Source organism: Furipterus horrens, unplaced genomic scaffold (genome assembly GCF_987537825.1).
Source record: "Furipterus horrens unplaced genomic scaffold, mFurHor1.1.pri manual_scaffold_8, whole genome shotgun sequence".
In the NCBI taxonomy this organism is placed as follows: Eukaryota; Metazoa; Chordata; class Mammalia; order Chiroptera; family Furipteridae; genus Furipterus; species Furipterus horrens.
This window is the reverse complement of record NW_028327178.1, coordinates 8383909-8455292: the sequence shown is the minus strand read 5'-3', so window position 1 is coordinate 8455292 and position 71384 is coordinate 8383909. Positions and strand designations below refer to the sequence as shown.

At 45.6% G+C, this 71384-nt stretch overlaps 1 protein-coding gene and 1 long non-coding RNA gene across 2 annotated transcripts; one reads left to right on the top strand and one right to left on the bottom strand.

Moving 5' to 3' along the window:
• The first annotated feature begins 13340 nt into the window (after positions 1 to 13340).
• Positions 13341 to 61933, top strand: ZCCHC2 (zinc finger CCHC-type containing 2). The gene is made up of 14 exons (XM_090285419.1): positions 13341 to 14402; positions 25873 to 25984; positions 28302 to 28378; positions 30762 to 30833; positions 34987 to 35099; positions 41383 to 41477; positions 43805 to 43888; positions 45527 to 45584; positions 47913 to 48048; positions 49146 to 49210; positions 49582 to 49676; positions 54989 to 55117; positions 59083 to 60372; positions 61501 to 61933. The coding sequence occupies exons 1-14, from the start codon at positions 13446 to 13448 to the stop codon at positions 61566 to 61568; spliced, it is 3351 nt and encodes a 1116-aa protein (XP_090141545.1). The 5' UTR covers positions 13341 to 13445; the 3' UTR covers positions 61569 to 61933.
• On the bottom strand, positions 15874 to 16744 carry LOC150002488 (uncharacterized). The gene is made up of 2 exons (XR_016512613.1): positions 16602 to 16744; positions 15874 to 16514 (listed from the first exon to the last, which is right to left on the bottom strand). It is a non-coding gene; the product is annotated as an uncharacterized LOC150002488 (long non-coding RNA).
• Positions 61934 to 71384: the final 9451 nt, after the last annotated feature.

Below are 71384 nucleotides of genomic sequence, written 5' to 3'. Positions count from 1 at the left end.
CTGAGCGCGGCTGCCCGTCTCCACTGGTCACGCACCTGGTGGTGCTCATCCCTGTCTCTGGTTCCTGACTTTGTTGTCACTTTCTGTCACCACAGTCTCCCCTGCGACAGTGATGAGTGCTTGTGTCCTGCCCGAGCTGCCTTGGACCGCTCAGCTGACCCCACAGAGCCATGTTCTGAAGCTAGATCAGCTGACCGTCTTCCCAGCCTTTCCTCTCTCACCCCCTCGCTCACATTGGTTGGGACTCAGTTTGCCTGAGCCCCCAATGGGTCTTGCAGAAGCTCTGGTGGCCACAAGAGCTCACTACGTGAAAAGGAGAGAGGTGGCCCTGAATGGGAGGGGACTCGAAGGAAGCATGGCACTAATGAGGCCCCGCACCCGTGGGGGAAGTCGGACCTGATGAGTTGTCCCTTCAAGCCCTGAGATTCTATGTTTAATGCAGGCTGACGTGTATGATTCTCCGATATTCACAGATGAGTGAACTGAGACTCAAAGGGGTTAAGTGACTTCGGTGATGTCACACAGCTGGGCACGTTTTTTATTTTGAGTACAATGGTAACTTAGGGGAATTTAAGACATTTGTTTCCTTTACCTTGGGTCCTATGGGTTCATAAGTGCTTACCTGCTCGGACTCAGTTGAAATCAGGACTTCTTTGTTTAATAGCTCTGCTGGCCAAGTTTCAGTTTCGTTTCAGTTTCAGTCACTTAGGTTTCAGTTCTGTTTCTCAGGATGTTCTCGTTCCCTTTTTAGTGACATTATCTGATCCTGTTTGCTATAATTGTTCCTTTGTGCCCTTATTACTTGATTAAAATATGTCAGTTATCCAAAGGCAGGTATGTCTGAATAGGAAGTTTAAACAGATTTAAAGCCCAGTGCCATGCCCATTTAGTCTAGCATTAAGCAGAATACATGTACTTGATTGGTGTCCCCATAGCTGCCTCACTCTCTATGTATCCATGGCTTCACGGACCCTGTCTCTGCATTCCTTGATATGAAAAGGCCACCAAAAATCTTTGACTCACTAAGCAGCCTAAGGTGGGTGACCCATGTCCAGTATTTCTGCCTTTTCTGGAAACAGAGCTGATGGAGAACTTCCTGAACTCACTGGTATTCCGGCCAAAGGTGGAGGAAAGGAGCCTGCGAGTCTCTTCATTCACTGCTTATTCTCGACACCATCAAAATCCAAACAGCCCCAAAATTCCATGAACTGGAAAGTTTGAGGAGAGGACCCAAAATAGTGACCCAGTGGTTAGATCATTCTTCAGACTTGACAACACATAAGAGAGAAGAAAGATTGAGCTTCTGTTTAGACAACCACACATGCTTCAGACACTAAATCACTAAGGTATTTAAACTGTAAAAAAAATTCTGCTTAAAACAAATTTCTGATGTCCTCAAATTTGAGATTACATTGTTTTCTATTCCAAAATTAATATAGGCTCCATTTTCACAATTAGGAAAACAGAAAACATGTAGAAAGATAAAGAAAAAGTTCAATCACAATATTGCCATTAAAAGATAACTCCTCTTGCCCTGGCTGGGTAGCTCAGTTGTTTAGAGCATTGTCCCCATATGCCAGGGTTGTGGGTTCAATCCCCAGTCAGGGCATGTGCAAGAATCAACCAATGAATGCATCAATAAATGGAACAACAAATCAGTGTCTCTCTCTCTCCCTAAAAAAATAATCAATAAATAAAATTTAAAAAATAAAGTAGCCTATTGAATGTAAATGTTGCAGGTAAAATCAGCCACATAAAATTGTCTGAAGCAAATATCCCAGTAAGAGCAATCTGACACACACCTCAGTTATACAAAAATGTCCTTTCCGTTACCTATGCCTCTGAAGGACTTGAGCAGTTCACTAATGTGATTATACTTGGATTGAAAAATCAAGCTTTAATCAGTTTATTTGACACAGAGACATAAAGAGGTGTATAAAATGTGGTCTGCTGCCAATAGGATAGGTAAGAATCATACACAGACATCAAAAGCAGAGTTGCTAAAGGACGGTTATGCGCTACGGTCGCTCAGGGGAGATGAGACTCTGGGAACTGCCATGGTTGGGGAAGGCAGGTCGTTACCTAGTAAGACTTAGGTAAATACATTTGAGGTGAGAAGGGCTTTCAGACTGGGAAAACAGGATTTACAAAGACACTGCATCATAAATATTAGCAAATGAGGAGCCAGCAGGCTAAAATTTGCAGGTGCTGCAGACTGTGTTTGTACCTTAAATTCTCATGCCCTGCTTCCTGATTTGTATTCAGAGAACTTAGTCCGCATTGGCTCGTATGGTTTTAGCGCTGGAAGAGACATAGTTCAGCCCCAAACCTGTCATACTCTACATTTTGCAAAGGAGAAAGTTGACGTTAGTGAGGGATTAGAAGCTTTATATCCTAATCCCCAGGACTCTCTCTACCGGCTCCTCCATTCAGGTGCACCACATGGGAATCTGACACACACCAGGATTCTTTAATGCTTTATATGCACACACACACACACACACACACACACACACACACACGCACACACACAGAGCATTCTTACAGAGCCAGAGAAAATACGGGAAGGGAAATGCCAGGTGGGAATGATGATGTAACTATAAGGAGGTGACTGAGTTTTGAACAGCTTCAGAGTTTAGTTTCATACCTGTATTAAGATATTTTGTGTGCAATGATTAACGGTAACTAACTATTGGAACTATATTTGTGTCCTGCATACATAAGTATGTTTAAAGAAAGTCTACAAATATAATCATCAGATTAATTAAGCTTTTTCCTGAACTCATACTAACAGAAGTCACCTGTTAAATTTTATAGGGAATGCAAAGTAAAAGATGTAGCCTCAAACAACTCACAATTCAGCTGAGGGAACAAAATACAGAAATATAGCTCTAAGTGGGAAATTACTGGATACAGACAACTGTTACATAACTTCTGTTACCTAATCAGTGACTTACAAAGAGTGGGCACTCAGTACATATTTGCTAAATGAATGAACGAAAGAGAAAAAGACCATTTCTGGGTGGGAGAGCCATGAAGAATGGCGATTTAAGCTCGATCCTTGAGGATGGTTAAAATTCAGAAGAATGAGGAGGAGATAAGAAATGTTCCATAGAAGGAATAAAACAGAAGCCCAATGAACCTGTTCTTGGCAAGTTAGATCAACATGTGATCTTATCACTAAAAATTAACTTTCCAAAATAGATAAATGTGGTATAACCAGGCATGTGAACATACACATAGCATAGACTTAACAGTGCATCCCTCCAAGAGGTAACTGTAGGGCAAGAGAAAAAATATATGTTCTGAAAGATAGCTTTGAAAAGTAAATAAACTATTTGTCCTCCAACAAATAAACACAAACCCTAACAACGTTCCCCCCAATGGTATTGCTATAAACTAGAATAGCCAGGAATGGAAAATATACCATTTTCTGAAATGTCTAAGAGATATTAATGATTAGTGATCGCATAGTCAAAAACAAATGCTGGTGGATGCTAATGCTCTCCTGGTGTAAAAGGCATGTAAGTTCAGTTCTGCAAGGGGGCAAAGGTGTTGCAGTTACACACTGGTCATTCTGCACACAATACCTTTGCCCCAGATAGTCCTCTGCACCTTTTATACAGTGAAAGAATTAAGAGTTATTATTCTAGGCACTAGTCCCTAAAACATAAAGGCTTTCTTTCCTCTTTCAAGAATATTAAACCATAAGATAGATTTGCACTATTGACAGATGCAGGACAGATATAAAGAGCTTTTGTGTTTTTTTCTCCATTAAAAGCATATTTTTAATGAAAAGAAGCTTGGTAATTATTGACTCTAAGCCCTAAAAGTTGTTTGTAGATGTACGTAGCAGATATATAACATAGTGTGAAGGACAGGGAGTGGGGGCGTGTTTACATACTCTATAAATGGCAACGAACCCATATATTCAAGGTAAACAAACCTACACATGAACCTAAGCGGTGGTAAACGAACCTACGTGTAATAAGGTTTCTACATTTTGCATGGAGTGGAAATGACACCAACTAAAGTACACTGTGAAAAGTTAAGGATGTATATTGTATCCCCATAAAAACCAGGGGGTGTAGGAGAGGGGAAGACAGGGGCAGGGTTACTGGAGTGAGTAAGGGAGAAGCACCCCGAAAACTACAGTATATAATATGTACGCTCTGCACACCTATACATACATGTGTGCCCACTCACACACATGCAAGCTCAGGAAAATATTGGAAGTGAATTGTGTAGCGTTTACCTGCAGGTGGAAAAGTATGGTTTACTTGGCATTTTTCTTTTTAACCAAAATCTTCATAGTGAGTATGTGTGGTTTTTAGAGTCAGAAACAAATGGTGAATTTTATTTTAAACTACTTGGGCCCTTGAGTTGAAAGTATATCACATTATCTAGACGGTATTATGGTCGAAAATGTAGTTATGGGGTAGTCAACAGGGGTCCAAATCACGTCTTAATCCCTTTCTTGCGAGAGACCTTGAGAAAACAGTTAACCCCTCAGTCCCAGTCTCCTCATCTATAAAATGCCATATATCTAAAGCATGTTATGAAGATTAGAAATGGCGTATAAAGTGGTTAGTACAACAGGACACGATTTAGTACTCAATACATGGTCTTGCCTTATACTACTGCTGTTGCTCTGTTTTGAGAGACTCATGCTTTGCTGTGGAGAAAGGATTCTTTTCTCCTGGATGTTACTTCTGCGCTCGGTCTGACTTCAAGTCATCGGAGTATGGCACACACCGGACAATAAGGATTAGGTGGAGTTGGAGATAATGAGCACCACTCTGCATGGTTAGCGCAGCTCCACTTTTGAGCCACTCAGGGGTTGCACAACCCAACTCTTAGGGTCACTGCTCAACTTCCCAGGCTGAAGAGGTGAGGGGCCCTGCAGCCATTGCCAGAGCTATCCCAGGTGGGGGTCAGGAGCTAGGATGATCTCACACTGGGGTTTCCCTCTTTGCCATCAGACATGTAATGCTTGTGAGACCTCGTGGAAGCAGAGAGGGTGCTGGGGGAAGGATTCTGAGAACTGAACATGTGTATATGAGTCTTAATCAAGCATCATGTCAACATCTCTTCCTTATGGCTGATGGCCTGAGTCGCCAACTGAGACTTGGGATGAAAACCCTTTGAAGTTCTAAGGGGTGATGGAACATTTTACATGCAAACATTCCACACCAGAAAAATAAACTTGAACTTGAAGTTTAGTGGCAAAATAAATATCTTCAAAAATTTCAAGTATAGTCAGACTATAAAACCAGTGTTCCGATGTGTAGATATGTTCTGAGATAAACATGGCAAAAGCATTGTTTAATTTCAGTTATATTTGCTCAACTTGTATTCACATAGTTTCATCATAATTGGTTGAAGAGTGAAAAATAAAACAAATACTTTTCTACAGTATAAACACATTGCGTGGGTTTTAATTGAATAGTTTAAAATGAATTAAAGAAATCACTCATTTATTTAACATAATCTCAACAGGTTTTTGGTCTTAAAAGTCAATTTTAAAGAATTAAATCTTGTAGAGCATTAGTTGTTTATGGGATATGAGTCTGTAGTATGTATTGCTCTCTTTCTAGCCCTCTAAAGTTGATAAGAAACACTTCAATTTTTATAGCTTATTTAAGAAAATTCTTCCAGATTTTTTCCCCCCAAGAAAGATTAGTATTCTTAAAGTGTTATTGTTAGATCTAAAGGATTTACACGGTGTATAAATTAAAATGACATCAAAGAACAAGACAGCAGCCTGCTCAAGTTGCCATATACAGGCCAGGATCCAAGAAAGTGATATTTGTTTACCCAGAATGGATAAGATTCAGGGCGACTGACCCCTTTAATTAAATGTACAGGGGACTGGTAAACCAGAACGTTAGTATATTTATTTATAACGTAGGATATCCCTTTCTTGGGAATAGATTATATATCTCCATTCTCCAGGGTATCTGGTCTCCCAGCATTAAGTCATGGGAAGCTGAATTGCTACTCAAAAGATCGTTGAATTCTGAATCAGAATCACAGCGTAAAAACTGCACGGTCTCGTGTTTTTCATGAGGACAAGGGAAAAGACCAAAGAACCATGTCTTCTCCAGGACAGCGTATGTCTTTCTAGGGATGAAAAAAGTCATGTCCACCAGATATCATGGCCGTTTACATTGGAAACTTTGCATCAGCCTTAAATGCACAGACTGTCCAATTTTCCTATTTTAGATTACAAGCAGTCTCCTTAAATCACTTTTGAAAGAAGGATATTTAAAAAATTAATTAAGATAATTTAATTATAAAGTACTCCACATGGAACACCATCCTCCTGGTACTTCCTTGTGATTTTCTGTAATTCAGCTCCTGTGTGATTATTTTGTTCCATTCCTTAGGAATGTTTCTGTCTGAGGATGACCTTGCTTGCATTTGGCCGTGTCCCAGGTTTCCTTCAGAACACAGTGACAAACTGACTCTTGAGACACCTTCTGACTCTGCAAGCCATTACAAGTTGATTCTAACCAGCTTCACTCTCTAATTTTTTTAAAGGCCAATATATTGAGGTAACAGATTCAGAAAACCAGTTCTCCATTAAGCATCTGTGTTTCTTTGACATATCTTACTATTCTATTTCACCTATAGTTTTAAGGGGACCATGATTAACCTTTTGACCCATTTACAAAACCAGTTAAACAACTTTAAATGTGTTAAACTGCATTCGTAAATTTAATAATTTTGTTTTATTTTTTTATTCATCCTACGTATGTGTATTTATGATCTCCATTTTCCCACTGTATTTTGAAAAAGAAAATACTGCATCTACATAAAGGCGAAGTGGTACAATGTTCACCCATAAAACCTTCACCTGGGTTTGCCTATTGTTAATATTTTGACACATTTGCTTTACTTATATACAATTTTTAAATTAAAAGGTGAGTTATAAATATCATGACATTTCAACCTCCAGTGCTTCAGCATGTACCAACTAAAAACAAGAGAACTTTCCTATATCCCCACAATGCCATTATGTCACCCAAGGAAGTTAGCACTGATACAGTGACCATGTCTTACAAGAAGTCCATATTCCAATATACCTAATTATCCTCAAAATGTCTTTTAGACATTTTTTCCTTGTTTGTTTAACCCAGGATCCAATCAAAGACTATGAATGGCATTTGGTTGCCACGTCCCTTTCGTTTTCTTTAGTCTAGAACAGTCCCCTGCCTGTGTCTGCTTTCATGACATTGATGTTTTTGAAGATTGTCTCATGTGATGTTCCGCAATCCAGATTTGTCTTATTTCTTCATGATTAAGTTCAGTGTAAACTTCTGGGAAAAAATAATGCAAGTACTTTCAATGACATCTATGGCATGAGGGAGAGTATTAGACTGTCCTGTTGGTCATGCTAATTGTGATCCTTCAGATTTATCCATGTGAAAGTACCTTTCCCCCCTTTAAATTAGAGTGTGTTTTGAAAACATGTGAATGTGTTCCTTCCCAACAACTCTGCACCCAGTGGTGAAAATGCCTCAATCAATTATTACATTTGATAGTTGCAAAACTATACTTTTCTTCTAAATTTTTAGTTAGCATTCCTCTGTAAAGAACAGATTTCCCTGTGTCCTCCTCCCTCCCTTTTTCTTTGAGAATCCCTATGGACTTGCATTCTTTTTTTATTTACTGGTACCATCTTATTCTTTTTGACACTCAAATTCTGCCCGATTTGGCCAGCGGGAGGGGAGCCCCTTCGTGTAGAGTTTATTAGCTTGTGGCATATCCCAATCTTTCAGGAATTCTGAACCCATTGGCAAGAAGTATGGGCTCTCATTGGATTACTGATTAAGATCTATCCACAGAACTGCTGAAAGCATCCTCCAAGTCACAGAGGGTCTTTGAGAGAAGGCTGGATACTTGAAAAAAAAAAATCAGGCTTCTTTTATGAAGGTAAAAGGGTAAGAGATAATGGGTTTAAGCTGGGATCATAATCAACAGCTCACCAAGAATTTGATGTAACCATGTACTTAAAGGAGAATATGGACCCAGCAAATTCCATCCTAGAGAACATTGCTAGAGTGGTGATTATTTTTCTATCTTGCAAGCCAACCTTCCAGGACTTCAAGCCCACCTCTCCTTGGGTCCCTAGAGGGCGATGCTGTCTTTTAGGGAGACAGCCCCTCCCTTTTGGAACAGCTGGGCAAAAGGTCTAATAGACATCCCATAGAACCAGGCAAGTACCCAGTGGCATCCATTCGTCAATCCCTAACCCAAGCCAGAAACCTGAGGATTTTCCAAACTGACCTGCTTTAAATCAAGTTTTTTTTCTAGACAGGCTTCAAAGATTCGTTGAATTTCAAGGTTTCTCCAAAAGTTTAATGTCCAAGTGGTAGAACTTGGGCAGACTGCTCAATCCAAGTCCCTCAAAACGCTTCTGACAAGGGGAACTCCAGGGAGACAGAATTTAATCCAACGCTAATCTTCCAGAAATGTGCCATACACCACAGTTGGACGTGGATTCCCAGCTTATCAATGGGAATATTGTCACAGCATCAAAACTAATAATTTCTACCTCAAATCTATCTTGTGGGGTGTTTTTGTAACCTTACAAAAACTTTAAAAAAATATTTAGTTAACTTTTTCTAAAGTTGTATATCAATGAGTAATTTACCTGTGTTTTCAGTAACACCTTTAGGCTAGATTTTTAACTGTAATCTTTAAAAACAATTTAAGGAAGTATTTGGGATCTCGCTTCCTGACAATCATCAGTTTGGGCTCCAATAAACTCATATGAATTCTCTGAAAAAAGAAAAAAATTTTAAACAATTTAATATTTAATGTCTCCCTTAAATGTATGATCTAAGTAAACAAAAATATGTGATCCCACTGAACAAAAATTTATTTTTGAGGCCTTTAAACCCGTGACCATTTCAGTGATCCAAAAACTAGGGATGGCAAGTATAATGACATCAGACACATGTTGGTTGCTTCCCCATCACCATGTTTCCCTTCCAGCTTTCCAACAACTCTGAATTTTGGGTGGGGAACCCATGTGAGTCTCAAGAAGCTGACTCCACTTCTCTGGTTCCCGTGAATTACCAGGAATGGGGGCATGTAACCTAAACCAATCCAGTTAGAATGAATCTCAGGACTAGTCCGGGCTGGGACACAGATGTTTTCACTTCCCTGCTAGATAGGAACAAGGATTCCAGTGATACCGGGAACTGTTGGAAGTTACTTTGGGTTCCTGGAGTATTATTCAATCATTCGTTTAGTCAACAAACATCTACTGTGTTCCAGATATCAAAATATAAAATTGAGTAAACCATGGTTACTATTGTGAAGATATTTATATTCTAATGGAGAAAAAAAGACAGGGGGCATGTAAAGGGAAAGGGAGCAAACAGGTGAACATTCACAAGAGAAGAATTCTTGGAATGAATCAGACTGGCTGATTCAGGATGTAGAAGTTGCTGTGTCTGGGTATACTCTTTATAGAGTTGATACTATTATTAGTCTGCTCTGAACCATTCAATTAACTGTGGTTTTAGTGAAATTTCTTGCAGTAACCCAATTGCAAAAGGGAAGGTCTTCTCAATCCTCAATCATGGGCTACTATCTTAATTCAAGGTATAACCTTAACTTGAAAACAGTATTCTGGCCCTGGCTGGTGTGGTTTAGTGGATTGGGTGCCGGCCTGCGAGCGAAGGCGTCACTGGTTCGGTTTCCAGTCAGGGCACATGCCTGGATTGTTGGCCGGGTTCCAGTTGGGGGCGTGCGAGATGCAACCACATGTTGATGTTTCTCTCCCTCTCTTTCTCTCTCCCTTCCCTTCTCCCTAAATAATAATAATAATAATAATAATAATAATAATAATAATAATAATAATAAATAGAATATAAAAAGCAAAACAAAACAGTATTCTGCCTACATATAAATATTTGGACAGTAATGTCAATAATCACATCTTCATTGTTAAAGTGGCAGATAAAACAAAGTATATTGAATATGCATTAAATATCACCCAGGGACAAGAGATAATAGGACCTCCACCATTATCACAGTTACACTATCTGGCCCATCTGAATCATTAGACAGGTAATATATAAGTGGGCCCAGTGGGAAGAATATCTTCCTAGGGAATCTTATGAGATTCTGCTGGGTAATTTTTCTCAACTAAACACACACTGGGCCCCTCCCTGAAAAGGACTGCAAGGCATTCTCCTTCCCTTGTTTGACGGTGGGAAAATCATTGAGGCCTAGTCTAGTGAGTTGCAATATGGAGAGAGGGCTTTGAAACAATGCACCGGAGGATAAAGAGCAAATTGTCCAGACCATGGTTGATAACCAGATTCATAAAATCATGTATACAAGAAGCCTGTCCAGAAAGTATCCAGCCACAAAAAATAGAGACGTTTATTGAAGAAGATACAAGAAACAATGTTCATAGGACAACGACACCTCAGTCCCCTTCAAAGTAGGCACCTTGGGACCTCACACAGTTCTTCCACTGTTCAAAACACTGCAAAATCCCTTGTTGGAATCGCCATGAGCTGCCCCATCATATTTTCCCAAATCTCATCGACAGTCTGAAATCATTTCCTTTCAAGGGTGATTTTAGTTTTGGGGAAAACCAGATGTCACAGGTCGCCAAATCTGGGCTTGTAGGGAAGCTGAGTCACCTGGGTGAGTTGATATTTCACCAAAAACTGCACGAGACATGACGTACATTGTCATGATGAAGCCACCAATCACCAATTGCCCATAGCTTCAGTCCTCTAAATCATCCACATAGTTCCTATGGAGGAATGTTCGAGCTCAACATAAAATTTGATGTCAGATTCGTTGCTCTATTTGCTCCATCATTTTGAATGGGATGGCCACATAGTACACATGCTCACTCAATGGTGTCTACTGCCCCATTGAGTAATACAGTGAAGTCGTCATTGTTCTCACATGCGCATTCCAGTCCGCTCTCCTTGGCTGACAGGTTACATTGATGGCACCCAAATCCTTCTCATTATATTAACAATGGCTGGACTTTTCCCTGGCAGACTTCGTGTGTCATATACATGCAGAAGCTTTGATCAGTGCATTTCCTAACATTGGCCAAAGATGTAAGTAGAGGAGTCATCATTATTGATCACAAATCTGAATTTCGGCATAAAACTTATGGATCAAGTGTTGTGGCGAGTTCATTCACACAAATGGCTTCTTGTTGCCACAGGAAATATAAAGACCTTTTGCCTGCGTCACCTACAAAAATCAGCTCAGAGGTGAAATACTAGGTTACTGTACAGAATATCTCAATCTAGATAAGTGATTCACTATGGACCGATGAATATCTAGCAAGAATAATATTATTTGTTGCCTAAAGTATTTCACCCTATGCTTTAGACATGTGGGAACAGGAGATAAGATAGGGCAGAAGATTATAGGGCAGTTGAGGTTGATAGCAAAAAAGAATTGTTAAACGTCTTTACAAAATTTTCTCCTTATTTTAAGGATTTCTACATTACACTCAAAAGAATGTAAGGAAATGGCAAATTACGTGAAAGAATGACTTGCATATACAGGGTGGGGCAAAAGGAGGTTTACAGTTATAATGGGACAGTTCTTGCTTGTATTATTTATTAGTTATTGTATTTTCCATAGGAACAACTGTAAACCTCCTTTTGCCTCACCCTGTATTTTGCCAATCTCAAATGTGTCGAAACTGTCTCCTCATTTTATCAATGAGACTGAGTTAGGCTTCAATCCAGCCTTTTACTAAATTATAAATTAGTCTCCCAACAGACGTCTGATGTTTTAGAAAAAGAGTAACAATGTGATTTTTTTTTTTTTTTACATACTGCTACTATACAGTTGTAGTAGGACTTCTCAATTTAAAACGTTAAGGAGATTCTTTTTAATCACCTTTTAAAATTAACCCTCAAAAGATCCAGCTGGGTCTTAATAAAAATTTGGGCTATATTGCTAAAAAAAAAAAAAAAAAAAAAAAAAAGTAAAAAAGAAAAGAAAAAAGAAGAGGCGGTGCCATCTTCAAACTTTAAAAACGTAACAAAACTTTTTTTTTTTTTAAGTTCAAAGCCTGTCAAGGTGGTAGCTTAGGTTCCTCGAATCACAGAGAATTCACACTCGCACAGAATTCAAAATGCCAGTGCTAGGCACAAAAGCGTTATTTGGCAAATAAAATGATTCCCCAAAGATGGAAGGTCGGGGGAGAGGAGGGGTGTCTTCTGCTAAACTGTCGTGGGAATAATTTCCAAAGGTCGTTACAGACCAGGGGCAAACCGTTAGGTCAAGGGCGGCCGCGACAGAGCGTCCCTCCTCGGCGCAGAAGCCGTGGACTCCCTCGGGTCGGGTCGCCGCTGCGCCCCGGGGGCCGCGTGTCCCCACCTCCGCAGGGTGCAGCGCGCCCTTGGCGTGGGGGCTTGCCCGGCACCCAGGTGTCCGGGGGCCCACCAACCACGGCCACAATTCTGCCTCCCGCCCCGGGTCTGCGATCCTCAACGCAAGGTCTACACAGCAGATCTTTGTAAAGTTGTGGTGGGAATTAACCCTTTGCTCACTTCCAGAAGGCCGGCCAGGCGGTAGAGGCCAGAAAGAACTCCCGCAGGGGTTAGCGCTCTCACTTAAAAGGAGCCCCCACTCCGGGGATGCGCCCTAAGCGGCCGCGAGGCGTCGGCGGAGGTGGGGCGGTGGCCCAAGCCGGGAGGCAGAGCACGGCATCAGTAGTCAAAAATGGGGTTAGGACCCTTCGCAAAGGCTAAAGTCCTCACTTCCCCCCATCACGTGCTCCTCTCACGTTCTGGGCAGCGCGGTTCACTTCGCCACCGCCCCACAGTCCCACCCGCGTCCTGCCACCGGCCGCCACCACCCAGACATTAAGACCCCGCGGAAACTGCCGAGAGGGAGGCGGTCGGGCAGCAGTTGGGCGTGGCTTCTTAGAGGGAGGCGGCACCTGGGGGCGGGGCGAGCACGCAACCGTCGGCTCGGGCCGCTGATTGGCTGAGCGGCCTGCGCGGAGCTCGCCAGCGTCTCCACCCGGCACGGCGACCGTTCTAGTCTCCCAGCTGCCCGGTCCGCACCGGCTCGCGAGGGAACCGCTCCGGCGCCACCGCACCCAGCGCAGTCAGGACGACAGGACCGAGGAAGGTGGACGGAGGACCCGCTCGCTCGCTCCCACCCACCCGCACCCGGGCTCCAAGGGCCGGAGCGGAGCCCAGGGGGAGGAGCCGCTGCGGGCACGCCCCGCCCCCAGCCCGGGAAGACGACGCCCGCGACCCCGCCGGCCGGCCACCGCCCCCTCCGCCGGCGGAGACCCGCCCCTGGCCCTCCCCCGGCGGCATGGAGGAGCCCTGCTCCTGACGGCCGCGCCGCGCCTCGGCCCCCGCCCCTCCGCCCGGACCCTCCCGCCCGCCTCCGCTCGCATGTCCGCGCCGCCTTAGCCGAGGATGCTGAGGATGAAGCTCCCGCCGAAGCCGACGCACCCCGTGGAGCCGCCGCCCGAGGCGGAGGAGCCCGAGGCGGATGCGCGGCCGGGGGCTAAGGCGCCGCCGCGGGTCCGCCGCCGCGACTGCCGCCCCCCGCCGCCGCCGCCTCCCGCGGGCCTGTCCCGGGCCGCCCCCCCGCCTCCGCCGCCGCCGCCGCCGCCGCCCCGGGGGCTCGGGCCGCCTGTTGCTGGCGGGGCGGCGGCGGCGGCGTTGGGCATGCCGGGCGGCGGGCCCGCGGCGGCGCTGCGCGAGCAGGAGCGAGTGTACGAGTGGTTCGGGCTGGTGCTGGGCTCGGCGCAGCGCCTGGAGTTCATGTGCGGGCTGCTGGACCTGTGCAACCCGCTGGAGCTGCGCTTCCTCGGCTCGTGCCTGGAGGACCTGGCGCGCAAGGACTACCACTACCTGCGCGACTCGGAGGCCAAGGCCAACGGCCTCTCGGACCCGGGGCCCCTGGCCGACTTCCGAGAGCCCGCCGTCCGCTCGCGGCTCATCGTCTACCTGGCGCTCCTGGGCTCGGAGAACCGCGAGGCCGCCGGCCGCCTGCACCGCCTCCTGCCCCAGGTGGACTCGGTGCTCAAGAGCCTGCGCGCGGCCCGGGGCGAGGGCTCGCGGGGCGGCGCGGAGGACGAGCCCGGCGAGCGCGGAGAGGACGGGGTGGGCGAGGAGAGCGCCGAGAAGGACGGCTCCGGCCCGGAAGGCAGCGGCGCCGAGTCCCGGGCCGCCGAGGGGCTGGGCTTCAGGGCCCAGGAGGAACTGCTGCTGCTGTTCACCATGGCTTCGCTGCACCCGGCGTTCTCCTTCCACCAGCGGGTCACCCTGCGGGAGCACCTGGAGAGGCTCCGCAGCGCGCTCCGCGGGGGCCCCGAGGATGCCGAGGCGGAGGCGGAGCCGTGCAACTTTGCCGGCCCCAGGGCCCAGGTAGGGCGCGCGAGCCTCCCAGCCCTCCGGGGCAGTCGAGTCCCCGGCCGCGCTTTGGGACACCCCTGGGCCGAGCCTGACGGCGCAGGTGGCTCGGACCTCCACCCCCCCACGCCCTGTAGCCCCAATCTTCGTTTTGCTGGGCCGCCTCAGTCCCACTTCCCCCCACCCCACCCCCCCGCCCACAGAGGCACCGCCATAACGGAATGCTCTAGAAATCTCCTCCGTGAGGAGTTGCCACGGAAAACGTGGTGCTCTCAGCCCGCCACCCCCTCCCCCCGCCCCGGATGCGGGGTCTCGGACATCTTTGGCTTTGAGCATCTCGGCGCCTAGGGCAGGGAAAGGCGGCGCTCGGGCAGCCGGGGGCAGTGCCTGGCCCTGCTCGCCGCCAGACGCCCTGCTCGCACGCTGTCGGGCTCGGCCAAGGGCCCCGAGGTCGGTGCGCTCCCGGCGCGCCGGCCTGGCTTCGGCGCAAGGGGCTTTTCCGTGCTCAGTGGGTGCCTAAATGATAAGGGGTCGTCGGGGTCTTCTGGCTTCTGCTTAGAGAGCTTGGTTTCCGGAAGAAAGCTCAAGTGGAGACCTGCGAATGGACTCCCGTTAGTTAGGCAGTGGCGCCGCTCGCCGGGGTCGGGAGCCTCTCCCAAGGCGGGCTGGTCACCTTTACCTCTGGCGGGACCTGCTTTCTAACGGACTCGGCAGGGCCTCCAGCCTGGGTCCGGGAGGATGTGGTGGGCCTTTCCTAGAGGCGTAGGAGGTGTTTTCTAAAAAGTAATCAAACACGGAAGTGTAGTAGATGAGAGTCCAGGTGAGTCACTTGTCGCAGACATTAAGATGAAATATTTATACAGCCATGAAAGCAATTTAATAACGGTACAGGCCCCGTATAAAGTCCTTAACAATTTAATGGAGGAAGGTTTCAGAGTAAAACTATGTACAATAGGAGTTTATTTTCGTGGTTCGCGATTATTTAAAAGATATTAATTTGGATGCCTTACTTTTCAACTTAGGTGGTTTCCAGGCTGGTATTTTGTAAAAAATTCCTTCCCCCGCCCACATCCCCACTCGAAAGTTACTTTAACTCACATATGTGCTATCATTCAATACCCTGAAACTAACCTGAGCATTGTATTTTACCTAGTGACTGTGGACTCTACCCATAGAATCAAGGAATTGAGGGTGGGAGGGCTGGAAGATATTGAGCAGTAATATAGGCTGAACCCCTCCTCCTTAAAACGAGGCTTTTGTAAAATTAACTCATTTTGGGATATGATATCAAACGCAGATGTAGTAATGCCTCATCTACTTGGGGAGCTTGAAATTTTACCTTACAATGTTTATTAACTAGTAGCAAGCAACTCTGTATACTGATGGTGAAAACCCATTCAGTTCTTTAGCTACTCACTAAAATAAGTCAGAAAAGCTCTGTATGCCACTGCCATTAAGTTTAGAAAAGAAAGCCTGCACTCGGGAGCAATGCTTATATATATATTGTTTTTTGTTTGTTTACTTCTTGGTATAGCTTATATTGTAAAGATAACCTTAGATTATAAGTATAATGAAAATGCTACAATGGAACTGTTTATATTATTCCATTCATAGCATTACAAGGGTAACCGATTTCTGTTTTAATAGCTAGGGGTCTTTTTCCCTTTCCCCTTTCTTCCTTTAAAGTTGGCTTATTGCAAGTCTTGGAGGGCGACTGGAAAAGGGGGCGATGCGTGCACCCCAGAGTAATAAGCTTTCTGTCCCGCCCGCAGTGTGGCCTTCCCTGGGCGGAGTGGGGAAAGCGAGGCTGGGCGCGCTGCCACTGATCTCAGCACCTCGCTACTTGCCGGGCAGCTCCAGGGCTGTGGCCGAGAGCTGCAGCGGGGGGCAGACCCTCGGGGGTACAGGTACTACAGGTGACGCTGCAGGCTATTTCTATTCGCTGGTGCTGTGTTCTCCTCTTTTCTCCAGTGGTTGTTGGCAGTCACCATGGCAAGTCCTTAGCGTCTCATTAAATCGTGACCCCGCACTTTCTGCTTGTTAGCGTGGACTCCGGGCCCCCCAGCTGTGACAGGCTCTGGCCTTGAAGACATTTCCGCTTTTGATCCCAGGCTGTCACTTCAAAAGCTGCTGATGGGGTGGAGCGCTTTCAGTCCCTGTGGGACCGGCGGAGCCTTGACCTCCCACCGATGCTCCAGGGGACGGAGCGCTCACCTTGGAGTCTGCAGGGAGGTGCCCGCGTCTCGTGCGTCCTTCGTGCGTCAGCGCCCCGGCTGGCTGCGGGCGCTGCTGGCTGGGGGCACTGCGGGCGGTCACGCGCGCCCGCGACGGGGGGCCTGTCTCGAGGGGCTCCTCCCCTCCCCCGTCCCGCAAGATGGCGGCAGCGCGCCGCCCACGTGACAGGCACGCCGGCCCCGCCCCCCGGGGGCGGGCCGAGGGCGGGGCTCTTCCGGGGTGTCCGGTCCGCAGGACTAGGCCCCTGGAAGTCTGAGGGGCGGTGGGTGTTGCCGCGGAAGTAACACTTAGGCGCGTGCAACTTTTCGCCTAGGAATGATTCTGTTTCTATTGCTGCCTCGGCGTCGTCCACGCGAAATGGATAAAGCAGCACCAGTTAACATTTTTCTGTTAGTCAAAGTCAGAGTGTATCGGCCCGGGCTAGTGGTCCTGGCTGTTTCAGGGTTGTATTCAGTGCCGCATATAGGGCAGCTTGCCTTGAAAAAGAATGTAAAACCGTGTTTATAGGGAGAATCTAACGAGACTTTTATATTAATTCTGTGCCTTCGAGTTGACCAGGCTTAGCAACTGTTGGGTGACAGACACACCGTGATTCTGATGTTAATAGCGGAGGTGGCGAGTTCACAGACAACCGCGGGAATACACCGTACCGATCAGGCCACTTACAAAACGGAGGAGGCGTCCGCAAGTACGCTTCTAACAGTGACTTTGGTAGAGTTCTCCTACGTGATTTGGATGATTTTAGAGGAGATGTTACGTTGGCTTGTAGTTACGTGTTGGCATTGCTTTTAGAAGACTTGCGTTCTTCATAACTAGTTCACTGTCCGATCCCTTGCATGACATTGAACTGACAGGCGCTGGGCAGGAGTGAAAAGACTCATTAACAGTGGACAAGGGAGTTTGGGTGGTGGGTGTAGTTGCATGCTGAGAAAGTTACAGGTGACAGATTGCTTACCTTAGTGTGAGTGAAAAGGCCTGGTTTTCAAAATGGGCCCTTTCTCGTTGGGAACCCAAACGGTGAATGATGTGTTAGCAACAGCAACAAAAACAGCACGGATGTTTTTGAAGGTAATAGTTTTGTTGTTTTTTCATTGAAAAGAGAAAAGACAGCCGAGCTTTCTCTCTTTGAACGTCTAAAGACACTCTTGAATTGCTCGTGAAAGTTGATGTTAGAATTGTGGAGACTTAACCCCCAATTAGCAGCACAAAGGTGAAAAAGCATAGCGGTTAGTGCTTACTGTGCTTGGTACGCGTCTGCCTCTCTGCAGACTGTTTTCACTGTCCTCAGAACATGGTTGCTTGGCAAATAGTACTACTGTTTGAATTAAAGACAGAAACTGGAGCAAGACCCGTGATCATCCTGTGTCTTAGTGTTTTTTCAATTCCCAAAGTATATTTGAACTCATAAAAATTAAGAGGCCGTGGGTCTTTTACTTACAGAAATTGATAGTAAAAAAGAAAATGCAAAATTCTTACTTTCTCATAGCATAGGTTAATTAGCTCTTTATACTTGACAGAGCTAGTACCTCAACTCATTTTATTAATACCGGTCATGTTCTGGTAACCCTGGGGTCTGAAAGAGAACACTTTCAAAGACTTTTAACACAGACGCCCAGCTGTAAGCCAGCCTGAGTGCATCTGAGGCAGCTGGACCCTAGTGAGACCGCTGATTTAGGACGGGAGGGGAATGGGTAGGATTTCGGTTGTTACTGTATTAGGCACAGAAAAGATGCTTCCTAAAAATGATTTTTAAGAAGAACCTTTCTAAAGCTCACAGGCAATAAGCACCTTTCATTGGTTGGCCACGGCTGGGGGATTTTTACCATGGAGGGTCTCACTGGGCAATGGCCCTGCTGGAGAAGGCTTTGCGCGCCCCTGCAGGCGGGGTCAGGACAGTGCTTACATCAGGATTGCTGGGATTAAATGCGTAGGTACTTGAGAATAAAGCCTGGCTCAGGATCTTCAGTAAGTGTTAGCTCTTACAGGTGAAAGTCAAACCTTGTTGGGAAGGGGACACGAGAGTGGGTACAGCATCTCACAAATTGGGGGAGGGATCAGAGCGAGCCACGTCTTTTATGAGAAACTTTAGGTTGGTTTGGCTGTAGCAAGGGAAAAAAAGCATGTCTTTTATATATGCATTTTGGAAAAAGCTTCTGGATATCAAAGTTGAGTAGTGATTATTTGAGTAATAAATGAGAGCTATTGAGTATCCTCCCCAGTTACTTAAGGTTTTCTATGCAGTGGTTTTCTCAGGTAAGGAGAACTTGGGAAAGTCACAGTTACACCTCAGAAGAAGAGGGTTGTGGAGAGGGACAGGAAGCTAATTCTTTTTCTGAGATTAACCACTGTAATATATGTACTTCTAAAAAAATACTTTTGGTGATATTTTGTGGGGGAGGGGAGAGGAACTGGGTTGTAGAGGCTGTTGAAAGCCTTGAGTGATAGCCATGTTTAGCATATCATGGGGGGGAGGCTTAAATTCCAGCTTGGCCACTAGCTCTGATATTAACCAGGCCCTCACTTAAATCCCTGTGCCCAAGGAAGTCTTATCTGTAAAATAGGGTTAATCATGATTGAATTAATGAGATAAAGTGCAAGGTAATTTACATACTACAAGGGGGGGGGACCCAAAAATAAGCCAGGAATTTATTTATGAAAAGTGGTGTATTTATTCTTAACACAGTTAAACTTCAGTCACCTTCAGAGTGCTCTCCATTTGATGCACTACACTTATCTAGACTTTTTTTTCCACTGCACAAAACAGTTTTTGAAGTCGTCAATTTTGATGCCTTTTTAGTGCTTTCTGCTGTTTTTCGTTTCATCTCTTCCACTTTGGCAAAATTTTGCCCTTTGAGGGTTTTTTTTTCACCCAGGGAAACAAAAAAGTCACTTGAGGTGTGATCTTGTGAATAGGGAGGGTGGTGAATGAGGGATCATGTCGTTTTTGGTCAAAACCAACTGAACACTCAGTGTGGTGTGGACAGGTGAGCTCATAAATCACCCATCATGAAATGGGCAGACACAGTGAAAGAGTCTTCAAAAAAAAAATTCACCGAAGCCAAATTCAGCCTCTCACAACAACACCAGCTGGTACACTGATACAGATGGGTCCCTAGAGCACTCACCTAGTGGGGGAGGTCTGTACTACAAGGGACCTACCCTCCAGAAGATAATTCTGGGTTTTTATTTGCCCCCCTACCCCGTTCCCGTCACCATCTTGAGTAGGAGTTCTCTGTTGAGAATGATGCTCAATGCATTTTTCTTTTCCACTAAGATGCAGACATCCAGATTGTTTTATTAGTTGTTTTCAGGAATGGGTTTCCCACACACACACACTTAATAAAAGTACACATGGTGTAGTATTTTCTATGTTGTTCTCTATTACCATACCTCTGAATTGATTGATGGTCAGGAAGGATGGGTAATTGAAAAGGCAGTATTTGAGACACATTTATTTGGGGCAGTTATTTTTTTAATACTTACATTGTAAAGATCTGGTGTGCTACAGATCAAAGAAGCCCAAAGTCGGGGGGTGAGGGGGAGCCCAGCATTTCTCTGTGATGTCACAATTCATTAAAATACATATTCTCCCCATACTGGATTTGGGAATGGGAATGGAGAAAATAGATTTTAATTTGGATTATCAGTAACTACTCTGCAACTGTAGCCTACTTAGATCTTTATCTAGTTTTCACATTTAGTTAGAAAATTACTCTGTAAAGCTTTTTGCAGTTCTGTTGCATAATTTTTGTTAGTTTATAGCACACACTAGAATACATGGATAATTAAGGAACATTTTTAATATCTTTTTTATAGATGCCATTAAATTGACTGATTGCTAAGCTTATTTAATATTTTTGTCCTTTCTGGAGAATTACTAAGCCAGTATTTTTTTGAAAGAGAAGCAAAAGGCCAGCCCTCCCCTTGGAGCAGATGAGCTTCACTTTTACGGACGCTCGTTTTCGTGAGGGAGGACGCTGGGTAGCAGCACTCCTTTCCCCACAGAGAACACTTTGTCACAAAAGCCTCCTTCATGCAGTCTGTGTCCACAGTCACTCTAGAAGGGGAGTGCCCGATCGGGTGTTTGTGTTACAGGTGGCAGAGCTGCCGGGCACCCAGCAGTTCATTTCCTTCTGTTCTTCCTATGCTCCAGGGAACAGCTGGCCTTTAATCCCCTTTAAACGTCGTAGTGCGTTCCAAGGGTTTTGCAAAGGGCAGTTTGGCTAGTTTAGTCTTTCCAAGTTTCAGACTCCTCCGTTTAAAACGGATATCCTCGCTACTTACGGTGTATATAACCGCTGTGAACAGGGACTTGTACATGGAAACGCCCGGTAGACAAGGTATACATGAATCTCTGTTGGTTCTTCAGAGAGTGACTGCAGCACAGTGTGGTCGCAGTAGATGCGCGGAAGTACAGAAGTTTGGAGAGGATAATGGGCACTGGGTTACGGAGGGCCTAAAAGGTCAGGCGAGGGGGCAGTTTGCCAGCAGGCTGCAGTGGGAGCCGGTGCAAGTTTGTGTGCGTGTGTGCATGCGCGCGTGCCTGTGGTATGTCTGCCTGAAATGGCCGCTGTAACTTTAAACTTAATAAGTATGAAAAGAATGCATCATTGATTTAAAAGAAAAAAATCTTCTGGAATCATCCCGTTTTCTCAATACCGCCATTATCCTTCTAGTCGCTCTCTGATTTGCTTGCTGACCTAAATCCTGGCCTCCCCTCATATCCGGGGCCACCCTTTCCTCCTCCTTGCAGACACCACCCCCTCCCAGGACGGTTTGCCCAGACCCCTGCGGTCACCTCCCATTGCCTACCTGCTGGACGGTGCTGCTGGGGGCATCTTCCTGAGGCAGCGATGGCTGGGGCCTGGCCGCGGATAGGTCTGTGGGCCTAGGCTCTTTCTCCCCCAGTTTCTTCGTACGTCTCACCTTTCATCCAAGGCCGGCTGGCTCCCACGTGCTGTTCTCTGGAGTGGCCTCTGTGCTGGTCCTCTCGTAAGATGCTTCGCCACCTCTGAATTCCAGTAGTGCGTGCGTGCATTCTGTGCTACAATTTTGGTACTTCTCCCGTAGCTCTTCGAATGATTTTTAACGTATAAAATTGACCTTCCCTCCTAGATATGAAGTTCCCCAGAGGCTCAAGCATCATATCTTATTTTTCTGTTGGCATTGCATATATCATAAGTGCTCTGTCAAAATTTTCTATGCTCAGGCTTTTCACAGTTAGCCCTGAAAATTACCAATATGATAAACTGCTTTAAGACAGAATGCACTGGGAGTGATTTCTTTTTTTTGTTGTTGTTCTTGTATTGAATTATACCTATCTGCCGTTCTGTAAAAGTACTTGCAGCTGTATAGCATAACCACATTTATTTTGGAAATAAAAGGAATTATTTTTTCAGGTAAAGAGCATGGAACAGTATAGATTTGAATTTAATCTTCAGTAGGTGCATGCTGAATACTGGTGCTTGTTGATTACTCTTCCAAAATCAGACCAAGTTTAAGTTACTTAAACTTGTTGGGGGGGGTGCGGTGCACATAAATTGGTACTAACCTCTGAGTGATATTTTGATAGGATGGAAAAGGTCATAAATTACAAACTTTTTTCTTATTGTTTGAGTTATCTATAGTTGTCTGGTGTTGATTTCCAACCTGTGATTTGCTTGGTGGGGGTGGGCGTCAGATGCAGATTTGAGGTTGTACTTTGCTTTGGATCAGAATGTTAAAAATCTACTTGCATCGCTGAGTGAGCAGCCTGTAATCTAAGAGTTGGTGGAATTTTTGTGTTTCTTGTGAGGAATGTCTTAAGTGGGATAGTCAAGAAACATAACTTTCCTGTAGCAGAGTTGATCTTGTTTCGGATATCGGATGATTGAAATTCACTAGTTTAGTGGTCGTAGAAGGGGCAGCACAGTCACACGCATGAAAATGCTGCAGCGTTCGGAGAGCACGTTTCGAGACTGAGGCCATCGTCCGCGTAAAGAGGTTGCGTGATGAGAGGGTGGTGCCGCGTGGCGGTGTTAGTTTGGGGAAGGTGCCTGTTCTCACTGGTGGCGTTCAACACAGGTCCTGATGTAGTGTTCCCCGACACTGTAATGTGTACCAGGTCTGTCATCGGGGTGGATCTTCATGTGTAAAAATTAAATCTAAATAATCGCTGGAATGAACCAACTGTCCAGCTCACCTGTGTTACCTGACACATCGCTCTGAGCTAACCAATTAGGAGCTCTTAGAGAAGGCTTGCCATAGGCCTGGAAGAGCCTTGCTCAAGTCAGTTACAAGTGGGAGAAGCAAACACTGATGTTCTTTGTGTCCTGGTGTATGTTTTTGCAGGCTTGGAATCTGTATACTTTGTTGTCTTAACCCAAGCAGAAAAGGTCTCCACTTTTCATTTGGCCCCAGCACTTCCATCGAACTGGTCTTTGTAAAATGTCGGTTCTCGCCTGTCACCTGTATTCCATTTTCACGGACATCTGAACTTAATGGAGAAAGTGGGTATGAGTCCTCTCTGTGATACTCCGTTAAACCAGTAATTCTCAGAGTCGGTGGTGCCCTTCCCTCTCCTCAGAGTAGGGAAGAGCTATGTACTGGGTGGGAAGAGGAGACAGCGGGACTGACCACTCACTGCTGGGACCAGTAAATGCCACGATTCTCACCTCTGTAGTTCATGAGGCCTTACATTAAATTCTTGTTAAAATTAATAAAATTTAAAATTTTATAAATAGTTTCCAAATTTAGTGTAAATGATTTTATAGCATTGATACATGCTGAGACTTGGGGTAGAAAAGGAAGTTTAATTAGTGGGTGTTTCATGTGTTGGTGAACTTAGGTCACTGAATAGAATCAAACTCCATTTTTCTCCCTAGTTTATTAGACAGGAGGCTTTTTCTTGGTTGCTAAATAGTGTTCTTAAAGTAACTTCAGACTTTAAAAATGTGGTTTTGATCATGAAGCAAACTACTTTCTCACAGTAACTTCAATATAATATTTGTGGAGGCAGCATGATAAAAGTTTTATTTATATTTTATTGTGGTAAAATATATATAACATAACATTTGCCACTTTAGTGCTTTTTGATTGTATCATTTAGTGGCATTAAGTGCATTCCCATTATTGTGCAGCCCATCACCACCATTCATCTTCAGATCGTTTCTTGTATTCCAACTGAAACTCTGTATTCATTCTGTATCCATTAAGCAACACTCCTCATTCCCCTCCTCTCTAGCCCCACTCTGCTTTCCTTCTCTGCGGATTTGACTGTTCTAGGTAGCTCATATAAGTGGAACCATACATTATTTGTCCTCTTGTGACTGGCTTATTTCACTGACTGTAATGTCCTCAGGATTCATCCCCGTTGTAGCAGGTGTCAGAATTTTATTCCTCTTTAAGGCTAATATTCAATTGTATACACCTCCCCCCATTTCGCTTATCTATCTGCTCCTTTTGGCTATTATTGTGAATAATGCCGCTGTGGACATTGGAGTACAGATGATCAGTTCTTCTGGGTATGCACCTAGAGGTGGGATTGCTGGACCTTATGGTGGTTCTCTGTGTGACTGCTGTGCTGTCTTCCGTCGCAGCCACGCTGGTTTCCATTCCCACTAGCAGTGCACAAGGGTTCCACTTTTCCCACGTTCTCGCCAATGCTAGTTTTCCGTTTTTTTGGATAATAGCCATCCCGCTGTGTGTGAAGTGGTATCTCATTGTGGTTTTGAGGTTTTTTTTCATTTCCTTATCGAAAACTATTGGCTTTTGCATATTTTGCATTTCTTTATATTTGAAGGTGTGTGTAATATTTATGAAACTCATATAAGCATGGTAGAAAAATATTCTACAGGAAATGGTTGACCTAGTCAACTAAACTTCTTCCAATTAACACAAGTATTTGAGAGGATTACAGTGCTTTATGTATATTGATTTTTAAAGTACTTATAGCAGTGTTAGGCCAGTGTGGTTTTATTACTTTGTAGCAAAGATGGTATGGTCTTGGGGAGGATGTACATCAATTGTGCTGCTGTTAGAGGAGCTCCTGTGTTCAGCTCTGGAAAATCAGTAATCATGGGAAGTGGTGAACGCCATCACACCAAATGTCTCAGGAGCTGGATGCTGACCTACAGGTCTGCGCTCTCCTTCCCAGTAAGGGCTTCTCTGTAGACCATCTCTATTTCCTTGGGTTTCCAGAGGAAGACAGACAACTGTATCAGGCTGAAGCCTTGCTCCCCGGAGTGTCTAATGTGCTACTTTTTTCCCAGAAATAGCAGTCAACTGGCAGCTCGGGCTCATTGTCAGGCCAGGATGCATAATAAGGCAGCAGAGCCACATATTTTAAATGAGGATTCTTGGAAAGTTTAAGCTGTTCTGTTTGCTTCATTTCTCCACACAATTTTAAAACATGAATGCATATTTATTGCAAATTTGTAAAATTATAATTGGTTCTTGAGACTGAGGTGATTTTGGTTGGAGTTAGTGTTTTAACATTCTTGACATGAAGGGGGATGTGGTGTGAGCTTTGACAAAGAACCATTTTATTTCTCGTCTTAACCAGTATGCTAACAGTGCCTTAATACACACAGGACAGTGCCTGAATTCTGGGGAGCTGTGTGTGGATTTGCACGCTGTCTATGGCTTCAGGCAACAGTTCTCCCCGGGTAAAGCTCACCCAATTCACTGGTGACTGGCTGAGCAAACTCAGTTAGATTTCAAGCGTCCCATTACTGTTAGGTGGTTTAGCATTAGTAATAAACTCACTGTCCATACCCATTCTCATTCAGAAAGATTTGGCATGTACTGATGATACCTTTTGTAAAACTTTTTCCTAGCAAAGCATCTTGGCAGATTGTCCCTAAAACCAAGTATTGAATGAAAATTGCATAATAATTAATATAAAAAATACCAGTGCCCTTATATATGCTGGATTAGCATAAAGGGTTACCATCTCTTACTGTATTTCTTTGATTCGGGTTCACTTTGGTATAGAATTGACATCATTGGCAATTCTGAATAGTATTAGGTGATGTCTCCCAAGAATACTGGGACAGTGATAGAATATTGCTGTTAAATGAAGATAAATATTGATACTTCTCCTCACTGCTAAACCTTGCACTTTTCTGCCCTTACTTTGTAATCACCTATTTGATCTCTAAAAGTTGCTATTGAAATGATTACTGTTAAAAGTATAAGACTTGAATCTGCTTTGTTTTTATGGAATGTTCTATTCCTAGACAATTAACCTGTGCCCCCTTTTCTGATCTAGAATGACTCTGCTCATGGTGATTACATGCAAAGTAACGAGGCCAGTTTAATAGAGCAAGCCCCAATACCTCATGACGGACTTTCTGTGGCTCCTCATAGAACCCCGCGAGAAGGTATGCTGCGTCTTTGAACTTAAAGCATCTGTAAGTGGGAAGATTGCTGAGCGCTATTTACAGTGGTCCACTCTAACTCTTCTCTCTCCTTTTCGGAGCAGAGAAATCCTGTTGGTCCTAGGTGTAGCTCAGATGCCAGTCATCCCCCTTCGTGAGTTTGTGTCTGGGCTCCTGCTTCCCAGCACATGGCCTGTCCTGGCATGTGCTTTTTTTGCCCTACCTTGTGGTCAGTTGTCTTAAATCTGGTTGCATATCTCTGGAGGGCAAAGACCTTAACATATTTCCAAAGTATTTAGTATAGGGCTTTATCTATAGGACGTTGCTCAGTGTCCACTGGAAAAAAAAATTATAAATTTATGGAAGTTTGCTGTAAGAGAGAAATTACCTACGAGTCCATGCTTCCTGCAGTAATGCACTTTTCAAGATGGCTGGGATGGGCGAATGGAAGACTGCTACGTAAAAAGAAATGAGTTTAGACATGCTCTCAGCACTGGGGAGTCTAGTGCGTGTCCTAGGGAAGCATTGAAAGGGACAATGTAGACCTCCACTGGTCAGCCTTGGAAGAGTGAGGCAGGAGGCATCACATTCAGTTACCACAGTGCTCACTTAACAATCTTCTGTTTCTTTTCGTCCCAATAATAATCCTTCTGCTATATAAATTTTTCCTGAAAAATAAGCATGCATGTTTAATGTTTAAAAAAGTTTACATTTCTATTTGACATTATTCAACTACTTGAATCACAAGTTCATTGAACATGTGAGTCACCTAAGGCAGAGTTTGGTTTTACAATGAATGTCCTTTTTTAAAAACTGACCTTAAAAAAAAAGTTTCAGAAATACTATCAGAATGCTAACAGTTAAGGTAGTGCTATAGATATTTTTTCTGTATTCTTAATTTTTAAACACATGTATGTGATCCATGCTTATTAGTTTTATTTTGGAAGGTTGGAGGACACTCTCGCACTATCAGCCATTGCCCACCACATTCTCTTTGGTCCTCTCACTTGGACTCTGATAGAGCACGGCAGGTATAACTGAAGTCAGGGTCCATAATGCACGCGTTGGCCCTCCCTGCAGCCCACCGATGTGCAGAAGTGGAGCTGCTTTATATTTCTGAACATAGATCAGTTCAGATGACTTTTACTTAATAGCATCATCCTTTACATAATTGAATAGAAAAGCTTTTGCAAGCAGCAGACTCTCCCTTCCCATTTTGGCCTTTATGATACTGCGGGAGCTCTGAGGAGTTACAGGCTTCTCACCTGGCTTCTTTTCTTTTTTTCTTTTTTTTTAAGATTTTATTTATTTTGAGAGAGAGGAGAAAGGAGGGAAACAGAGAGGGAGAGAAACATTGATGTGTGTGTGGTTGCCTCTCATGTGCCCCCAACTAAGGACCTGGCCTGCAACCCAGGCATGTGCCCTGACCGGGAACCGAACCCATGGCCCTTTGGTTCGCAGGCCATCACTCAATCCAGTGAGCCACACCAGCCAGGGCTCACCTGGCTTTTGAGATTTCCTTTAGTCTCCATTCTCCGCATTTCTTACCCACTAAGGGGTAATTGGCCCAGAAGCAAGCCACCAAACACTATATTCTTGGAAATGTCACAAAAACAAACAAACAAAAAATAACAAAAAAAACGTAATGAGATCTGCTTAGTTTATTATGAATGTCTGTTTACCATCAAATTTCTGTATCTTATGTTTCTTGCTTTCTCATTGCCCACCTTCCGTGATCTATAACAATCTTAATTCTTCCTGTATACTTTTGTTACTTTGTATATTCTGCTTCATCTATTTTAACTTCTTCCTCCACGGCAAAGTGAACCCTCTCCTCCTCTTCTCCATCTCCTGTCCCCTGAATCCAACAGTGGTGCTGGTCTGTTGAGTCACTTTGCTAATTTCTTCCCTAAGACTTTTATCATCTTCATTACTACCAGCCTCATTATTGTTTTAGTTCTGTTTCTTTTAAATGAATCTTAAGTGCTGTATTTATAGTAATACGAATAACAGTTTTGAGAATTATCATCTCGAAAAATAATCTTCACTGCAGGCACCCTTTTTATTATTTATCTTTTTTATCTTTGGTGCTTAGCAGAGTGCTTGCAATGGATATAGAGAAAAAGCACTTCACGGATGGATGGCACATGGCTGTGCTTCTGGGTGTTTGTTGTCTGTCTGTTTTTTCTTTATTTCATGATTTAAGGGCGGTAGTAAAGATGAGGGTAAATAGCGCGATCGGTTAGCGTTTGTCACACGGGGTAACTGCAATGTCTGTCTAGTCTGCGCAGAACAAGTCAGCGTGTTTTCTTTCTTTCAGCCGTACACATTGAGAAGATAATGTTGAGAGGAGTCCAGAGAAAAAGGGCTGACAGATATTGGGAGTACACCTTCGAAGTAAGCTACTCTCACCCACAAAAGGCACCTCATATGTCTTGTTAAGTAATCTTTTGGAAAGAATGGAAATTGGTCTTTGGAAAAAACTTCGGGCAGGTTTGCTGACTTAGAAGAGCTGTTCACATGTATGCGTCCGTCTAAATTTAAGGGGGTGCGCTGCTCTGGTCGTGTGCTGCATGTGTGGCCAGGTTTTGTAAAATTGCACCATCACGTGAACATTACTCTGACAATTTTATTATAAAGGAGGAAGAGCCTTAGATGTAAGGTGTAAGATACATCTTTAAAAAGTGAAAGTGAGCATTTTCACCCATATTTTTAATAAGGATCCCAGGCCTTGTCTTTTCCTGCGTTTTCCCCCCGATATTTTTCTCTTTTTCTTTCTCCGTGGTTTTATTCCCTGGCCTTTGTGGCCTTGTCTGTGCATCTCTCATTGCTCTCCTGCCATTCTGCCCTTCAAGCAGCTGTCATTAACCTTAGAGCCCAGGTCTCTTAGGCTCCGGGTCTCCTTCTTGCCTGCGCATCGTCCTGTGGATCCCTAGTCCACGGCTTCCCTGTTCTGCCCGCCTGGGCCTTCCTGTCCAGCCCTTTGTCCTGAGGTTGGACATGCCTTGAACCACATGGAAAGTTGCCACGTTGCTCTGCTCCCTCCCTTCAGTTCCTCCCCAAAGTGTTGCTTGTCCGACATTAGCGGTACCTTTCTTCTGAAGTCCCTGCTGTTCTCCAACAGAATGTCTTTTCATTCATTCACACTCCCATCATACCTTTCGCAGGTGCTTCCGTTTGGCTTACATGCTTTTTCTTTCCAGTAGGTTGTTGTCTTATGGAATCTTCATCCTCTGTCCTCCCCCATATCTCACTCAGTATGTTTGTTGAAGGAATTTCAGAACTCTGGCTTCCGCTCTGTGGAAGAAATCTGCTCAGTTTCCAAATTTTAAGTTCTTGCCTCCACTTTTCACTGGACAGTTTAGTAACATGGTGGCCTCAGCCACTGTGTGCCCTCTGCATTCAGTTTTACCAGCTCTCCTCTTGCTGCTGGAGCTCTTAAGTTGTTCCTTCCTTCAGGTCTGTGTCCCCTTGCTCTGGAGTGATCTGCCCTCAGACCACGCACAGCTGCTGGCCCTCCCGCCTTCAGACCGGCTCAAACGCTCCCCCGCTGAGGCCTCCCTTGGTACCCACCTGATGGCTTCCCCCTGCGCCAGCTCCATGGCCTGCTCATTTCTCATGTGTCTGTCTGCTTCACGCGTCCCCTGCACTCTGGGGCCTCACCCAGCAGCAGCTTCGCTGTCCTGTCCACTCCTGTTGCCCTTTCACTGAGAATAGTGTCTGACAAAGTAGCTGCTCAGCAAATATTGGAGGAGCTAAAAATCATCTAAAAGATGTGTCGCTTAATGGATATTTGCTCTGAGGGTTGCTAGATAAAACTTTGGATGTCTGGTAGGTCGATGTGTAACAACTTTTCATTTAATGTTGTTTCGTTAGAATTAATAAGATGCCCTAGGAACTTAGCTCTTGTTTCTGTCAGTTACCCTGTGGTCAAATCAGTCTTATCCTGTGTTGTTTTATTTAAGTCACAGAACCTGTTGATGACATTAAGTAAGGACTTACTATATTTTTAAGTGTCTGATTAATTATTAATATACAATTAGTTGATAAGCCTTAGATATTAGCATAGTTCAAGTATTTACTTAGCTCAAACAAGCATAAAGTAGAAATTATTACTGGGTCACCATTAGGTCCACTGAATTAAAGTATCCAGGAGATAAAGCGACGTAATAGATTTCAGGCCTGACTGTTTTTGTTTACTTAGGGTTAGGTCTAAATAAGAACCTTTCTGAGTTTTAGTTTCTTCATCTTTGAATGGACCATACCTGCCCTATCCACCTTAATAGGGTTTTAAAGAATTGGGATAAAGATGAAATCTCTTCAGAAATCCCCATCAAAATACAATATGGTATGACCAGAAACAGGCAGTAAGCCCTAGTCATTTCTCTTAAGAATGTATACCTCATGCATTCCAGGGGGTGGGGTTCCTGTCTTTCTCGGGGGGCAGAGCTGTACTGTCGGAGCATCAGTTCTGCAGCTTCCCAGCAGGAATGTGCGACATTTCTCTTTCTGAGAAATCGCCACAGCACAGTCATGGTTTTAAAAAGGCCATGTGATTTGAAAGGAGTTACTAAAATTTTTTTGAACAGAATATGGCAGTGTACAGTTAATTTAAAATTTTTGAAGAACTGATGACTATGCCAGATGAACTTTATATTTCTAGTTGTTAATCTTCATGAAATTTAAGTAAGGCTCTTTGTTTTACACATGCTTTTTTTTTTTCAGTCATTTTCCCACCTAATAAATAATCATATAATATGTGTTTTTTTTTTTTAATCAGGTAAAATGGTCTGATCATTCAGTTACAACAGTAACAAAAACCTACCAAGAACTACAGGAGTTTCTACTGAAGGTAAAATTATAGATATTGTTGTTAAAGTGACTTTTACATAATATGCAGAATTCAGAAACCTTTGTATGACAATAAATACTAAGAATATTAAAACATTTATATACAGCACTGGCCAGGTAGCTCAGTTGGTTAGAGCGTTGTCGCAATACGCCCAGGTTGTGGGTTTGATCCCTATCAGGGCACCTACAACCAATGGACACATCAAAAGGGAAAAAAACAAATCTGTGTCCCTCCCCTTCTCTCTCCTGTGTCTAAAAATCAATAAATAAAAATTTAAAACAACATTCGTATATGTTGGAGAACTCTCCACGAACATTGGCTGTGGAAAATATCACGTTACATTACCAATATAAGGAAATGATGAAGGATTTTCAACTTTTTTTTAACGGACCCTTCCTTCTGCTTCCTTGCCGAGATGTGTAATGTTGGTGTCTGCTTGCAGGAGCCTGTCCTGTGAAGGGGGGTGTCTGCAAAATGAGATGAGGCGTGTTGGCGTTTGGTGGTGGCTCTCAGACCTGACAGCTCCCCAGCTCCCTCTGCGGACGTCCTTAAATATATGTCCGCGGGTTCCTTCTTTGTTCCCCGTGAGGGTAGAACCTCCACAGTGTTGAGAATAAGGGGTAATGGAAACATCTACAGACTTGGCAGATGTGAAAGGCGTCTTAGATAATTTTGTTCAGACTCTCATCTACTTCTTTTCTACTAATTTTATTTTATAGAAGAGCGTGTGGGTAGAGATAAATATTAAGATAAGGGAATAGACTTAAATGGTTAACCACTAAATTACTTTTTCTCAGTGAGCAGATGTTTGAAATTCATTGTTAATACAGAGATAAAACAAAGCCCAGAAGCAGGCAGGAGTCCCAACTCAATTCCTGGTTTTAGGTAAAGGGGTGACAGAGTTATCGAACCAATAATAACACGAAATTTCCAGAACAGTGCCCGTTTTCAGCTTGTCTGCTTGTCGCTGTACGTCTGCTCTTTCAGATCACAGGGGTCTCTGTTTGCTCATAAAGCCAAGAGGCTGTCCGTGTCCAGCTTGCACAGCCGTGCGCAGCACAGGAGGCGCGGGCTCTGGGACCCCCGCCCCCTGTGCCATCCCCTGTGCCGTCCCCCTGGGTGGGAGCTCCCAGGGGCAATGTGACTGTTTCCATCTCCTGTGGCTGTTTTGACCTTACTCCCCAGTAAGGCCTGAGAGCCCCTTCAGCCACGTGAAGCTGGCGACCTCACTGCGCGTACAGATGGGGGTGATGAGTTTCCACTCCCCGAAGGTCATGTGCCCGTGACAGGTCAGCATCAGTGCGGGGCGGAGGGAGAGAGCCGTGGAGGCCCCACCACGTGTGAGCGCTGTGGTCCAGGGCCGAGGCCCTCGGCAGCCTCCTGTGGAGGAGAGTCGCTCCCCAGGGGGAGAATGCTGCCCACACAGGGCTCTCAGGTTCTCTTCGACTTCTTTGTGACTGTTTTCTCTCGATAGAGTCAGTTTATCACAGCGTAAGGGCAGGTGCACCCATGAGCAGGCTCGCCTGGGTCAGAGAGCAGCGTGCTTCCTGCTCCTGTGTTCCATGGCCCCTTCTGTGACCGAGTTCCCGTGCTGGCACGCGGGTCTCAGGAGACGCGAGCCAAGGCTGAGGTGCCTGGCAGTGGTGCGGTGGGCGTGGGGGTGCCCGGCACTGCTGGGATTGCATGGGGCAGCCCGGCCGGCACGGGACTGACCCCCAGCTGGGGCCCTGGCACCGGGCCGAGTCTCCCGCCCTGCCTTTCCCTGCGCTTCAGCTGCTGCTTGTCTTAACAATTTCATGTTCATCACACAGATTTTCTAAAAGCTTAGGTGCTTGAAAAAATACAGCCCCAAATAAACAATTCACTTTTCAGAGTCATGGTGATTAGTTATCCCCCTGCTTATTCAACATGTGCATGTAGTATTTTTCTAAAGTAGGACAAACGCCTTATCAGGTTTTATGGAATAATTATCAACACTGTGTGCTTCTAGAAAGTTACTGCCTGTTTCAAGTACACTTTCAAGTTTGCTGTGTATCCGCCTATTTTTACCTTCCTTTTAGAGTTGCTTACAAAAGTTAAGAGCAGAAACTATTCCTTTGACAACGTGTACATGCTAACTCTTGTAGGTGCTCCTCAACCGCACTTCTAGTTTGCTCTAACGCAGAAGAGTGGGTTTGAGGTCAGCGCTTTCAAATTCCCTTTTGCCCGTCACTGGCAGCCTCTGTCCGTCCTCCACATCCTCCCCCCCACCTCTGCCTGCGCTGCTTAGCAGCTGTCTGACACCCCATCTGGAGTCCTCCCTGCCACACGGAAGCTCCAGCTTCCGTGGAGGCAGCTTTGTGTCTTCGTTCCCTAGAAACAGCACCTGGGACGCGGGGACTTGGGATATTTGTTGACTGAATAAATGAACAAGGAGTTAGAGAAGCTAACTTGTGATGAGGTCTTGTAGGTGGTTCTCTGTTAAAGAAAAGCTCACTCTAGTCAGATACAACCCTCCCCGCACTCTGCGCTCCCACGGAGGCCGAGCCAGGGCCCCGGAGCTGGGAGGCTGGGCGTGCTGGAGCGAAGACCGAGAGGTGGAAAAATCCAGAACGGTGACTAGAATAGAAGAGACATGCTTTAAAGCTATATTTTTAGCAAATATGCTTTCTTCCAGAACTGGAAGTAGTCTCTGGAAATTAAAGATAAAACCCGCTTGAACATATATCAGTTTGCAAATAGGGATGCCTGTATGTCTACACTCTGCCCGGTGACGGGCACAGCCGTTGAGCAGGAGGAAGGGGACGCATCCCTGCCTTGCTGGGTTTAGAAGAGCCTTCAGCAGTTCGGTCCTGCAAATGCGCTTCTCCACAGAGCGCGCGTCCTCTGGCTGGGTGCAGATATGCAGGAGAAAGCGAGTTTAAAGTGGGGGTACTGTATGTCTCATGGTCCAAATCTATCGAAATGTAAATGCTGAAATGAACCGTCATTTCATTGGGAAATGTGTAGATTTCAAACTGGTTTCTCCCTGTCCGTGGTCAGAGGGCCACAGCGGCATGTGGGCCAGCAGAGCCTTCGACCGCAGCAGGTTAATAAAGGACCCAGGAGTCCCCTCTCGCGGAACATCCTGATTCCATGGCCTCACTGTGCCTAAAATTAGTACTGCTTTCATCTGCTGTTGTTGAATTTTCCATTTCTGAGTTGCTGGCTCAAAATTATGATTTCTGAGAAGAATGCTTGCTGTGGGTGCTCCAATTAAAGATCAGGGTGTGAGCTGACCGTTTGTATAGGTTGTTGGATCCCTGGGGCTGCTTCCGTACTGGTCCTGCTCTTCGTTTTAGTGAAAGTGCCAGTAAGTTAGGAGTTAGTTGCAAAGACTAGTTATCAAAAGTCAGATGTACAACCTTGAATTCTTGAAAGACTTGGAAAGTTAGTTTCATATATAATTATTATAGTAGTAATTTTGAAGTAAACTAGTTACTAAATATAATGACTTAAAATTTTGTTCTTAATTTTAAAATTTTCTTGGCCAAGTGATGGTTTTTTGGTGGTTTCTTGTACATTGATCTGAGGGCGCCTCCATCACATTGAGGAAAAGGTCTCTAAACCTTCAGTTAGAGTTTCTTTTCCTAATTGTAAGTTAGAGTAAGAGTTTTTACCCCATTTTTCACACCCAACCCTTTATTTCATGTCTGGCACTGGTGTCTGATGTGGCCTGAGAGGTGGTAGAAAAGGAGGCACACGAGTGGTAACCATAAGGGCAGAGGTGACACTTTTCAGCATACTGTTTGAGGATGAAAACAGTGCTGGCTGTGCTGTGCAAAATGTTGCTCCAAGCTAAAGAGCCCTGGCGCGGCTGTCACTTCAGGGTGGCGTGTGGGAGTTGGAGTGTGAGGTCGATGCAGGCCCATCCTAGGAGCATGGCGGGCGTTCCCAGGTGACCCTGCTCCCCACGAAGCCCCGCGGGGTGCTCCCAGGCGGGCAGCATGCTTCCGCGTGGAACCCCCGTCCGCGTCCGCCTGGGGCCCCGTGGGCGAAGACTGAGAAACCCAGGCTCCTTGGGGGGATTACGGAGCAGGGGGCGTCCGTGTGCCTCCTCGGCCTGCGGTCGGCAGCGTGTGCACTCACCAGCATGGGAGAAACTTCACACTGGCCTGTCCTTTTTCTTCCCCAGCTTCCCAAGGAGTTGTCTTCAGAGACTTTTGACAAGACCATCCTAAGAGCCCTGAATCAGGGTTCGCTGAAGCGGGAGGAGCGGCGGCATCTGGATCTAGAGCCCGTCCTCAGGTACCGGTCCCCAGGCGTGGCCCCAGCACGGTCCCCGACTGTCCAGAGGCCTTGCGAGGCAGAGCACAGATTCCTTCTCTGGTGGCCTTCCTATCCTTGGGTTGGTCAGGTCTAGGCTCACTAAGACACCAGGCCAGTTCTTTTATCATTGTGTGCGTCACCTCTCTGAAGTCAGAAGTGGTTGCTTCTAAAGTATGCACATATTTAGTGAGAGCTCTTCTTTCCCCCAGGAAGTATTTATTGAAAGAGGCCCTTGTCCAAGAGCTCAACTTTGGAGATGTTTTCGTGTTGTTTTGTTGACGTTGCCAAGTAAGAGTAGGCCAATGGGCGGGAAAGGGAAAGGAAGCAACACTTCCTGGACACCCGCTCCCCTGGACACCAGTGGGCCAGCGCAGTGGCGGAGGCTGAGGGTCACTGGCGGTTAAGGTCAGGGCTTTGCACTTGTGAGGCTGGAGGTTTATTGGGCAAGACAGTGTAGGTGAGATGAGCCTCACACATGCTGCTAGCGGGGGGACGGGGTGGGGGAGACAAACCCCATCAAGCGTTAGCTCCCAAAGCATCCCGAGTGCCTGGAGAGAAAGGATGAAGTCTGGGTGTGGGCGGGGAGGACCCGGGAGGGGAGGCGAGGTGGTGGTCCCTGGTGGAACAACGTCCCCTCCCAGGCAGGGTGGGTGTGGGGATAGGTCAGTGTCCTTGGTTCATGATGGGAAGTGGAGGGAATCTCTTGCCTAATGGCTTGCTTTTTTTTTCTAAAGTAAGAGATGTGCTTAAGACGGGGTAGCCTGAGGGTGCGGATCGAATGTTTGAGAGTCTTAAGAGATTCATAATACCAGTGTGGGGTGTGGAGGACCGCCTGTTAGAGGAAACCTGGTCACTGGACACGGTTTGGGATCCAGTTGAGACAGGAGAGCAGTAAATCACAGCGCTGTCTCTTGATGTGATTGTTTAAAATCATTCCAGCAGTTCAGGTCCAGATATTAAGAAAGCATATGGATCTAAATTTACTTCTTGTTCCAAACAGTGGATTGCTTCTTTCCTAAACTGTTGGTTTCCGGTATGAGTCTTTATTCCGCATACTTCGGCAGAGGTAACACGTCTGGGTTTCTCATTCCACTGGCCTGTCATTCTTGTTCCAGGATCACATTTTAATTATTAGAGCTTTATAGTTTATGACTAGCTGGTAGATCTGGCTTTTCCTACTCCTGGTATTGTTTAAAATATCTTCCACACTCCCAGATATTTGCTCTTCTGCTTAAACAGTTACTGTAAAATCTGTTGCATATGCGCTGTAGGACGGATGTTGAGCTGTAGTTCAAGCCTTGCAATACCAGTGCCCAGGTGCTCTGTGTGACTCATTTTTCTTAGGCTGAGATTTGTCTCTACTTTGATTATAGTGTATTTTCTTTTTTACATCATAAAAATTGATTTTTGAGCATTCAGATTTCTGTTTTTCATGGCTTCTAGGTATGATGTGGTATTTGGGAAGTTTTCTCATACACAGATAATAAATTTTGTGTTTTCTTTCTTGATTTAAATCTGAAGCATCCAGAGTTTTGATGTAAAGAGTAACAGAGTGATTGTCATCTCCTATCCTCTTTTCCCCTATCCCTCCTGGACAGTGGAGTCCTAAAGCCATTCTGGAGGACAGGCCACAGCAGGCAGCAGGGTCAGGTTCAGATGGGGACCGTAAGGAGCTCACTGCGTTGGTGGTGGGAGGCCTGGCATACACAGTGGGGTCAGGAGGGCACCTGCACAGCAGTTGGAAGGGAGCAGCAGTGGCAGTGAGAGATGAATTACTACAGGGGGTTGGCCTGGTGAGTAAATACCTTAGTAGTGAGAACCAGCAATACTATGGGAAAGGAGGAAACCAGAATGAACCCTGGAGTCTCTGATTGGAACTGAAGATACTGCTGTGAACTCATGATTTTCATTATATGAGGTCTGTCCAGAAGGCACCCAGCCATGTAATATGAAAAATAGAGACTTATCGAAGAAGATACAAGATGCAAGAAACATGGCACATTGGACAATGACGCCTCAGTCCACTTTAAAGCAGGCACCTTGGGACCTCACACAGTTCTCCCAGTTACCAACAGCTGCCCCATTGTATTTTCCTGAATTTCATTGATGGTCTGAAATCTCTTCACTTTCAAAGGAGATTTTAGTTTTGGGAAAAACCAGAAGTCTCAGGGCATCGAATCTGGGCTGTAGGGGGGCTGAGCCACCTGGGTGATTTGATGTTTCACAAAAAAACTGCATGAGACATGATGTGTGAATGGTCACATTGTCGTGATGAAGCTGCCAATTACCAGTTACCTGTAACTGTGGCCTTCTGAATCATCAAAATAGTTTCTTTGAAAGAATGTTCAAGCTTAATGCAAAATCTGAGGCAGATTCATTGCTCTGCTCTCTCAGACATTTTCAATGCAAGGGCCACGCAGTGCACAGGCTCACTCAACTGCATCTACCACCCCCACTGACCAGTACAGTGAAGTCATCATTGTTCACGCATGCGCATCCCAGTCCACTCTGCTTGGCTGCCAGGTTATATCGACGTCATGCAAACCCTTCTCGTCAGGTTAACAATGGCGGGACTTCCTGGACAGAACTGGTATGCAGATAGGTACAGAAATAAATATGGCTGTGTGTACACACACGTTCCCCAGCTCTGTTCATTGAAAGGGCCTGGAAGCAGCCACACTCAGTAGCAGTAGGTGGACCTGGTGGGATGGGAACACCCTTCTCCACTAGATGGAACTGGGGCTCCACGAAGGAAAAGCTGTGGCAGGGCTGGAGCAGGAAAAGGACTAGGCGAGCCAGTTGTGCCAGACAGTGAGGAAGTGCTCAAGGAAGGGTGTGGCTGGGTCAGGAGGACGCAGAAGCCAGCTTGAAGGGGATTCCAGTAGTCAAATCGATCATCAAAATAAATAATAGTAATGCTGAAGGAAGTAGGAAACCATGAGCCCATTTTGAAATAAATAATAAGGGGGGAAGGGTCCCTTCAGTGTGAAGCCGCCTGACTGAGCCACTGTGGTCCAGTTACGTGAACTTGGTGAGGGAGGGCCCATGGGAGTCGCTCGCCACACCTCCGGCTGCCGTGAGAGGTCACAGCCTCCTCGGTCCTGTGCTGTGCCTGCCCCGGTAGCTAGTCTCCAGGGAACGCCAGGCAGACCTGCAGGGTGACCGCTTGGCAGTGTGCCTGGGCTGCCCTCTTAAAGCCAGGAGGGTCGGGGGGCTGAGGAGCCAGCCAGCCACTGGGTGCCGTGCAGGGTCTGCATAGGGCCTCTGGGGTCAAGTGGCAAGTCGGGGGGCGTCTGAGGATGAGGAGGTCGTAATTCACTTGTGTTGATGTCCTGATATTGATTGTAGGACGGTGTCTGTTGGAGATGCTAATGTCTTCCCGTGTGTTGGGACATCAGAGATCAGCTATTTATGGTTCAGGGGGGAAATGTCCTGTTTACTACATTTACAGCTTTTCTGTAAGTTTGAGGTTTTCAGAAGGTGAAAACATTTCGTCAAGGAGCCCCTTTCAGAAGTTCCTTTGTCCAGGACCACTCTTAAGAGGTCTGTGCTGATTCCTTGGTGTAGCTTTGAGTGGTCTCCACAGCGCTGATCATGTGTGTGTGTAGCTAGCCTGTGCACGCTAAAGTTTGAGCTATTTGTGAAGAATGCAAAGGAAGGTGCAGTGTGAGAAGTCTCCAGCTTCCCCGTCTCCAAACCTAGTCACTAGGAGTAGCTTTCATTAAAAATCTCACGTAACTGTTCAGAAGTTTTCTGTGCATGCATGCACACTTGAAATTATGTATTTATATTTCCTTTACTGTGCAAACTGAATTATCCCATACACTTTTCTGACATTTACTCTTTTCATTAAATATACATCTTGGACATGGTAGCAGGTCCGTACATGTAAAAAAGGGTGCTGCCTTGGTTTTTATTTGCTACATACCATTCCATTTTTAATTGCTACCTAATTTGTATATTTTATGCCATTTTGGTTCCTAAATACTTTAAAACTACTGCAAACAATATTACAGTGAATGTCTGCATTAATGTTTCATAACACATTTGGTAGAGTTATTTGTAAGAGAAATTTCTAGAATCGTTTGGTCAGAAATTATACATTTTTTAATATGCAGTATTTCCAAATGACTTCTAAGGAGGTACCAACACTCTGTACCCCAGCAAGCCTTGTATTTGTCCCGCCTCAGCAGGCTTACAGTGCGCTCCGTTCCTCGTCTTTGCCAGTCTGAAAATGGAAGACTGTCTTATTTTAATCTGTATTTGAGTGGCCATTTACATGCTGCTGTGAATGGCTTTTTCAGTCCTTCCCACTTTTTTACTGGTCTTAGTGATGTGTGAGAGTTATTTGTTATATTGAAGAATAGAGTCCTGTTTGTCGTTTCTTAACCCTGCAGATAGTTTAAAATTTTATGTGTGTATTATAGTCAGATTTTCTTTTCAGCCTTCTCTCATATGATTTCGGGGTTTTGTGTCCTGCTTAGAAGAGCTTTTTTTCCGCCTGAAATTACATTAAATTTTTTTTAATATGATCCTTTAAAAAAATCTTTGTTATCATTCTTTGAATTCATTTGTATGTCTAGCCTGTGGTCTCAACACCATTAATAGAATGTTAGGACACATCCTTCTCAGTTTGTGAATTTAGATTAGGGTCATCATTAGGGTCATCATTTGTCACTTAAGAAATGAGAGCAGTTATAAAGGGGGTGGGCAGTGCAAATGAGAAATACGGAATGAGTTTATGAGTGAAGTTCAGAGGGGCTGGCACAGGAAGGACACATGTGTTCCGTTCCCAGGACACTGTAAATTAGGAAAATGAGGTCAGGGCCCTGAAATGTACATTTGGGGTTGGATGGTCTGTCCAGTCTTATTTAATTTATTAAGTAGTTTGTGGCCACTTTGGCTTTTTATTATGAGTATAATTGCCGTGTTTCGGTCATGAGTTAATGAGCCTTGACTTCCGTCTGTACCTGGCCTCAAGCCCAGCCCGTGCCTCCGTGGGTTCCCGTGGTGGATGTGCCCTTGGCGGGCAGAGCTGCAGGGGGGATCGGGGCTGTCTCCCGGGACGCGGGCCTGGCATGGAAGGCGTGCCCGCTTGTCCTCGTGACCTGCTGGTTTGTAGGTGTAACTGGAGAAGAGGTTCTGCCACCGCCTTTGGGATTTTAATCCCCAGTTTTGGGTAATATTTTCAGACCTGCAAACTCAGATTAGCTCCTTACTTCCTACCTCAGTTTTTCTTCCATCTGTTCATGTCCCCTTTATGTCTTCCTCTTGAATATTTACCTCCGAGCTTGAGTACCAGGAAGCAATTTTGCGTCATATAAAAGGCACCATTGGCCCAGAGGTCGTGTCTTGGTATAGGATTTAATGGTTTTACGAAAGATCTGAATGATAGGTCAACAATCTGGGGGAGAAATTAAGAATTAGCGTTTTAGATGAGCATGTAAAGTGTTCAGAGGTAATGGAAGGGGGTTTGTGCACTGAGGGGCAGGGTAACAGTTTCACTTCCCTGTGCTGTTTGAGTGTCTTCACCTTGAAGCCCCGTAGCGTCCCTCTGAGGAAATGGTCGCTGGAAGGCTTGTTTAGGGCAGTTCAGCTTTTAAGTGGTTGAGCTGGTGTTCCAACCCACAAGTAAGCTTTCCATTAGTTTGTAACTGTGCCCCTTTTTGTAGGAAGACCTCCAGTTGAAATCTTTAAATTATATTAATAAAATATGAGGGAAGTTGGTTTTCAAAGATAAGATCTTAGAATGATGGTATGATGCACATAGAAGTGAGTCCTCTAGTCCTGCTTCAGGGCGCAGTAATGCTTGTAACGCCCCTGACCACTGCGCCCCCTATTTTCCGGGATTCTCAGCATTAGCGTCATCCCAGACTTCCCAGCCTCCTGGGTTCAGAGTATAGAAAGGCTTCTCCATGATGCTGCCCGAGGATGAGAAGTTACACCTGTGAAGAGGAGTAAAGACAGGGCTCTTCTTTTTCTGAGCAGAGAAGCTGGACCACTTGGGCAAAAGGCTGGCACAGTATATACGTCTTTTGCCAGAATTGAAACCTTAACCATTAGATTATGTAAAATTAAAAATAAGCTTGTTCTTGCAGATGTTTTGTTGACTTTTATTCAGTGCCTCCTATGGAAAATACATTAGAAAATATTCTTTTCCTTAGGAAAACAGTTTACCTTTATATCCCTGAATTGAACTGCCACTTAAGGTTGCTTGTATACTTACATGACTTTAACAGATCTCTTTCCTCTTTATTTGCAGGCAGCTATTTGCAACTTCGTCACAAGCGTTCCTGCAGAGTCAGAAAGTGCACAGCTTCTTCCAGGCCATGTCGTCCGACCCCCGCTGCAGCCTCAGTAAGCAGCCCGCTCCTCTGTCACGACTGGTGCCCTTGCCGCCTGGGTTCTGTGCTTTCCCGGGCCGTCTGCGCGGGCGGTCGTTTCAGCTCGTCAAGGAGTAGTGGCGTGCAGTTAGGGAACGTTTGTAGCTCTAAGTGAATTTTACACTGGAGTGCTGATGTTAAAGCTGATGTCACAGAACAGGCCGATTCCAGGGCAAGGGCCGCGCTCTCAGACCCGCGGGCGAGCAGGTCGCCTGTAACAGCGCATGCTGTGCGGCCTGCCCTCTCCTCCGCCTCCCTCTGGGCCCTCCGTCCCCCGGTGAGCTCCCAGCCTCCCCCCAGGCTGCACACCGCACCCCATTCTTCTCCTTGTCCCTCTCCCGTGCAGTCAGCTAAGGGCCAAGCCACGCCAGACCAAGGATGCCTTCCTTTTCACCCCTCTACCAGTCCCACTGTTGCCAGGGAGGCCTGTTTTAGTTTCTGTCATGCAGACACTATGCAAAGCCCGGCCTTTCTCTCATGTTCCGATCCTCGCTGTGCTCAAATCTATCCCAGGGTTACCACAGGGGTCAGTTTGTTACCCACTATTCAAGCAGAGCTGGCTATGAAATTCCGGCCCTGCCTGGGGCCTCCTTCCTCATGCCCTATGCTGGCGCTGGAAGGGGGGCGGGCTCTCGCGAACCCCGCCTTGCCCTGTCCAGTGCCTGGGCTCCTTCTGCACCAAATGTGATATCCTGCTCGTGTCTCGGCCTGTTAAAGTCACACCTGCTTTAAGACCCAGCTGAACTATCACCTTGTGAAGATTTTCTAGCTTTTTCTTATGTTCCTGCAGTTTGATTTTGCCTTTTATCTGTCAGCATGCATCACAGTCTGCCTTGTGTCTACTTTTATACACATTTATCTCACTTGCCCTTTTAAACAGATATTTTGCCGGTAGCTTTGATTTGTGCTGTAGGAGAATTTCCACGGGTTTTAAGCACAGCTGCTGTGGCAAGTGGCTAAGTTTGTTGTTGTTTTTTTATTTTTCCTTCTGCTTTCAAGAAAGTCCTGTTTTCCTGAATTTAAAGGGGAAAGAAAATACATATTTTCTCAATTTCAGATGGGAGAGAAAGAGGTGCAAAAATATGATTAGGTATTATACCATATGGGTTAACTTTTAAAGTTTTCGAGTCATTTGTGTGTATGTGTGTGTGTGTGTATGCCTTAAATATTTTAAACAGCTAAGTAGCAATTAGAATTCATTCTTGTAGACTAAAACAAGATAAGCAAGTACATGGTTAAATTTATGTCTGAATAGTGGCTATAGCTCTTTTAAAAAGAGAATCCTGGTCATTCTAGAGCTGTATAGATTTAACAGTTGGTGCTTTCTGCTTAACCCAAGTTTAAGTACTTTTTATTGACTACCTATAAATCACAGCTGCTTAGTTCTATAAAGGCATTGGAGCACAGAGTCAAACTTCTAATTCAGATTTTAATAGGCCGCCCCGAGAACTCACCCAAGTGAGCAGTAAATACATGAACCACAGAAAACCCATTTGGAGAGCTTGGCAGTATTTAAATTCCATGAGCAATGAATGCTAAAGAAGCTGGTAGGTTTCATTTCACATTGTTGTGAAAATAATATATTAAATAAAGTCCATGTTTTGAGATCATGGAAAATCTGGTCAGGATATCCAAGCCGTTTCACCAGAGAACATGTTGTCCAAGTTCATTTACACTTGCTCTTTTGAAAAATAACAGCTCTACCTTTTTTCCCGATGGGATAGAGAGCAGTATTCCATATCCTGACAACTGAGAAAACAAATGCTAAACTCCTAAGTGGCCTAAATGTGGAACGCTGGAACCCCGCCGGTGTGTGTTTAAGTGGGGAAGTGACCGGTGCTGTCCCGGTGTGTCCCGTGGGTTGTACTGGCCCGCAGGTTGCTTGTCGCAGGTCTGCGGTAGAAGAAGGGAAATGGAGAGTAGACCCTGAGTCTTTTGTAGCAATTTGACATTGCCACAACATTATCGTAGTTTATAAAAGTAATGGCCCACGACAAATGAGAAATTTTAAAAGCCTCGCGACACTACAGTGTTTGAGAAGCACTTGAATATGTGTTGGGGAGGGGCTTCTGTGGTTTTAATGTGGAGACTTGGCTCCACAAATTGGGGTCCCTGCTCCCAGCCCAGTGTTTTGCACTGTGTCATCTGGCTTTCTTAAAGGTTCTATCTAGTAGAAATGCTCTGTGCTACTAACTCCACTCCCATCTTCCCTAGGAGAAAGGTAGTCATTATATGTGTTTTTCTGTGTCTCTCTATTATAATTTTCCCAGAAAAGTTAATGGTATTGAATACTTTCCACAGGTAACTTACAATCTTCTCTGAAGACTTCCAAGATTTTAGAACACTTAAAAGAAGACAGCTCAGAAGCTTCAAGTCAAGAAGAAGGCAAGTGTTGATTCACTGGAATAAGTCATTCTGCCTGCTACTGGAGCAGGGAGAGGCAAACAGACCATTAGAACAGATTAAGGAGGCAAGAAACAGACATATGGGAACTTGGAATGTGACAGGTGGCATTATAAATAAGTGGGGAAAGCATAGACTATCCAATACGTGGGGCTGGCTCGCTTTCCAATCGAAAACTATAATTGATCCCTAGTTATATTATGCACAGGAATTTCAAGTGAATGACAGATTATTTGTAACATAAACTTAACGTGATATGTAAAATAAAAAACTTAAACTTCTAAATGTTAATCTGGGACAAGAAAGTTTGACAAGGCCAAGCATGGCCATGGAGGAGCTCTCTCTAATCTAACTTAGAACTTAAAGGATTAGAAGACGATCACAAGGTATTTACAGGTAGAGACCACATTCAGACCACAGAAAGATTCTTCTAGAAGTCAAGGAAAAATTGGTCTGATTGGCAGTATTTGCAAAAGAGAGGCAATTCATAGAAGAAACGTAGGCCATTAAACAGAGTTCAAGCTCATGAGTACTCTGGAAGAATGCACATTGAAAGCGGGCGCGGTGAGTACAGACTACACTGCACAGATGATGTGTTAGAAAACTGTACCCCTGTAACCTGTATAGTTTTATTAACCAGTGTCGCCCCAATAAAGTCAGTAGAAAAATAAAACACACACATACATACATACATACATACATACAAAGAGGCATCATTTGACACTCTTTGGATTGGCAAAGCATTTTCCATCTGATGTCAAGGATATGAAGTAACAGGAATTCTCATCTGCTGCTGGTGGGAATTTAAATTGGCACAAGTAGTTTGGACAGAAATTTGACACTGTGGTGAAGCTGGAGGTAATTAATTTTATGCTACTGCCCGGCAGTTCTGCTTCTGTGAACATTTTCCTGTGTCAGGGATCAGGAACTGCGGCTCTGAGGGCAGCATTGCTGTAATAGCCAGTGTACGGGTAGGGACCCAAATGCTTTCAGTGCCAGTAAAGCTACAAGTGAAGTGTGGCATAGTCATATTCACTCTAGGTGTCATGGCGACTAATTAAGAGTCCGTTCAGACAGACACCACCACTGTATAGTGTCTGTGAAGACGTAAATGGGCAAAGTAAAAATGGGCCCTGGAATACTTCCGTGAGTTATCCTCGGCAGAGAGAGGGGCTTGAGTGGAGTGGCAGAGGGCCCTCAGTTGCTTCTGTGCTGTTTTGTTTCTTAATGAAAAGAGACAGAGATATCGGGGGGTACATGGGTGGTGGTTACACCAATCGATGCATATTTTTAATATTTGAGATACTTCATTGCTTCAGTGGGTTTTTTTTTAAAGCCTGAAATTGAATGTTGTAGTTTTGCAGTGGCATGCTCATAGTTAAATTTTATAGTTTTGGACAAAATTGATTTACTATTAGGTGAACACATTTGGAGAGGATATTTAAGGACATTCAGTCATTTATTGTATCTTTTGAAAAATTGATCCTTTAAGGAATTTTCTGTGAAAAATGCTCTACAAGGTCTGTTGACACTGTTATGGTCACATAAAGTAATTGCATGATCCTTTTGGGTTTTTGCAGAAGCATCAGGCATAATAACTTCTTTTTTTCCTTACTCTAGATGTGTTACAGCACACCATAATCCATAAGAAACATGCCGGGAAAAGTCCCACTCTAAAGTAGGTATTTAATTTCTAAAAGGAGAAATGTCAGTGCATTTTCACTCAGTGTCCCATTTACTTTAATAACTGATACATAGTTGGCTATAATTCTGCCATTTTACTCTTTGCTTGTTATTTGTTGTATGTTTTCTGTGCTTTTCTCTTCTTTCCTGCTTTTGGGTAGTTTTTATTCTTTGGTCTTGTGTTAGTCTTTATAGTTTTACATTGTTTTTCGATCATTCTAGTGGTTACCCTGGACATTATACTGTACATCTCTGACTTACTAAGGTGTGATATTAATTGTGTTTGTCCCACCTACCACGTGAGGGTTTTCGGTCACTGTAGCTCCGCTTGTCTCCACCTGACTTACAAACTGTAGCTGCCACGTATTTTAATTCTGTCTGTATTTTAAATCTCATGAAACCTTTTTTCATTAATTTAGCACTGACCATTTCATTGTTCTTCATTCCTTCCTGTGTGTCTGGGTATCCATCTCTGACCGTTTTCCATCTATCTGAAGAACCCTTGGCTACTTCCTGGAGTCATATCTGCCAGTGGTGAACTCCCTTTGTTTTTATCTGTAAAAAATCCTTGTTTTGCTCTCATCTTTCGGAGGACATATTTGCTGGGTAAAAGAATCTAGGTTGGCAGTTATTTTCTGTTCGTGCTTTGAAGCTATACAGGCGCACCTTGTTTTATTGCACTTCACAGGTACTGTGTATTTTACAAATTGAAGGTAAGCCCCTCCTCCAGTGAAAAGATTACAAATCCGCTGAAGGCTCACATGGCGGTTAGCATTTTTTAGCAATCAAGTATTTTTTAATTAAAGTATGTACATTGTGTTTTTAGACATAATGCTACTGCACACTTAATAGATTACATATGGTGTGACTGTAATTTTTGTATGCATCGGGAAACCAAACCATTCGTGGGGCCTGCTTTATTGTGATGCTCGCTATGGCCGTGACCTGGACCCTGACCCTCCGCATCTCCAAGGTGCACTTTCAGTTCGCTGTCCTCCAGCCTAAGCCTGTGGCCCCCTCGCATCATCTCTCGGCCCAGCCCTGATTTCCGCTACAAGCCACACAAAGTCATTTGTGTCACTTCTGCCTCCCCTCACATTGCTGCTGAAGAATTTCTACCTTCTGCCTCAGGACTGTGCTGGTTCTATTGAGTCTGCTTGGCCCTTGCCAAGCACAGTGGAAAAGTGCAAGTTAGTTTGCCTGGAGGTCGGTCCTCACCTGAAGGGGGAGCTCCAGCTTCCTGTCCTTGGGCCGGTAATGCTGGGAGGTTGCAGCCAGTGGGGGGGCCTTGTTGCTCATAGTGGCACCCTCAGTCATGGCCCCTCGGTGGTTTTTCCTCCTGTCCCACTCCTTGCTCCCGCTTCCTGGGATCACCTCCCAAATCTATTGTGACATTCCAGAGTCTGCGTTTAGGGGGAACTCCAACCTAAGACATCTGGTGTCCACTGTTTCAGTCTTCTGGTTGCCCTTTGGAAGTTAATGTGCTTTTCCAAACTCCTGACTTCTGTTTAAGATTTTCTCCTTGTCTGAGTTCCAGCAGTTTTCCTGCAATATGTTTGTAGCTTTCTTTGAATGAATTCTTCTTCAGTCTGAAACTTGACGCCTTTTGGTGTTAAAAAAGCCCAAGCCATTATCTCTTCAGATACTGCTTCTGCCCTGTTCCCTCCTCTAAGACTTGGAGTGCTTGTGTTAGACATAACATCTCCTAAACATTTATTTTCATTTCCCATATATTTTTTGTCTCAGTGCTCCAGTCTGTTTTCTTCTGACCATATTTCCTCTTCACTGATTTTTTTCATTTGTTTCTATCTGTTGAGTTCTTAATTTCATTTCATTCTATGGTTCTAGAATTTAAATTTGGTCCTTTTTAATATTTTCCAGTATTCAAAAATTCTCAACCTTGTAGTCATTGATCGTGTTAAGCACTATTATTTTAAAATCCACGCACAGTAACTTTATCCTCTGGATTCTGTTGTTTTTTTTTTCAGTCACATCATCCTGTCCCTTCACATGCCATAAGATATACACAGTACTTAGGGATCCTCCCGAGATGGGGGCATAGCCCAGCTTTAAGTGGTGCAGAATGACGACTGCATAGAGTCTGAAGACAGAACGTGCATCTGTTATTAATCTACTTAATTATTAAGTAGATAAGATAGCTGTGTACTGGTCTATTTTCATAGTATTCTCTTTTCCTTCTTTGCTGTATTCCATGAAATAATGTACCAAAGAAAGGGTTACCATAGCGTCCTCATTATCCTCCGTAGTAGGTTAGGTTATTGGTGACGGATGTTCACACTTGTATAAACTTCCCTTCTGATAGCACTATTGGTACAAGTTGTTCTCCATTGGATGGACTCGCCGTGCAATACTCTGAACAGAATGGCATCATGGACTGGAGGAGCCAAAGCTGCCCCACCGCTGAGCACCCGGAGCACTGCGTGGCCTTAGCTGACCAGGTATGCGGGGGCTTTGATTTGCCTTCATGACATGCTGCTAAAGTCAGTCAGAGCCGAGTTCTGCAGGCATTAGTGTGTCAGGTCGTATATCTGGTAAGAAGAACTGAAGGAATGTTAAGTGTTATTTTCAGTTTAATTGGTTTATGTGATCTAAGTTCTTCTGACACCTGAGAAAGTTTATTTAGATAATCTTATTGCTTAAAAACCAAGTACACTTCACTATGATAATTAAGGTGTTAATTCTGACTCGGGGTACATTGAATCGTTTTGCCGATTTTTCTTGCATTTGGAAGAATTAGTCACATTTCTGTCCCTGTATTGCTGCTGGTGTTGTGAGTTTTGAAACTGCCCTCCCCTCAGGAGTAGCCGGGCCAGTTCACTGGCCCCTGAGGGTCACTAGGACGTCGGTGCTTCCCCGAAGCCCGTGCTCGCGCGGGTGTGCGGGGGCCGGGGCAGTACAGGCGCCAGGGGTGCTCCTCGGCGCAGCCACGGACAGAGCCCATTTCTCTGGCAAATGGGTCTGTTAACCTGTCCTGTTTCTGGACAACCCTCGGGTCCAAACGGTAACCTTTACTGGAGGGCGTTTTTATGACCTAAAGCATTAAAGCATATTTTGAGAAACTGTATATTATCTCAGCCATACTTATTTAATGGCCTATTTTTAAAAATACATTGTTTATGCTTTTTCCGCCTCCACTTCAGTGCCTGTGCACCTTTTCTTCTTAGAGTTGGCAGAATTGTTTGTTGCAATTTTATCAACGTGAACTTTCAGAAAATACCAGTACACCTATAGCAAATACCAGTTACTTGTGTTTTATTTTGTGGTCAAAAATAAAAAAAATAAAAAAAATACAGGTCCATGTTAAAAGCAAAATACTGAATATTTTTCTCATGATTAATAATATTAAGTATTTGTCAGAATATAAAAATTTTAGTGGTTCTGGTAGGTAACTTTGAAATTAGGTTGAAAATCAAAATTCCTTAGCGTATACAATGAGAACGTACCTCATTTTAACGTTGAAACCAGAGTAAGAGGGTACCTACAGGAGTGAGGCTTAGCTTTAGTCTGTTTGATATCTTTTTATTCTTTCTTCTAGCATTCAACTGAAAAACGAAGTTTATCTTCAATAAATAAGAAGAAAGGAAAGCCACACATAGAAAAGTAGGTTCATTTTAACATCCCCTGTAACAGAAATTGGGAAGAAAGGGCCACATAGAGTATTTGATTATGGGCATGTTTAGTTTATGTATAATAAGTAGTATTTTTCCTTTAGTTTTCTTTATATTTTTTAGTTCAAGATCATCAGCATATGCAAGTGATAAAAATAAAGCTATTGGCAAGTATTATGTTTAGTGTGGAGGGACAAAACTCTCAGAACTGTATACTAAATTTTGCTTTTAGTTATACCTTACTAAAAATTTTTTTTTAATTATAAAATTCTGTGAGGGGAATTTTAGTAATGCTATTGTACTAAATGTGTTCTCCCCAGAACCTTACAAAAAATGTCGGTAACTTGTATACTTTTGGTTTAGGGATAAAATTAAGAAAACTGACAACAGATTGAACAGCAGAATGAATGGAATTAGAGTCCCCACTCCCCAGCATGCCCAGGGCGGCTCCGTGAAAGGTAAGAGTGTTTGCTTCTCCCTCAGATGCCTGTCACCTGAATGTATTTAGTACGGTGCCTTTTACAGTAGGTACTGAGCTGCCGTGCCAGGTCCTGATGCACTTTCATCCTGCGTCGATGTGAACAGCAGTTTCAGAATTCAGCCGTCCTGAGGTGTGAGCGGAGCTCATTTAGGAACCACCATGCGGCCATGGAGGCGCACCTCCTTGGCCGCAGGTGTCCTGACCCCGCTCCTCTCCCCTCTGGTGCTGGCGGTCCGGTCTCCTCAAGTGTCTCCTTCTCCAGCTGGCCTCACCCCGCCCCACCCCAGGGCACCCGAAGGGCCTCTCCACGCTCATGGAAACCGGGACCCACTCGTACAGAGAGCCATTTCTCAGAACCTTGTCGACTCTTTCATGCCCAGTGGCTCTCCCCTGGAGTTTTATGGGGCTTTAGAGGAATTCAGACCCTCAGGTTCTTGTACTAGGTTTGTGTGGTTTTCGTTTGCCCACGATTGTTTTAAGGGCCCTTTATTTTTTAGGTTTTGTGTTCATTTGAGAAATGATGCGGGTTCATCAATAACTTTTCTGTGTTATGTTGACCTTCACTATTAGTTGTACAAGCAGTCCCTCTCAATATCGCGGTTCACTTATTGCGGCCTCTCTGTATCGTGGGTTTTTTTTTAAATATTACATTTAATTATTTATTGCGGATTTTTCGCTATATCGCAGGATTTTGTGGTACTGTACAGTAAGTATTAAAATAAATGTAAGGTTCCTACTTCGCAGATTTTCACCTATCATGGGGGGTCTAGAACGTAATACCCACGATAAGTGAGGGATCGCTGTAAAGATAAGTGAATGCAGGCCCACGGACCTCGAGGAGAATGTTTTGTTCACATGTACCTAACACATTTGTTGACTGATCCTACAAATAAGGATTTAAAATTCAGATTTTATTCAAATGTTACTGCATTAAATTATGATGCAACATAAATAACCAGAATATTTTTAGTGGAATTTTTAAAAATTACATATTTATTTAGAGAGATTGAATATTGATAAAGGAAATTAGTTAATTTTGACTATAAGGTCATTGGGCCAACTCATTGAATGAATGAACTGAGCTGTCTTTAGCGGGGAAATGACACGGGGAAAAAAAAACCTGTGTTGTTCATGAGTGTATTATAACCCTTTGGTGCTTCCTGTGGTGACAGCAGCTAAAGGAGGAAAAGGCTAAAATAAGACCGAAGGTCTTTGCCCGTGCGTGACTGGAAGTAGCTTCTGCCAGGTCTTCCTGTCTCTGTTCTTTCCTCCTTCAAGTTCATTTTCTACACTGACACCATATTATCTTCTAAAGCACATACTAAGTAAGTCATTCTGCAGCTGAAATTCCTGTCAGATACAGGGGTGGTCAAAAAGAGGCTTACTGTTTGTATGGAAAGATCATTAATTAATAATACAACGATAAACTCTGTGTTGCGCGTACTCACCACGTGAACCTCCTTTGGCCCACCCCTGCATAGGCACTGTCTCTTGTCTCTCACATAACTGGGGAGCCACTGCGCATCAGTTATGTTTGTAATGCTTCTTCCCTTTTCAGCTTCATAGTTTCAGAGGAGAAATGCATAGACTTTGGTCTCAGGCAGATGTGGGTTTGAATCTTGTACTCTGCCCGTTTCTTTAATATGTGGCCTTTGTGAAGCCTTAGTTTTCTCATTTGTAGAACAGGAATAATACCTACCTCACCAGATTATAAAAATTGAATGTGACAGCATATACAAAGCGCTTAGCTAATACTTAGCACATAGGTGTTCAGTGATTTAGTTCCTTTTCACCATTCTAAGTTAGAAGAAAACATGCTGTCAAGTTTATTAAGAACTTTGTAGTAATATCACAAGCTTCAATTTCTCCTTGTTTTCAAACATTATGAAAGTACAGTACAGCCTGGGGATGTCTAGATAAGCCTTATTCTGGGCCTGGCCCATGTGGCTCAGTTGGTTGGAAGGTTGTCGGTTTGATTCCCAGTCAGGGCATATACATGTTACAGGTTCGATCCTCAGTTGGGGCGTGTACGATCTCCAGTCCAGCACATACAGAAAGGCAGCCGATCAATGTTTCTCTCTCTCCCTTCTTCTCTTTCTCTCTAAAGGCAATGAAAAAAATGTCCTTGGGTGAAGATTAAAAAAAAAAAAAGATAAACCTTATTCTGTCTATTTTATCTTGTATATATGTCTCTGATTAATATATATATTTATACTTATAGAGGATGACTATAAATGAAATTACTTTGTACAACTTGTCTGGATGTCAAATGTAGATCAGATGTTTGCTGACTCCAGCTTATGAAAAACCTGTTTATTAATTTCTCTTTAAAATATTAAGGTATCAAGGAATTACCTTTAGCATTTAGTAAACTCAAGATCTATTTAAGATTTCTTTTTATGGAACAATCGCACTTATCATAAACTGTAGAAATTATATGGAAATTGAAACTATTGGGTCCTTCTGATTTGTTTGTTCAGATCTTTAACTCGGTCTGGTTTAACTCTGAGTGCCATGCGTAATCAAAATTTGGATCAACATGAGAAAAAATTATATCAATATATAACCTGAGGTACCAAAAAAGAGAACAAAACATAAAATACGAATTATTTCATTGTTATTTACATTTATAACCATCGAAAAAAGAGTCGCGGGGAGCGACACTGGCACTTCTGGGAAAATTTGTCAGCGTCGCTCACAGTAACGTTGGCACTCAAAGGGTTAAGAAAAGTATTACTTATTTTTAATTAAAACATTTAATTCTAGTTTGAGTAATAATACATTCATGTTGTTCAGAATTCTAAAGGAATACAACGACCCCTGTCTCCCTCCGGGTTGTCGCTCCCAGAGTGCTCTCGGTGCTGTTCATCGTCTGTGCCCTTCCCAGTGTCTTTACTTTAAAACCTCGAGCCTTAACCTCCCGCTGAGGAGACGTGGGGTTCCCCGGTGCCGGTGTTAGGGCTCTGTTGCCGCGCGTCCCCTTGTCCCCCCCACCCTGCTCTTCTGTGGCTGGTTGTAGCACCAGGAAGTTCGGGGGGAGTCAGGTGGTTGACCTCTCAGTCTCTTCTAAGAGAGTTTAGTGATTGAACCCTGGCAGGCGTGGCTCAGTGGACTGAGTGGCCTGAGAACCAAAGGGTCGCTGGTTCGATTCCCAGGCAGAGCACGTGCCTGGGTTGCAGGCCAGGTCCCAGTTGGGGGTGCGCGAGAGGCAACCATACAGTGATGTTTCTCTCCTTCTCTTTCTCCTGCCCTTCCCCTTTCTCTAAAAACAAATAAATAAAATCTTTAAGAAGAAAATAAATAAAAGAGTTTAGTGATTGAAAGGTCTCCCACTTTTCTTTAATTGTGGTTCTGATGTACCTAAGCAGTTAAGTCTAATTTCTGTTTGTTCATAAATACCAATAACCAGGATTTCTTTGTTAAAATAGTGGCTACTGTAAATTTTTGCTTTTTGTCTTCTTGCATGAACTTTTACCCCGTGAAACACGATAACAATAATAAAGTTTATCTCTCTTTTTAAAAGGGCAGCTTGTGGATACCCTTTGGCATATCCTCACCTCCACACCTGACTCTAGGATATCACATAATTTCTCGTAAAAATTTCCAAGGACTCTACACAATCCCAAAGCTGCCTCTGGATGATCAGAAAGAGCGCATTAGGTTTAGTGTAGATTTAGACTTATGTATTTAATTCTTTGAAAACTACAAATTAATATATGATAATTTGGTGATCCCAATGTTTACTACTTGTATAATCTAAAGACAGTAATTTTTAAATTGTGTCATTTTGAGAAATAGCTGCTTAAAAAAAAATTCTGTAACTTATTCTTTGAAGGTTCAAAGACTTCATGGTAGTTGCACTGTCTGAGTTTTGGTGAAGAAATCTCAGCTCGTCTGACCACATGGGCCCCTCCTAGCCCATCCTTTCTTGTTTGAGATTATCCTACTGAATCTATGCTATGATTCTCTTCATTCTTAAATGGTTCATTTTGTTATTTGCCAGATAAAATATTTATACGCAGAGTTTTCGTATGTGCCGTAGTTTTATATTTAGGTTTCATTTTCCCTAGTGCAGTTAGTGCCAGATCTGGGCCACAGTGTCCATTAGATTGTCTCCCTGGTAGCCACTGGTGCTGATGTGCATCCCTGGGTCACATCGTGACTGATAAATTCAGACCCTGTTATACGCCCGGCTACTGCTCTGCGGAATTTTTACTTGCCCAAATAACTCCTCAGCCACTTTCAGCCTCATGAGGCTTTGGACAGTTTCCCCTTGCTGGTTTTGCATGTTATTACTCAAAAGGAATTAGCAACATTTAATGACTTAATTGTTACTCAGTATTCATCCACCATTTGAGTTGCTGGGCTAGGCTAGATCATCTTAACAATCTTAACGCAGTTATAAATTTACTCCCTTCAAAAGACACAGATTAGTCAACCAACTTGGCCATCACAAACCGTATCGTTTCTCTAACACATTTTTTGTCCCAGTGATTAATAGTTACAACCTTTGTTTTGGCTCTCCCAGGCTGTGATGGAAACTAGTTACTCATCAGTAATTCTAAAAATCCCTCTGATGGGGATTTATGCACTAAAGTACGGTACACACTAAGCAGATCGAATGCTTGCTGCAAGGCAGAAACTGCTAGCTCCTGGATTTATAGAAAGGAATCGGACAGAGCCCTAAGTTAGGGCCAGTGTAGGAACGTCCAGTACCAGTTATACCAATATTCTTGCCGTGTGCTCAAAACAGAGGTAACTAATTGATCGTGACAGGCTCTGCACGTCACCCCCAGCCCTGCCTCTGTGCCACCTTGGCTTCTGGGCAGAACTCAGAGCTACTCAGTCTGCTTGGTAGGAGTTTACTCTTTGTGAATAGTCAGGTATAGTAATTTTACCTGAGGAGGCATTTTTGGCAGTCAGTTCTATTCTTCAGGTGTTTTAAAGAATGATTGTCAGTAAGTTCTGAGCAGTTAAAATATCTAGACTTTGAAAGGGGCCCAGCATGCTGTCATTGGACAGACCCTATGAAGAACCTTAACTCGGCTTTTGTGAAGTCAATAAGGTTGACTTTTTCCTCTGCCTTTGTTGTTTTAAGAATGTATTTATAAATTATTTTCAATTAAAATTGTGATTTAATAAAGTATTTTTTCTTAGGTCAGGGACCAGCTTTTCAGGTGATTGCAGGAAAACAGAAAAAACAAAATTACAGCTGTAACTAATTTCTAATGGTTTAAGTCAGAATTTACTACTCAACATTATTTTTTAAAATAGAATTATTATTTTTAGATGCGAATTTGGACGTTGGATCTGGACATGACACATGTGGAGAAACATCTTCAGAGAGTTACAGTTCCCCCTCTAGTCCACGGCATGATGGAAGAGAGAGTTTTGAAAGCGAAGAAGAAAAAGACAGAGGTTTGCTCTTTGGAGGGAACATGGGGGCAGTGGAGGAAATTACGTGTTGTCTCTTAAAATCAGTCAGACATAAGTAATCTTATATTCTCACCAACATCATTATTGATTTTTAATTTATTTGATATAGAGTGTATAGGCCATTGACTTAGCAGGTTCTGGCAGAGTTGATTTTTAAAAAACATTTCACAGCCTATGAAATTAAATAGAAAGATGACAATAATAATAAAATAGTGTAGAAAGATTGAAAATGTACATGTTGTTAGATGCACATATATTGAAAATTTTTATGTCTTCCTGATGGGTCGGCCAGTTTATCATTATAACATATTCTTCTTTGTCTCTAGTAACAAGTTTTATCTTAGCTTCTATCTGATAGTAATAGAACCACTGTAGTTCTCTTTCGGGTATTGTTTGCAAGGCACCTCTTTTTTCGTCCTTTTCCTTTAAACCTGCCTTTGTCTTTGAATGTAAGGCGTGACTTACAGACGGCACACCACTGGGTTATGGCTTTTTAGACATTGTGTCCAGCTCTGTCATTTGATGGGAGTGTTTAATCTATTTAAATTTACTGTAATTATTGATAAGTTAGGATTGACGTCTGTCATTTTGGTTTTGTATGTATTGCATCTTTAATTCCTACTTAAAGGGAGAGTTTAGGATCTTCTTGAGCCTTTCCTCGGTCACATGTGGCCCTAGACAGGAGTGTGGCCCGGGTCCGCAGGAATATGGCAGAGCTTTTCCCACCTCCTTGTGGACTCTGGTTCTCTGGTTTCTTTCTCTTTTTAAGTCTTTTGGTCAGCCTCTTGGCCCTAGCTGGTGACGCCGCCCCAGGCCACCAAGGCGTTCAAGGGGTGCTGCTGATGGGTTGTGGCCAGTGCCCTAGAGGCAAAGAGCCGTGAAGAGTGAACTCCAGCTACCAGACAGCCAAGCAGTGACCATTCTCTGGGGGTGGCTTTTCTAAAGCTCCAATCCCAGCTTCTCCTAGTGGCCGCTGGGCTGCTGGGTTTTGTAGGTGCTGAAGCTTGAGACTGGAGGCCTTACAGAGCTGGAGAAAGGGAGGTAGCATTAGGCAGGGTGAACGGCCAGAGTACTTGCCGTTCTTAAGAGACTCAGCTGTGTGTGAGTAAACACTCCTCCGACTGCTCTAAGTCTTCAGTTAATTTCCACAGTTCTGAACACTTTGATTTTGGCGGTTTTTGCCAGGATTCTTGTCGCTTTTAAGGAGTGGCTTGTTAACCGTCCTTAATCTGCTGTTCCAGAAGTGAAACCTCAAAAATATATAAGTTGAATGAGGATGTCATTTTTTAACACATGATGATGACATCTGATTGGTAACATTTTGGCTATAAGGTGTCCTGTGCTGGTGGGCAGTATTAAATGATTTCTCTGGGGTCACCCGAAGAACTATAGAGATCCTTAGACCACAGCATTTCAGCCATGCGTGGCTTCTTCCTGGCCAGTCCACAGCTCTCTGAGACCCCAGCGTCCGTGTTACAGCATCAGGTCATGTCTTGGAACAGTGGCAGCTGTGCTGCTGTATCATATACAATTAAAGCTACTCTTTACTTTTGCAGTTATTTTCGGGCTATTCCACAAGTTGCATGCAGTGACTGTACCCCCCATTCTACCAGTCTGCGGCAGCACTGCCTTTCCGGTCTGCAGAGTACATGTCCACTTGGGTTACTTTACAGCATCCCATTCTGTCGTCGGTGGGCTGAGTGAGGTGGGCCTGAGTGAGGTGGGCCTGTGTGGAGGAACTTGCCCTTTCCAGAGAGACGCAGTTATCCATGACTAAATGGGCCTTCTCTAAGTGAGGCTCCTTTGGGGCTATCTAAAACAAGCAAGGGGTAAATACCCACTGTGATTTAAAAAAAAAAAAAAAAAAGCTTTGATTTTGAGTGTGTGAAAGGTTGCTTTGAAAAGCACATGGCTTTGTGGTTATTGTTCTTATTGGTTGTAATGAGGTATTATTTTGAGTCTTTATATTTTTCAAAGTCAACACCAAAAAAAAAGGATGAGACCTATCTCTAATTAGCTCGGGAGTCCTTACAGTGCCCAGAAAACCATTTGGACCCATTTAAAATCATGGGCCGTTTGCTGACTACGAAGATTCAGGCGTGCTCTCCCTCTAGAGAGCACACCAGCCTGTGCTGTCCCCCTCCCCCCACCCCCACTCCTACCCCCTCCCCTTTCCTCCAGGCGCTGCCTTGGCCTTTCTCCCTCCTAAGCTCCAAGGGCCCTTCTTTTGCTTCTGTAACTTATTTCCCGAGGCCACACAGCCCAGCCGGCTCCCTTACTTCTACTACCTCTGTGCCTTCCTATTCAAACATTCTCTTATAATTTGGAAAAAAATAAGATTGTGCCCAACTCATATAGAAATTAAGTTGACCAAATGTTTATCTTTAACTCCATACTCATAATTGTGGTACAAATACAGATATAATGCCTTAAATATTTAAGTTACTCGTTTTTGGATACCTTTTGTTTTGTAAAGTTTAGTAATAAACACCTCATTAAGGGGAGCTTATGCTAGAACCATTTACTCATAAGTGGAATCTCTTCTCTCAAATGTAAATTATAATAGTTGAATTAATAACGCTATTGATAGCCTGTCCCTGAGTAGGTTCTGTTTAACCTTTCTCCAGCAAGACTTGTACGATTTGTTTTTAGTGTTGTTTAAAAAAAGTTTTTGACATCTTAAGCTGAATATAACTAGTTATTACCTTAATAAATATAAACATTTAAGTGTACTTTGCAATTCTGCTTGTATTTAAAAACAGAGATGGTAAAATAGGCGCTACAGCTAATTGCATGCCCTCAGCCCATATTGTTGCAGTACCTGGGTTCATGATATTTAAACAGTGAATTAGATTTTATCTTTTGCCCCCTTTATACCAAAAGTCAGGAAATCCAGGGGCAGTCTGGACTGAAGCTCTTCCTGTGCATAAGGGTGAGGATGATGCAGTAATAGAAACACACGCAGCGTCATCTGGCATCTGCCTCTCTCCTGTTGCTGTTGGAGAAGGGCGGGGCTCAGCCCCTGCCTGCGTCTGGTGTTCTAGCATATTCGTTCTGACTGTGATAGAGGCTTTACATTTTCTTCCCCCACTGAGATACTTAAATGTAAGAATATTTATTTTATTCTGAAAAAACTCTCTTCCATTTCTTACATCTAAATAGCTGAGTTAAATACACACTTAATTGAGCTCCTTTAAATTGTATCATTTATATGCAACAAATAGACCAAGGGCTTGGCATTGCAGAATATAAATCAAGTGAATTGCCTAAAATCGATTAAAGTTAAAAATATCTGATCCTCTTCTCAGTAGTAAGATGATATTAAATAAATCTCTGTATTTTATATTGTGCTTCGTTGTCTCCCATTAACCTTTTGTTGCTTTTCTCGCCATTGACTTTTTTAAATTAAAGACTAATTTCTTCTAGCACTTTTGGGTTTATAATAAAATGGAGGAAAGTACAGATATTTCCACCCCCCACGCACAACTTCCCCCATTATCAGCATAACTCAGTAGAATGGCCCTTTTTTAACCAAGGACGAGCCTGCGTTTATACACAGTTGTGGCACCGAGTCCATGCTTCCCTGAGGGTTCCTTCCCTCTGGGTGGCGTCCTTTCGGGGGCTCCGGACAGAGGCTTAATGACATGGCCCCTCATTATAACACCGCACAGTGCTCTCGCGGTGCGCCCCGGACCCATGCCTCCCCCCCCCCCACCATTGATCTGTTTTCATGGCTTTGCTTTTTCCAGAATCTATTTCTTAAATAAAGTCCATAGAGACCAAACCAATTAAAAGAAGGTCCACCTGGCAGTTAGGAAGCTGGGGGGACACATTTACTGCAGTTCCAAACTTCAGAGCTTGTTTTAGATAAACTTACATTTTATTTCTAGCGAGCGGGATGGGCGTGAGCGCTTGTGTTAACGGCTCTTTATATTTGTTCCCCCCAGACTCGGACAGCAATTCTGAAGACTCTGGGACCCCATCCGCAGCCAGGTTCACAAGTTACGGTGCTGTCACCCAGACTGTCGCTGTCAAGCCACCCGTGGAGATCGCTTCGTTAGGAAACGACGGCGGGAGCCTGCTGGAAGACCCTTTCCGCGCGCCCAAGTATCAGCACCTGTCCTTCGTGCCCGCGTTACACTGTGTCACGCACAGCGGCGCCCCGAAGCCCGACGCCGCCGGCCCCGCCCCGAAGGCGGGGGACAGCCCCGCGGTCGGCATGCTGGTGCCGAGCCCCGTCGCCCTCTCGGCGGTGAGGGAGCCCGCCGGCGCGGCCCCTGTCGGCATCCTGGGGCCGGCGGCGCCCGCCGGGGATGCAGAGAAGCACCTGGAGCTGCTGGCGTCGCCTGTGCCTCTGGCGTCCACGTTCCTGCCGCCCGGCAGCGCGCCCGCCCTGCACCTGACCATCCAGAGGCTGAAGCTGCCGCCCCCGCAGGGCCCTTCCGAGAGCTGCGCCCCGAGCGGCCCCCCGCCGCCGGCCGGGAGCACTGCCTTCGTCCCCGTGCACAGCCCGGGCAGTTTCCCAGGCCCGCCCGGCGCTGCCGCGGAGCCCGTCGCCAAATCGGCCTCCGCGGCGGTGGGACTCAGCCACGCGGTGCCTGCGGCGGAGGGGGACCCCGGGCCGGCGCCGCAGCCCGCCGGCCTGAAGGTGGTGCTCGCGGCCGCGCAGCCGCAGGCCCCCTTCGCGCTGCCGGGGCCCCCGCTGGCCGCGTCCACGCCGCCCGCGGGGCCCACGCAGGCCCCGGGCCCCGCGCCCAGCAGCGCGCAGAGCGACGGCGCGCCCTACCTGAGCGCGGCGGGGGGCGCGGGGCCGTGCGGCTCGTGCGGGCGCCGGTGCGGCTGCGGGAGCGGCGGCCTGCAGCTGGGCAGCTGCTACTACCCCGGCGCCGTGCCCGTGTACCGCGTGCCGCTCTTCCCGCTGCCGGCCGTGTGCAGCGGCAGCTACCTCAGCCAGGCGCCCCAGGGCGGCGGCGGCCAGCTCCCCTTCTTCCTGCCGCCGGCCCCGTACGCCAACGGGCTGGTGCACGACCCGGTCGCGGGGGGCCAAGGCAGCTTCGGCCTGCAGCAGGTGACGGGCTTCGGGCGGTACTACCCCGTCTACGCGGCGCCCAGCGTCGTGGCCAGCGCCGGCGGCTCGGGGCCCAAGAAGAGCGGGAGCGTCTCGTGTTACAACTGCGGTGTCAGCGGGCACTTCGCTCAGGAGTGTAAGCAGTCGTCCATGGAGGCCGGCCAGCAAGGTAACCCCGAGGGCCCGCAGAGGACCTGCTTTTAGCGCGCCGCGTCCCCGCCTTAGTGGCCGCGAGCCTTCCGTCGCGGCAGAAAGTCGCGGTGCGTTTGTTTACGGACGTGGTGCTTCCAGCCCGCAGGGCCCAGTGCGGGCCCGGCCACAGCGCCAGGGGGCTCGGAGGGGTCGGCCTCCCGGTCAGCGAGAAGCCAGGAAGGCACTTTTTAGGGAACGGAGTAGGAGCTGGCAGTACAGAATGTCACCTCTCTGGCTCATAGCACTTTTTTCCCCCTTAGAGCTACAATCTTTCATTAAGTAAGGAAAATTGTTAAAATATTGAAAAACTAGGAAGTAAGGCAGTCATCTGACATTTAGTATGTCTGTGCATTACTGGGGGGCCTGGCGTACCCCCGTGCTCCTTTCCTGCCCAGCAGGCGTTTTAAGTTAAATGCTATTGCATTTTAAGGAACAAAATATTTTAAGCACTGGTTCGGAAGTAAGGAAATTTGAACTAAATTTATTATTACCACCAAAAAACAAAACAAAACAAAAAAAAATACGAGATAATGCCCTTAAATAAGTATGAGTAAGATGCAAAATTCCATATACAGCTCACACTGTTACTTTTCGTTGGTATTTGGCTTTTGTCATTTTACCAAATATCACCCAGAAATTGAGTCTTGAATCGGGAGTGTATACTTGGCATTTTTAAAGGTTTTATTTATTTATTTATTTTAGTTTTAGAGAGAGGGGAGGGGAGGGAGATAAAAGAGGGAGAGAAACTGACTAGTTGCTTCTTGCACACCCTCAGCTGGGGACCTGGCCCGCAATCCTGGCATGTGCCCTGACCAGGAATCGAACCGGCGACTTTTCACTTCGCAGGCCGGTGCTCAGCCCGCTGAGCCACACCAGTCAGGGACACTTGGCATTTTTAAAAGAAGCCAGAGTTGGATAGCTTTAGGTTGAACTTAGAGCACAAACTTCAGATTACTTTTAAAAAGTAATTTTATTTACCATTTGGAGTCGTGGTAGTGCGGAAGAAGACACCTTCCGACAAGCATGCCCGTTTGATACCTTGTAGTGGTTTGTCATGCGTTGCATTGTAAGCAGTGACTTAGCAGTTCTGTCTTTCCCGTTTTAGGCACTTACAGACTGAGATACGCACCTCCCCTCCCCGCTCCCAACGATCCGTTGGACTCTGCAGACTGAACCGAGTAAAGCTTGCCTACCTAATACACTGACGTTGGGGAGTCGTGGTGGGTGCGGAGGGGAGGAGAGGAAAGGTATTTTGTTCTTGTTTCTTTGTCTATACATTTCCGGGATTTCTGTGCAGTTGGGGTTTTTCGTTTCTCCTGTACCAATGTCCAAAACAAAAAAGAATGCATTGCTTTTGAGCCTCTGGTCTCCTGGTTCAACAACAGGCTTGTCTGTATGATACATGTAATTTAAACATCCAAATGAACCATCAAAAGGAAAATGGATGCGTGGTTTTTTGTTTTTTTACACTGAATACTTGCTGTGTGCAATGTTTACTGAATCTTTAAAACTGTGTATTTGATTTTTTTTTTTTTTTTTTTTTTTTTACAACACTGGTAACAGTCATATGGTTTTGGAAAAAAGATACTTTGCTTCTTCCCCAGCTTTTCTCACTTTCACCGTAAAGGACACTTCCCTCCCCGCCCCCCTCGGCTCCCCAGTGGCCCACTAGGAGGGGTGGCTGGCGCGCTGGTCCACACTGTTGGGAACCGCTCTGCACATAAAGTGAGGGTAGGATGTTTCACCTTAATCATAAAGGGGAGCAATCAGACTCCCCAAATAGTGTGTATATATGTAATAAACAGCATCACGTAAATACATATATGCAGCGCTTGTTGTCCAGATAAAAATTTAAATTAAGTGGAAGAAGTAAAACCATATGAAACTGAAACAATATGATGTATGAAGTGGACGGAGAGCTTTTTCTTACAACTTTTTTACTTCATACTTTTTTAGCCTGTGGCTTCAGAGAGACGTAAAGTGAACAAACCAGCGTGAGTGTTGTGCGTGTCTGTGTTGGTGACGGCAGCCGGCAGCCGATACTGCTTGTCGTCTGTCCCTGTGTCGTGCTCAGGGCCACTGCCTGAGTGCGGGTTTCTTTCCTACACCACCTGTTACAGTGTTATGTTGTGGCGAACATGTGTGTGGTTTATTGCCATCTGAACAGAAGCTCTGCCTTTCTGCAGAAGTCAGGTATTGGTTCCCTGGCCTGTCTCTCGTGGCAAAGTCACTCTTGTGACCGTTGACCACTATGCTTGATCATAATGTGAACGACTGAATTCTGCGTGTAAGATGGTATTAATCATGTCAGTGTCATGTCACTAAGTTTAATGCTGCTGTTTAAAAAAAAAAAAAAAGGTTTTCTTAAAGCCAACCTATGTACTAAATTGCTTCCGGGTAATTTTTGATTTCCTAAAGTGCACTGAGGTTATCTGGGGGGTGGGGGTGGGGTGTTCTCGGGGCTGCTGCGTTCGGCAGCATCGGCACCTGCCTCTGTACAGCGTGGGGTGAGCGGCCGGGTTGGGTTCTGTCCCCACGCCTCGGGACAGAGCTGAAACGAAAGGTTCTTGTCACGTGCGGCGACTTTGGTGCGCAGCGGGGGAACATAGGTGTTGGGTCTTGGTTCCGAAGCCTGACACGTTGCTAGACAAGAGGAAAAACTTGAAGAAAAAAGAAGCCTCATGTAATGCTTCATAGGTAGCATTTATATTTATAGCAGCCATGTACATTTTTAAACTTTCTTTCAGGGGCGGGAGCTAAAGGGGTGGGGTGGGTGTGAAAGGGGTAGAGGAAAGCTTTAATTTAAAAAGAAAAAATGTTTGAGGAAAGGAGATTATTTTGATTAATTATATTTTATTTGATCTGGGTATTTTTGGACCACATTATTAAATTAATTGTTAAGCTGCAGTTGAGTTGTTCAGGTGAGAGTTTTGATAGGCCGCGTCCGGGCTGCGTTGTGATCCCTTGCCGGTTGTACTTTGGGGCTTGTTTTATGATTTACAATACTGTACTGTACCTGGGAGGTGTGCTGCCTTCTCCTTATTTGTACGTTTACCATATACTTTGATATTTGAAATGTTATGTACTGGAAAGGCCACTTATATTTCTAGAACAGATTGGATTTTATGCAACCTTTTTTCCTTGAATTAACAGCAATAAAAAAAATGAAAAACAGCCTAAGAATTGTGCTTTATTACAAATTTTATAACAGTGAAAGATAGGAGGATATTACACATCATAATTGTTTTTGTTTTTATTTTAAAGAATCAAGCCACAGTTTCCCTGCAACCTAGGCACTGAGTCCCAAAGGCACTTACCGTCTGGACATTCTTGTCCTGCCCCCTCCCCCCAGCAGCGTGACTGTACATGTGACCGTTTGTCCACCAAAGAGAAGACTGCACTTCTGTGCTCCCTGAGCACACACAGCGCTGCTGGCGTGGCCTGGACAGATCCTGGGGCTGTGTCACTGGTTTAGGCCTTTCTCACTGAAAGTATATAGGACTTCATCTCCTTTCTCAAATTTGTTAGTATGATTTTGTTTTCTAAGTACCCCTCTCAGTACAATACTGAATATCTTTACTTGATTGGTCGTGTCTTCTAAAATCTGGTAAAGTCAGTTTTATAGTCATTAATTTCTAAGAGACGATGGAATGGCACTTGCCAGGTATCTGTACATCAGTCATGCCCCCTGGCAATGACTAATGTCCCTCAGCCCAGGCCCTCAGGGAGTCTCCCAGCTCTCAGGGCACTGAGTGACAGTCTGGAGCCCTCTGGCGAAGTCCCTCTGCACCCCATGGGCAGTGGGCTTGGTGGCTCACAGTGCTCCAGCTTTCAGCGTTAACCAGCGAGTAGGCACCTGTGCGTGACCTCCGTGTGAACCGCTCGGAGGTGGCGCGCAGGTCTCCAGTGTCATTACCTGAGTCCTCCCCCATCCCTTCACCCTCCTTCTCCACCGCGCCAAGGCAAGAACTACTCTCAATTCTATTCTTCGCATATTTTAAATCCCCCTCCTTCAAATATGCTTCAGCTTTATAGGAGGTGTATCCTGGACCTGGCCTTCTGTGAAAATCATGTTACCTTACTATCCGTGCCATCATACATTAACTAGCATGAATTTAATTTGATTTTAAAAATTAAAAACACTATTTACTCAAATATTCACATTTTAATATCCGCCACCATCAAGATGAAAATATGCCATAAGAAATATGCCTTCTATCTCAGGGTCAAACGGATACATCTGGTGTTCCTTTCCCGCAGTTTAGCCATTTTTACTAACTTCATAATATTCCATTGCATGGTCGGGGATGGCGGGTAAATGTAAATATCGCAAGATGGGCCATACCACTTTCCGAGAGGTTCGCGCTCACAGGAGCAGCGCACGATCCCTGGGTCTGTCTCGGATGCCCTGCCGGAACGATCCAGCAAGAGCCCCGTGGCAGGCTGGTGAGAGAGAGCAGCGGGCGGCGTGGACGTGCCCACGTGAGGCTCCGCAGAGGAGGTGAGTGTGCAGCGCCTTCTGGGGCGGGTAGGTTGGGGGGACCCCTGTTGGGGCGGGGACGGTACCCCAGGGAGAAAGTGTGTGAAAGGACAGAACAGAAGTGACTGAGTTGGGAGATAGGGGGAGGCGACCAGGGCAGCTGTCGTCAAGGGCACGTTTTGAAAAGGGTGGTGACGTGCGTGCTTCCACAGAACGGATTTGGACTGGAGATTCGGGACTTGACTGAATGAAAACGTGCACATTTTAAACAGACAAAAATTGTTGACAGCAGTTTTCGAGGAAACAGTTGGATGGCTGAGCGTCAAGAAAGCTGGAGGTCCAGGGGCTGGTGGGGGTGGGGCAGTGGGGAGGGAAGGGGGTGGGAGAGGTGAGCGGAGGGCGACTCTGGGCTTCGTGTTCCATGGATATAAAATGCAACTGTTGATTTCAAGTGATGGCCATGGAGAGCAAATGAAATAATAAATGGGAAAGGTCCGGCATAATGAATGAAAAAGCACCAGGAAGGCACTCAAAACGTTAGTGGAATTCAATTTTGATGAACAGACTGCGATTCTGGTTTGAAGGCCGTGGTTCTCGGGTGGCGAGAAAGCTGGCCAACAGTTCTCCGTTATATTCCGTGTCGTTACTCCAGCTCTCTCCACTGATAAAAAACAGATAGCCCTGGTCCTCAAAAATTATGTCTAGTTGGAGAACTTACCAATGAATGGCAGCGATGGGCCCTCTATACACGAGCTCAGTCCCACAGTCCTGAATTTTCAGTACCAAAACAGAATAAATTCATTACAAGGCAGACTCACATTTTTTTTGCATCAGTGCTAAAAATTAAATTTTTTTCTGAGATGGTTCCGAAAACATGAAAGCACCGTGTAAAATATGTATTTTTTAACAGGTGTTATCTAGGACTTACAAGCACCGCCCATCTGGGCTTGGAAGATACCTCTTTTCAGGTCTCCGCAGAGATCACAAAACCATTCCAACGTTAGGGCAGAGAACAGATGGAGGCCAGCTGAGACGAGGATTCAGCCCCATAACCCTCCCGTCGTTTCATCTACAATAAGAAAAACGCTGACTTCCTCCACCCGACCCCGCCCCCCCAAAACAGCCCATTTATTTTTAGAGAACAGAGCTGTGCTGTGAGGGGTGCAGTCATAGGGGTGCTCTGACTTCAAGCGGGGTGACTATGTCTCTGGTCCTTCCTTCTTGGGGAGGGGGGCCGCTATTGTGAGAAGGAAGGGCTGTGGGGTCAAGGTGAAGGGGTAGGTGATAGCTCAGGCAGAGGGCGCGTTTTTTGTGTGTGTGTTTGTTTTGTTTTGTTTACCTGCAGCGCCCTAGACCCTTCACCTTCCAGAGGACGGTGGGCAGAGGGCAGCGCCGGGCGATCCTAGCACATGTAGACACGTAGCCTGCGCTCTGCGCGGACGTCTGTCCATCCTGGCAGCGCGCGGGTAGGGTGCGGCGAGGCGGGGCCCGGCGATGCTTCGTTGTTTTCCCTTTTCCTCCCGCAGCTCCGACTTGATCCGCCGTGAAAGGGCTCGGCCAGGAGCAGCGCCACCTTGTGGGGGACGAGGACAGTGCGTGCAAGCAGGCGCTATTTCCCACTGACCGAGTTTAGAGAACACGGAGCGTAAGACAGAAAACATTTGAGATTGTTAAGCCTGTGCCCCAGACCTTCTAGAGTGCAGGCAGATGGCCATGAAAGTTATCGGCAGTTTCTTCTTTCGGCCGTTGCGGTCTGAGTTTGTTATAAACACCTGAAACGCATCGGTGGTACTTGGCAGTTTTTCTCTGTGGTCGCGGGTCAGCACAACTGTGAAGGGCATGGCATCTTCCTCCGCCCCGTTGTGTAGGGTAGAGGCTCCGGTGCAGAGGGGCTGAGTGCCATGACACGCCAGTGATGAGGGCCCGGCCCCAGCTGCAGACTGATGCTCACGCACCGCACTGCTTCCTGCCCCAGGTGCTTCTCGGCCGAACTGACGGCAGTGCCCTTTCATTTATTTATTAGTTATTTATTTTTACTCCTCACCCGAGGCCATGCTCATTGACTTTAGAGAGAGAGGAAGGGAGGGAGTGAGAGAGCGAGAGAAACATTGATGTGAGAGAGAACCATCGATCAGTTGCCTCCCGTACGCACCGTGACTGGGGATCGAACCCACAGCCTAGGTATGTGTCCTGACTGGGGGTGAACCTGCAGCCTTTTGGTGTATGGGATGATGCTCTAATCCACTGAGCCACACTGGCCAAGGCCAGGACAATAACCGTTTAAAATCATATAAAACAACAGGGAGCCATGGTCTTAACAACCATGGGGACCCTGGATTCCTGAGACAGGACTGGGCCAGGTCCTAGTTGGTCAGAATGTCTCTTTTCTCTGTGTTTGTCCAGACCCCGGGCCACAGACTGTACTGGTGTTAGGAACCCGGCTGCATAGCAGGAAGTGAGCGGTGGGCCAGCAAGCAATGCTTCACTCACTTTATCCCCCCAGCTCTGCCTCCTCTCTCCCCCACCCCCCTCCCACATCCATAGAAAAATTGTCTTCCATGCCAAAAATGTTGGGACTGCTGTGTTGAAGGTGTGAGATGAAGGAGCGTTTGCAGAGATGGGAACCCCAGGGCCCTGAGAACCAGGCTTTAAGTATGTGCCTATCTCAGATAGACTCAGTGAGCGGCAGTTCTCACCTACATCCAAGCTTATGAACATACACAAACACATACCCCCCATTAGAACACTGAGTTTTGCTCTGCACAGGTTTTTATTATCCCCAAGCGTCTTGATAAACTGAGCCTTGAGTGACTATTTCATTAGCATTTAAGACTTCAGAAATTAAGAAATAAAGTATCCAGGGCACGCAGAAGAGACACACACAACTGCTGATACTGCTAAAGCTCTGCCATCTGCATGAAGGTTGTCCCGCCACCAGCCCCCACTGCTCACATACGCGGCCTTGGCCTGCGAGCGGGAGCCGCGATGGTCGCACCCATCCCAGAACGAATGCGAAGGAGGCCGCCAGGTACCGGTCTTTACCTGGTGCTCGTCCGTGCTGGCATGTCAGGGCTCGGTCATGTTTGCAGCATGGTGGCCCGGTTGTGCATTGAACGCCTCTGTTAAATGAACTCGGACCAGAGGTGGCACCTATCATGGCTCTGTTCCCACACCCACCCACCGTACACATGACCTTTCTCAGGCTTACTTACAGAATGGGGATGCCATTCATGTTGCAGACCAGGGACAGGGGTTAAGCTGGGCAAAATAGAGAAGGCGCTACATGTCGAAGGCATAGTGGGTGCACAATAGATTCTTAATGGCAGTGACACCTCAGTGTCCTTCAGAGGCCAGGCACCGGGAGCTCACTTCAGCCTCACAACAGCCCTAGGAGGTACGCACTGGACCCCCTTTTACAGTTGGGAAGCTGAGGCACAAAGGCTAAGTTGAGTGTCCAAGGACTCAGCAGGTAAGAGACAGGGCTGGGTTCGGAGCCCACTGTGCTTACGCACTGGGCTACTTTGCTTCTGCTTTGTGCCATGGCAGAGTGATGGCATCGGCCCTGCGCGGGGGTCAGGCGGGCAGCCCCTTGGGCAGGCTCTGTGTCACTGCTGTGCTCATGAGCAGCCGTCCCTCTGGGACCTGTCCTCTTCCTCACCCGAAAGCTGAGTGGTCGGTCGGTCGCGAGAGGGTGATAAAGATCAAACGCAATGATCTCAAAATTCCCTGGCTGGAAGCTCTTTGCTTTTAAGTGGTTTATCAAGATTTTCTAATTCTTGACTTTGACACTTATTTTGGGTTTAACTGGTCTGGAGTCCTTACTGGCTGCGGTCAGGAGCCCAGACCCCAACTGCCGTGGGAATGCCGTCCGTCCAGGCCCCGGACAAGCCCGGAGGGAAGACGGCGCGCTGGGTGGGCCGGCCGCTAGGGGGCAGCCAGAGGGGGCTGCCGCCCACTGTCCCGCAGACAGCCCGTGCGTGGGTCACCAAGGCTCCGGGCTCTTCTCTGCGTGTATTCCTGACGCTGTGGTTTGTGCGCCTTTCAGGCCGAGCGTGAAGCTCGCATACAGTCTCGTGTGAAGGACGGGGTGAGGTGGGGCCCGCAGCGGGGCTGCGGGAGGGACTCAGGAGCAGCAAACCACGACCACCGCTGAGAACGGCTTGTGCCTCTTCAAATGGTTGAAAAGCGCTGATTTTTTATGACTCGGGAGAATTAGATGACATTCAGACTTCAGTGTCTACCAGTGACGTTCCTTGGACCCCGGCCAGTCCTACAGGTAATGGTATGTTACCTGTTCCAGGGGCTTTGTCCCGAGCCTGAGACATTGTCTGTCTGCCCCACCCGCGCAGGGAAGGCTTGCTGCCCCTGACCTATGTCAACATGATCCAGGCAGAGATGCCCTTGCCGGGATCTCTCGGGCCCCGATGTGGTGACCACAGCAGTTTGCGCTCTGTCCTCTTGGTGCTGTGTCTGCTTAGCACGAGGAAGGAGCACCTGTGCTCGCAGCCGGTCAGCAGACACCTCTCGGCTGGGAGCCGGCGGGGGCGGGAGGGGAGGACTGGACGAGGGGCATCACTAGCTCACTAGCTCGTTGCAGCAACACGGTGACAAGCGGCGGGGTCACAGTGGGGAGGGAGGTGAGCTCTGCCTGCCGAGACCTGGGGGAGGATTTTCAAAGGACACAACATTTCAATTGGTCGGAGAAGGAAGACGTGAGACGAGCAAATGGCAGGGGAAACCGGTCATTGTCAAAGATGTATTTCAAGAAAAGCACTGCAGAGTAGGGGGAAGGCCGGGTGGTAGAGGGTGGCTGGGGGTGAAGGCATCCCAGAAGGAGGGCAGGAGAAGCAGGTTTGAGAGAGAAAAGCCTTTGGTCCTTGGCTCAGGCTGAACTTGGGGTGCCCGAGTGACATCTGGTAGCCAAGTGTTTGTCTCCAAGCGGGACCTTGGAGCACCTGCTGCAGAATCACCTGGGACCTAAATAAAACCACTGGATACCTTGGCTCTCCTTCCCTGACACAGACCTACAGAATGGAAGTTCCCAAATTCATTGGGGAGAGCAAAGCGGAGCCACCAAGGAGGCTGACCGTGGGGGTTACTAGAGAAGATAGACAATGTGCCCTGAAGCCAAAAAATAAAAAAAGCTTTCCAGAATGAAGTGCTCATGACTGCCACATGCAGCGCAGATAAGGAATCATGCCCGGTGAGTGACAGCCATGCCCTGGTGACGCTAAGATGACAGCAACTGGAGGAGTGGTGACATTCGCCATCAGAAGTCAGGCCACAGCGGCTCCTGCCAGGCCCCCGGGATGCTGCTGCCTCCACCCCCCCAGCATTCACTTTCCTGCCTCTCTGCCTGTCCCCAGCTTCCAGGAAACAGTTCCCAGGTAAGTCCCAGGAGACCCAAACTTGGTCCACAAGTCACTAGTAAGTCCCAGCCAGTTAAACGGGCTGGGAACAGGAGAGAGGCTCCGGCCACCAGAAGGCCTCGTCTTAACAGTGCGTGTGGGACAGGCGAAGCTTAATCAGCAGCAGCCGGCCGATGGGAAACGGCACTCACTTGGATTTACAGAAATACATATGAAAAGGTGAGGGGCTGGCTCTGCCTGTCACTTTGTTGGGGTGAGGGGAGGGAGAGGAGCACCAATTCCATTCTGGGGGCAACGTTTAAACTGCTAGGACGAGCATTTCAGAAGGTTCTATTTCCCACCAAAGAAGTGATATATTTAATCCAACTCTTTTTTAGGAGGTCCCGGGACAACCTTTAACCTTAGTCTGGTTGCAGATATTTTAAAGGCAGGCTACTATAGCGGTTGTCGGCACAGACACCTGACCCAGCAATTGCTTCCCTTGGTATTCACCCAAATACACTGAAAAGTCACGTTCATGCCAACAAGTGCTTAGAGCGACATTATTCATAATTGCCCACGCCTGGAAACAACCGAGGTGTCCTTTACTAAGTGATAAAGAAATAAACTGGGGTGCATCTAGATATTGGAATATTCTGGAAAAAAAAAAAAAGAAAAAGGAAGAAAGGAAGGAGCTATCTGGCCGTGAAAAGACATGGAGGAACCTTAAATGCGTATTACTAAATAAAGAAGCCAGACTGAAAAGGCTACACACTGTATGATTCCAACTGTATGACATTCTGGAAAAGACCGTTTTGCAAGAAAACTGCCCAACTGACTTCCAAAACGGCGAGGCCCTGTTGTGCTCCCCCCAGCAGCGAGCGGGACTTCCTGCTGCTCCATGTTCTCGCCAGAGTTTGGGAATTTGGTTTTGCTAGTAAGTGTGCAGTGGCGTCTTATTCTTGGGTGACTTTGCGGTTCTCTAATGATATATGAAGTGAAGCATTTTTTTCAGTGAGGTGTCCACATCTTCTGCAGATTTTTTAAATTAGGCTTTTTTTTTGTTTGAAGAATTCTTTGTATACTTTGCATACCAGTCCCTTGTCAGATACATGTTTTGCTTTCTCTGTATCTTTTCATTCTTTTAATGCTTTGCCTTTT

Excerpts from the sequence above, each read along its gene's own strand:
- ZCCHC2 (XM_090285419.1), top strand. The coding sequence starts at position 13,446 with ATGCTGAGGATGAAGCTCCCGCCGAAGCCGACGCACCCCGTGGAGCCG. Across the intron at positions 25,985-28,301 it reads TCATAGAACCCCGCGAGAAG|CCGTACACATTGAGAAGATA; the intron begins GTATGCTGCGTC and ends TCTTTCTTTCAG. Across the intron at positions 55,118-59,082 it reads CGAAGAAGAAAAAGACAGAG|ACTCGGACAGCAATTCTGAA; the intron begins GTTTGCTCTTTG and ends TGTTCCCCCCAG.